The sequence below is a fragment of the Lepisma saccharinum genome, chromosome 8, assembly GCF_977018435.1.
Source record: "Lepisma saccharinum chromosome 8, izLepSacc3.1, whole genome shotgun sequence".
Lineage (NCBI taxonomy): Eukaryota > Metazoa > Arthropoda > Insecta > Zygentoma > Lepismatidae > Lepisma > Lepisma saccharinum.
In genome coordinates, this window is record NC_139236.1 from 77132317 (window position 1) to 77204405 (window position 72089).

Genomic DNA, 72089 nt, shown 5'->3' on the forward strand with positions numbered 1-72089 from the left:
TTTGTACGGCAATACTCATGGATTCCACTGTACACTGTATCATAAATCGCAAAAACCCACACATTTTAGTTCTTCTTGCTACATAATTTGAAACAGGGATCAGTGTGACAAGTCATGAGGAAAAAATTCTATCCGCCAGGCTATTTTCAATTGATGAAAACGTTATATCGCTCTCACAAATCACATTCCGTAAAAGCATCAGCTCTATGATTTAATATACTGTGCCTGTCCTGCATAGGATTAATTTTTTGGTCGCGGCGTGCCTCATGGAATTAAAAAAAACCTCAATATTCTGTGACCTAATTTTCAAAGCAAGCGGCACAGATCAAAGCTTAACAAGCTATTTAAAGGGATACGCGCTGGTATCGCCATCTCTTTTACGAAGAAGACGTGAAACTCTGGAGGCAGAATGGCAAACCAGTGGCCCGTGTCATCATCCAATCAACGGTTTCCATGTCAACCCATATGTCTCCTGGCAACGGTCTTCTACTTTTAGAATATGCATTTCCTGTCAGTTATTTGCACTTGAATTGTGTTGGATTAGGTACTAGGTACGTACATGCGGTTTCGGCTTTCGCGAATTGAATTACAACTCATTACCTGTCAATTGTTTGTTTTTATTGTTCTTCCTTGTATCAACATGTTGGGATTACGAGCAATAAATCAGATTTTACGGGGAAAGATAAAACATTTCTCTTATTATTTCATTTCCTCTTTTATCTTATCAACTTTTAAGTAGCGACGGCGCCAGAGGGGGAGGCAGGGGAGACGAACACCTCCGGTCGACCCGTCCGCTCCCATTATCGCCCGCATAGGTGTAACTTGGCGGTGGCAAGGGGGACACTTGCCCTTCCAAATATATCAGGTTTATTAACATTTGCAAGTTAAAGGTACTTTTTTAACCTGAAGAGAAAAGTAATAAAGAGTAATATTTGAGATTTCGCAATTGTCAGTTTTTAAAGAAAAATACTGACCTCTATTAATATGAGGTGAAAAACTTTTCGGGTCTGCCCCCCACCACCCTAGATTTAATCCCAAAGTTATATTTTGCCCGCTCGAAATTAGGTCCCAATTGTTAACACCGCCCTGCCCAGTAAGAACAAAACCTCGACGAATAAATGCACCTTTAGCCCAAATATGCATTTTGTATGGTATTTAGTGGTAGGATGAAATATGACTGCCCCCAGAAAATATGTCCTTACTAAATTTTCTGGAACTATCACTGATTTTCTTGCACAGGTCACGTTTGGTTACTTATTAAATTAATATCAAAAAGTGTTTTAAGTTGTTACATTCATGTACAGTCGCGAACAAAGGTGTGTTGTAAGTGACCATAAATTTTTTTCTCTAATCTCATATTTCTTAACTTAACCTCTCTTAATTGCCAATTATTTCTCAGATCTTTAGCTTAGACTTAAGAGTGAAAACAGGCCTGGTCAACCCGCCGTATTTGTGCAAGAGCAGAGCGAGCAGCGGTACTGTAGCGTTGTAAGCAGGGATCGAAATGGACTGGAGAGAACCGGAACGTTATTGTATATATATACGTAAAGGTAAGATATAGATCCTTCACTACATTTTTTTCAGTGTGACCTAAATTGTTAATACTCTCTAATATTATATATTATTACATTCACTTAAGCTTCCCCTCTTCGTAGAGATGGTTGTTGCAGCGAGGAAGCTTAGTAGGGTATCATGGCATCTATGTTGCCTTCATCTCTTTGTGGCTAATGCTTTTCGTTTCTTTTTACCTTATTTTATTTGTTAATTATTATTATTTGTCATGTCTTGTCGATTCGATTGTTCTGGCAGATTAACCAAAGAGTAAAATTCCAAGTCAGTCAAGCAAAGCATCCTATCCAATCCAAATACAAAAAGCAGCAATTTATGTACACAACACAAATGCAACTTAAACCTCCTCCTTCCTAGTTGAAAATTCTGGACGTTCTCATTCACCAGTGGCGTGTTCTTCATGTTACCGCGTTTACTGCCGATAATCCATTTTTCTCATACTTTTTATGCATGGGAAATTGCTCATTATACAATACAAACTATTAAAATAAGTTTACAAACTCTAATTTAAGTAAATTATTTAAAGAACAAAGACTCTTTTATTTACTCCACTGATCATTTTCCACTGCACCCTTCTGAAAACTAGGTTTCCTCCCCGATTGTACGCGCGGAAGCGAGAGAGCAGAAGATAACGTGGAAACAACGTTGGCGGGAGAAAACTGCTTGATCCTTCCTGTTTCTGTGTCATGCTTGGCAGAAGGCAGTGTTGCTACATGAAAGGAAATTTCCCTTTGCGATGGGCAATTCATGTACAATTTTATGTGAAAAGGGAAATTTTATGAATAATATCGAGGTTTTCGGACTCCTGTTTTTGTTTTACTTGCATGCCTGCATTGGTGTTTTATTTGTATTATATCTAATTCATCTAGACAGAGATTTGTATAATAAATATATACAATAGACAAGAATTGTTACGGTAAACCAGGTCAAATTTTCAGTATACGTCCCTGGATGAAGCACATACCGAAAGAAAGTACGAAAATTTTCCATTCTAAGCCTCAAAAAGAAGATACTTGTTTGGCACGTTCGTCGCTTCTCTTTCCAGCGTGACGTAGTGAAGCAACAGCAGAGACGTTCTCGGCAGTTCAAGCAAACAGCGAGCAAACGGAAGCCTCGTTCCACCCTTCCTTTCGATTCTAATTTAAAATGCTCTTCGTGTTCACAAAGCCACTCGCTGCGTTGCAAGTGCGACAGGGGGATTCTGGGAGGTCAGAACACATTAGGAGTGCGATCGATGCACATGCATTGCGCATGTGTGTGCTGGTACAGTGTTGCCAGAACACTGAATTTTCCTTCAGAAGTTTCTTGGCTGCATTTCAAGTCTATGGACACTCAATGACTAAGGTTATATAATGCCTCACCTTTTGTCATTCACAGCTGATGAGTTTCTTGTGTACATTTGTGCTGATTACGTTACACTTTGATATATTTTCGAGCTACACAGTTAGTTCATAACTTCTACATGGTTACGAGTGGGTGTCAAGATAAGAACCGTATTTATAAATTATAAATTTTGACAGTAGAGGACATGTGACGAGCGGTGCGAGCAATCGCCCCCCTCCCTCACCCGCCGTGACCCTCATTGATCTAAGTACGTAAATACTACACAATATCCAGCAAAATGAAAATCTCTAGCTTGCATTCATATCTTGCCATGTTTTTCATTTTGGTTTCTTACCAACATTATATGCTCCTAAATGGCAGGCACCTCTCTCTCCTGATCGTTGACAACACTGAACCGCTCGGTTTTATAAGTGGAACCACAAGCAAAGAAACCTGCGCAGACCCGCGACTCCTGTGCACCGTACTCCCGACGAGGGGAGAGGGAAAGTTGACCATGCTTCCTTATGGCCCGAGCTGAACGGAAGAAGGGACAGCTGCGCGGGGACTTTTCTTCCAGGGTTTTTTCCCTTGTGGTCGCACTATGGTTATACTGTTTACCAGCTAGTAAAAATACCCTTGTGGTGTCGGGTGTCTTGCATGACAAAATGTTGGACCAACAGTGTTTCATATGTGTACGAAATATTTGTAAATATTTGTACCTTTAATTTGCAAGCGCATGTGTAATGAAGGTTTTAGTTTAACCTTTACACCGCCGAGCGGGTTTTCGAAAGTAACCCCTCTCTGACCTTGGCCTTTGCGCGATTTTTAAATTTTTACACCTACTTCAGAAAAAAACGTTATATCTCGGACACTATTTGAGCAATCTACTTCGGGTAACTTTTGTTTTGCAGCTAGAACATCAGGTCATGCAACCGTACAGGAATCAAAACGCCAAAGCCAATAAGAGGGGTTAAGTGGGCCGCGGCCCCAACTTTCAATGAAAAAAAATAATAAAAACGGGGAGTTTTTTAACATAGTCGATAATGTAATGCACTCAGACACATGAAATAACTTTCATTCGGTTGAGAAAGGACCTTTCTTTGAAAATAAGGCTAACGTTTACCTCTCCTTCCCTAAATAGCGGGGAAAGAGAGACAAACTCCCCATTTGTATGATTTTTTCATTGAAAGTTGGGGGCCGCGGCCCACCCAACCCTTCTTATTGGCTTTGGCGTTTTGATTCCTGCACGGTTGCATGCCCTGATGTTTTAGCTGCAAAACAAAAGTTACCCGAAGTAGATTGGTCAAATAGTCTACGAGTTTTAACATTTTTTTCGGTTTCGCCGAGGCCTTTTGGCGCGAATTTTAAATTCGTACACTTAGATTGGTCAAATAGTCAAAAAGACCCTAAACTGCTCCTCACCACCAACCTTTCCCCGCAGCGAGCTGGAGGAGAAAAGTCTGTGCGCTGGATGGTTGCAATGTAAGAGGAGGAGAAACTTAGCATTACTCTTATTGGAGCCGTAGAAAAACACATGAACGGAAAGAGGAGAGGTTGAAGGTTTTGTTTGTGGTGGGAAAAGTCGGAACTTCCATTTGATTAGCCGTAACTTGAAGTTGAAATTGATTCCCAATAAGGAATACATGGGATTCTGTAAATACTTATTCATCATATACATTACATTTTGTATCTAGATTTTAATAATCAACTTATAAAACCGCTTTCACTTGCAACACTGGAAGTAATTCATACTCTCTTGTACAATATTTCCTTTTTCACTAGCAGTGCCCATTCCGACGATATTGAAAAAAATGCGCCCCTGGTGCGATACTGTCACTCTTCGCCTTAAATGTGACTTTCCTTTTGTTGGAGTATACATGAGTTCCATCTCGCCATACATGAGTCGTATCACATGTAATTACAGAACAAAAAAGAAGCTAAAATTCGGGAAATTTTACCAACAACTCCAATTGTGGAAAGCAAGAGACATGAAATGTCTCTACGATCACATTCGCGTTGCACATTCTGAAAAATATAGTTTTGCGCATTACACCGTACTTTGCAAGGTACTGTTAAATATAATTCGTCTAAACTATTCATAATTATGTCTGTGAGTTCAGACTCGACAGATACCGAGTGCAGTGTTTTCAACCTCACAAAAGTTTCTCTGGTTCAACATACAGAATCGCAAATATTCTATAATATTATGTCTCATATTTAAGTTTTGCGTTTTGTTCTCTTGTTTGCTCACCAACGCGGTTAACTGCCTGAGTGCCAAGCAAGACATGGATGTCGTTTACTTAGACTTTTCTAAAGCCTTTGACTCTGTCCCTCATACACAACTCATCCATAAACTTTCAAACAGATTCAAGATTCACGGACCTCTTCTTAAATTACTCTCATCTTTCTTGCACAATAGAAAGCAAAAGGTTATCATATCTGTATGTTCTTCGTCATGGCTCCCTGTAGTTTCCGGTGTGCCTCAAGGAAGTTCTCTAGGGGCCGTGTGTTTCACTCTTTTCATGGACGATATTCATGAATATATTTCTCCCGAATGCTCAATATTATTGTATGCTGATGACTGTAAGTTCTTCACATCAGACAGACACTTGAAAAAAAGTGGGAATATAATCAAAATTTCCATCAGCTATTCATTGATTTCAAAAAAACATATGATTCGGTCAAAAGAGATAAATTATATAATATATTAGTAGAGTTTGGAATACCTAAAAAGCTTGTTAGTATGATAAAAATATGCACCAGTGAAACAGAAAGTAAAATTCGTGTGGGTATTAATGTGTCTGACAAATTTACAATTCATGATGGGTTAAAATAAGGAGATGCATTATCTCCATTGCTCTTTAATTTTGCCTTAGAATATGCTGTTAGGAAGGTAAAAGAAACTAAAGAAGGACTAAAATTAAATGGTGTGACTCAGTTGTTAGCATATGCAGATGATGTAGACTTACTGGGGGATGATGTGAATACAATTAAGAATAATGCTAAAATATTTTTCAAAACTTCTAAAGAGATAGGTTTGGAAGTTAACAAAGAGAAAACTAAATATATGCTTACAAGCCGAAACCAAGTGTTAGGTAATAATCAAAATCTAACTATTTATAACAACTCGTTTGAACCAGTTTCCAAATTCAAATACTTAGGAGTAATATTAACAAATGAAAATTATATTCAAGAGGAAATAAAAAGTAGGCTTAATTCAGGAAATGCATGTTACTTCTCTCTTCATAAACTTTTGTCTTCTCGTTTAATATCTAAGAAACTAAAAGTTAAAATATACAAAACAGTAATTTTGCCTGTAGTATTATATGGATGTGAAACTTGGTGGTCCCTTACATTGAAAGAGGAACATAAATTGAGAGTATTTGAAAATAAGATCCTTAGGAAAATCTTTGGACCTAAAAGGGATGAGGAGACAGGTGAGTGGAGAAGGTTACATAATTTAGAACTACATAATTTGTATTCATGTCCAGATATTATTAGAATATTTAAATCAAGAAGACTTAGGTGGGCAGTCCATGTGGCACGAATGGGAGAGGAAAGAGGAGTTTACAGGATTCTTGTTGGGAAACCTGATGGTAAGAGACCTGTAGGAAGGCCAAGACGAAGATGGAGGGACAACGTGGAGATGGACCTAATGGAAATCGGTAGGGATGGAAAAGAGTATATAGAACTTGCTCAAGAGGGGAAAGATGGAAGGCCTGTGTTGCTGCAGCCATGAACCTTCGGGTTTAAGAAGGCTAGGGAGTTAGTTAGTTAGTTAGTGATGACTGTAAGTTATTTAGAATCATCACTTCAGTTCAAGACACATGTTCTATGCAAGACAATCTCAAATACATTGAACGCTGGTGCCAAGACTGGAATCTGAAAATAAATCCCCAGAAATCTGTTTTTATGAGGTTTACCTTCAAATCCAATTTTACAGCACCATCCTATAGATTATGCAACAAAATCATCCCGTTCGTACAACAGCACAAAGATCTTGGAGTCATTTTCGACAGCAAACTCACTTTCATCCACCACATAGATTACATAACTTCGAGAGCCATGAAAACCCTTGGGCTAATTTACAGATTTACAGATATCACACATGTTTCTGCCCTCAAAACCTACCTTACAACGTGCGTTGTACCTATTCTTGAATATGGTTCCTGTATTTGGTCAATGGCCTGTGATAGCAATATAAAGAGAACAAATAAAGTGGTAAATTTCTTTATCAGAATAGTCAAACATAGTTGTCCAGCTCTTGCAAACTTTTCCAAACATGAAATTCTACCCACTCTTCAAATTCACGATCTTTCCCTTCGCCGTCAAGTTTCAGATTTCACATTTCTTTTCAGAATCATGAATGGACATCTTTTCACTAACGAACTCTTGCCACATCTTCACATCCGGATCCCACGTAGCAACAGCAAATGCAACAACTTCTTTTATACAAAAGCCTCAAGGCTATCCCTAGAACAAAGGTCATTTCTCTATAGGCTACAAACAAGGTACAATACACTAGATGATCCTCCAGGCTTTTTTCTATCTAAGCAGGTTTTCAGAAATGCGTGCATCAAGCAGCTGAAGAGAAATTAATATTTGTTATACTCTAGTTATTGTTTCATTCTTGTTACATATATATGTGTGTTTGTGTATGTGTGCGTCCTTCTCATTTGTTAATTTCTATTTTTGTCTCTGTTGCTGATATCCTGATATAAAATAAAATGTGTTCTCTCTGCATTCAGGATTTATCAAATAAATAAATATTGTTGGATGATTGAAGTTTCTGACTCCGTGTGATTAGCGAGAATGTAAATCTTTCACCACTGTGTTACTTGTCTAGTAAAAGGCTGCTCAAGAGCTACGTTGACACATTAACGGTTTCTGGACAAAAAAGTATTTCATGACTGTCAGATAACGTTTGAAGAAGTGTACATACATCTTGATGCCATCCCTAGATGGATGTATGAGAATCTAAAGTATGAATTGTTTGGATGCAGCTTAGGGTTAAATGCACGGCTATGAAATTAGGCGGGTGGCAGAAGTTCGCGCTGTTGCCACGTCGGAGCACAACCCCGTGTGTTCGGAGGTTTAAGAGAATAAAAGATCTCGTTGCAGAGTTGTAGATATGGGACTCCATGGCCTGAAACGAACTTTCAATTCACACGATCACCAGCTCTGTGTCGAATTGGACTCGAAAGTGCCCCGGAGAGAGGTCGGTCTGTCGCTCGAACTAGGCAACGCAGTCCGGTTGATGTTGCCACACAGTGCGCGGGAAGCAGGTAGGTAGGGCCTCTGACTGTCACACGGGAGACCCTGGTTTGATGGTGGTTGATCTAAGGTCAGAATTTTTCAGCCCTTGCCCCCGCATGAAGCGGCTCTGAGGCTCACCCAGCCTCAAAACGAGGCCGGAGAGTGGTGCTGATCACATCACAACCAAAATGGCAGAGATCGATGCGTGGGGTCCTACCCCCCGCATCCTCTAATTGCGCCTTCATGGCACGAGGCTATATGCACGGGGAACTTTACCTTACTTGGAGGTTCGGATTCCACTTTAATTTTAAACTGTAGGTCCAGTCGCAATTAGCCTTACTGCGCATAAAGTGGACTTAAAACCTCAACCAACCAACCAACCTTACCTTACTGCTTTGCCGTACTGACAATCAACGTGTCGCCAAGTGCCTGGGCTTGCCACGTGGGGATAGCTATTGTAATAAATCCTGATCGCAAAAGTTAAAATATGTATAATCAATAGTCTTATTAATGTTTACAGTTCTTAATTAATTGCAGTGGAGTAAGTAGGACATACCAGCAGATTATTATACTAAACTTCTCACCTGCAATGGTAATTTAAACAACTGGAAATGGGGCATGGGTACACTCATTTGCATATTTACACTTTCTGTACAAGGAAGCGATCTCTCTATCGGCATTAATTTGATTGATTGATTGGGTTTTCGATTTTCTGTCACTTTTGGCTAATCGCAAAGATGGGGATGAGTGATGATACGATGAAATTGATGAAGGGACACTCACAAAGATCACCCATGCCGAGGCCGGGAAAATCTGTTGTCTATGATAACAGGTATATTATCTTCTATTGTTAAGAAATTCAAACATTTTCCGTTTTTGCCGTAGACAAATGTATGTATTTCCTTTTTTTAGAAAGCATCAAAAGCGTGCTACATTTCTCATACAGGAAGTAGCAATACTCTTCACCGAGCACGATTCCGAATAACAAAAAAATGGATAAATTAAGCTGAGTAATGAAAAATTCTATTGGTCATTGAGAAAATCCGCCTTTCATTCATGATTGAAAATGTTATAAAAGAGTCATTCCATGCGAAATCAACACAGCCCCCAACCTGACCATCTCCGATTTTCATGAAATTTGGGGAGTTGAAACTATGCATGGAACTTAGTAACTATGAAAATTTTTAGTTTCGTGCGTCTTGTAATTGTTAAATTATTCAAGGTCAAAGTTAACAGAAATTGCACTTTTTGAGCCCGCTTAGCTATACTAAATGTACTGTAACTCCGCCCCTATTTCGCCTAGGAAGCTCAAATAAAGCTTATTGTACAGGGAATTTAACAAGCTTTTCACTGATATATAACAAGTCTACCTTTGGATAAAAATATAATTTTGTCACGTGACCTTGACCTTTGACCTTGAATATCTCAAAACATGTCATCACCAAAAATCGTGAAAAAATATTTGGTCCCTCATGCCATACTATAAAACATATCAAAAAATCATTCTGGGACTGCAATGGGATCAGAAGATACAAAATAATATGTGTAACTATGTGACTGATAAAAGCCCCATTATATGGACTATGACGAGTCAAATGTCCCTTAACACCCCCTACAAAATGTAAGGGAGTTATCCTGATTGGTCATAAAAGAAATAGGTTAGGCACAGGGAGATCTCTAGCTGATGTGTGTGTGTCAAGCGCAGGTCCGCCATATTGTTGACCGCCATATTGAATTCAACGCAAAAAATTCAAAGGAAAGGGTGTGATGTGATATATCAAATCAGGCTAGAATTTCACAAGAAATGAAGCAGCGAAGGTTTTTCCAACTTATTTTTAGGCAGCAAAACGTTATACGCATATCTTTCACTTACGATATATGCACATTATAATGTTGTCAATATTCCTGTGAGCACACTCGTTGACGTCTCTCACACTCACATAGAACATTTGACAATGTAGCAGGTGCAACATCATCGCAAGCAGCAACTATGCCTTCTCTCAGATGGTCAGTATCACGGACTTTTAGTGCATGCACCATTCTCTTCAAATGTTTCTGAAGGTAAAAACGTTCTCCTAAGATGTTAGATCTGGGGAATCTGCAGGCCTTTTAATAGATCCCCGTCTGCCCATCAATCTATCTAGAACTTTACCATGAAGAAATTGCCAAAATGTTCACATAGTGTGCTCACACACTGCCCTGTTTCAAAACTCTGGAAAATTGCCATATCCCGTAAGCAAGGATGAAAAACCTGTTCACTTAACACATACAAGAAGGTCTCACCATTTAAGATTCCGTTGTTGAATATGAACAACCATTCCCGTTCTCCATACACAATCCTACATCATTAGCTTACCAGCAACAACCATTCGGCTGGGATCTGTCTACTGTAGATTATCAAATCACAGGTATTGCATATAATTTTTATTAACTTTACTGTGAACATAAAAATTAGCCTCGTCACTGAAGAATTTTTCATTCGAAAGGAAGTGTCACGTAATTGTTTGAGATACTTTTCCCAATATTCTCCACTATTCAAGTATTTGTTGAATGTTGCTGATTAAAATCATATGCAATGGTGCGTAAACTTCTTTCTCTCCCAAGATGTCAGCGTGATCCCGACGAGTTGCTAACACGTTAGGAGCATTCTTAATACTTTGTTTTTAACACCTCGAAAAGGAGAAAATGGTTACAAGAATGCAGTAATAACTTTTTGCTGGTTAAAGATACTTTGGGAAAACCTTCGTCACTTCATTTCTCACGAAATTCTTGCCTGATTTGATATATCACATCACACCCTTTTCTTTGAAATTTTTGCGTTGAATTCAATATGGCTGTCAACAATATGCCGGAGCTGCGCTTGACACACGCATCAGCTAGAGATCTCCCTGTGCCTAACCTATTTCTTTCCATGACCAACTATATCCAGGATAACTCCTTTACATTTTGTAGGGGGTGTTAAGGGACATTTGACTCGTCATAGTTGAGCTTCCTAGGCGAAATAGGGGCGGAGTTACAGTACATTTAGTATAGCTAAGCGGGCTCAAAAAGTGCAATTTCTGCTAACTTTGACCTTAAATAATTTAACAATTACAAGACGCACGAGACTAAATATTTATAGTTACTAAGTTCCATGCATAGTTTCAACTCCCCAAATTTATTGAAAATCGGAGTTGGTCATGTTGTAAATTGCACATATCTGTGTTGATTTGGCATGGAATGACTCAAGAGTAATATTCTATCTAGATAAAGCAACTGCAAAGTAGTTTATGTTACTACTAAAGTGCTGGTAAGCGTAACTAACTTACTTTCTCAAATGAGTAACTGCAACTACTATCCGTGACAAAAATATTGAGCCCTCTGTTTAAGTGCTTGTAAAATTGTATTCCGTAGGTGGGAGAAAGTCAAATATACCTCATTGGAAAGCTTATTTCTTATTATAAGGAAACATTTACTAAAAAGTGTAGTTTTTTCTTCCATTTCAAGAACCGGGAACTTAACATCATACAGTTCATAATCAGCTATTGATATAAAATTGAGATTTTTTTGTACTTAAAGACTGATTATCTTGGCACCTCTGTGGAAAAAGTCAAATAACGATCTTCACTAGATTCTTCAAAAAATGAAATTTTAGGCAAACGTGCAATCTTGAAATGCATAATTGCAAATTCAATGAAATTGTAAAAAGCTGTCTGTTCATATGACATATTTGATCCAAATCCAGAAGTTTAACACGTGTATCTCAATTATGACCACAGATATAAATTATTATTGACTACTCCTAATATGAAAAATGCGCGGATGACGTATGGTGAGATGCGGCCAATCAGACTCCGCGGGCTGCAGGTGACGTGCACAGCGTTGCCGCCTCGCTACACGGCCTGTGGGAATATTGGAAGTGCGTTCCGTTGGTCCGATCCAAAGCATTGCAGCAGTGTTAAATGATGAATAAACAATTTGTCTTATTATGAATGAAGGACATTTTCTTTGTATACTTTAGTTTTTGTTACATTTTATAGCTTTTTTCCAATCTTTATACGAACGTCATTTTCTCCGTATCTGTATCATTTTATGTCGCTCATTTCAACAGAGTAAGTGCAACGAAGCACGATTTGATGAAGGCGATAAAAGATCTGGCTTCGCAGTCCCCTCTGTATATAAAAAAAATAACATGCCTGCGATGTATAGCAACTTCATAACAGGAAACAAAAAGTGCATGTAAGGGATCTTATGTATGTGTGCGAGTTCAGGCAACACTTCATGGTAGGAACACAAGAGTGATAAAATAAAATTTGCATTCGTCAATTACAGTATCTGAACAATCAGTAGCGTACGCAGGATTTCATCAAGGGGGGTGTTATTTCGAAAACTTTCTACAAATTCACATTACCATTATTAAATACTTTAATAATAAATTAATTAATAATTCTTATAATTTAATTAATTAGTTTAATTACTACTAATGCAGCTGCTATTTATGAAATAAATAGAAGAAAATTACATTTGTTTCTTTGTTACAAAATAATTGTCTAGTCAACGGTTATTTGTATATGATAAGTGAGACATTTTAAGTGTGAAGAAAATCCATAAAAACAAGCAAATATATTAAATTTATTGAAATAATCGAAATATGAAACTCATTCAAGGAGCCGCGCTGGTTTAGTCTGACAACTTCGTGGGATATCCGGGTTCGATTCCCGGAATTGGTTGGAATTTATCCAGCCTTGTCTCCGCACCCAGCCTCATAGCAATGGGTGCCTGAGAGCAACCTGGGGGATGAAGGCTGCTGGAGCATGGTGCTGATCACATCACCTGCAAAGTAGTTCGAGATCGAGAATCTTTGGGGCCCACCACTCCACTACGTGTGCCTTTATGGCACGGTGCTATATGCACGAGGGAATTTACATTACCTTTACCTATGGAACTCGCCCAGGATGATGATGAAGCGCGAGAATACATGTTGCTAAATTCCACTGAGTTGAAAAGTAAGTTTATAGACATTCCAACACATTTATCACTTCTAGGTGATTCACAAAGCACTTCTTCAACATTATTTAATGATGTGGATGTAGACTCAGCATCACTTGAGAGTTCACAAGGGGATGTGAAATCAGTACCGGGAAGAACGTTTGCAATAAGGTCGGCACACTGCGACGAAGCAATGAATTTTCACAATTCTCGCGAGAGTCACTGCGCGACTTTTTGCAAAAAAAATTGCAAAATTGAACTTTGCGGCCGCTTAGATTGTGTTTGGAATGTTGTGTTTTTCTTCATGCTGCATGGGAATAATAATTCAAATTATTATTATTATTATTACTGTCGCAGATATTTGACTGTGATAAATTAGCCATTTTTAATTTTTTTTGTACAGCATTTTTCATATTATTTCAAAAGCTCAAGGGGGGGGGTTAAACCCGGTAACCCCCCCTTGCGTACGCCACTGTGAACAATGCTTCCCTGTGCACAACAATTCGCTTTGTAACCAAAACTTTCGGTTTACTTTCCGTGTCGAAGCTGCTGGCTGAAAGAGTTTAAAGGGCAGCCGGTGGCGTGTGGCAACAAAGCGCACTTCATTCTAGCAACGAGAAGAAAAACGCGCGATCCGGTTGCCTGTCGTTTTCAATTCGCAGAATATGAAAAGATAAGGCATGGAAATTTGATTTTTATTCCATGCTCATCATTTGGATATGCTTTGCATCGCCATTGGGCTAACCGTTACCGAGATTGCAACACTGTTATTAAACATTAATTGTGGCTGTTCTACAAATGATAGCAACATTATATATGGCTGAGATATTTCCACATAAACAAGCTTCAATCACGAGAAATGTCATATTTTTACGACTGGTTTACAAGAAGCTACACACAATTGAATTGGACTTACATAAAAAACACACGAAAAACTACACTTTTATGAACATTTTTGTTTGAATAGAGAACAGACAGAGCTAAAATCATTTTGTCTTGCTTTTGTCTAAAAGCAGACGCTTCTGGTTTTCCAATGAGATATATTTGACTTTATTCCTCTCACGGAGCACAATTTTACAAGCACGTAAACACAGGGCTCAATATTTTTGTCACGGATAGTGCGTTACTTTTGGACACGAGTAACTGTAACTGAGCTCTTTTTAATAAATGACTTGCCATCACTGTCAATCAGTGAAACGCCGAAATAATAAATATGAAATGTGAGTTCAGTGGCGGAACAATGGCTTTCTCTCCGAGCTTCACTTTCACAATTTTCACCGCCCACTTTCATGGACGTCCGCAGGATTTTTCCAGGGAGGGGCAAGGAAGGTATTTTTTTCAGGGGGGCAAACAAGGTATACTTTCCCCAATAATAGTGTTATTCCCTCAAAAAACATTGCTTAAATTTGAATTTATCATGTTCGTGCAATAATTAACACACATTATCATGGCTGAAATGAAATTATATGTGTGAAATAGTGAAATATATAATTTTTGGTTGACTTTCATTTCCCAGGATGCCACGCCCCCTCCCCCCTTTCCGGACACCCATGCCCACTTTTGAGCACCCATTGTGATTGCACTCTTGTCGTCCTAAGTGCTACATTGTCACATGTGTCGTAAAATTCCACAATGTTTGTTGCATTTCATTTCAACTGTTCAAGTTCAGTGTATGAGGAAGATAAAAATTACACTCTCAGCCGTTCATCTCCGACGAGCTTCAGGGTGCTTGAAGCCATTGTATTAATTGAACGTTACTTCTTTCATTTGCCCTTGCACGTTTACCAGCGACAGTGTGGCACTGACCGAGTGTATAACTGCTACCTATCAGGAGAAAGGCTGCGTTATGCATGCGTAATTCCGACAGCCTTCACTTGTTTCGACAACCGATTATTTCCCTGTCACAAAAAAGGGTCGAACTGCACCCATCGTGTTTTACGATTCACTACAGAATCCATGACTCACTCATTCGTCCGGTTTTTCGTCTCATCCTATTTTGGACACAGCGAGCCTCGTAAAGCAGTCATCCGCCATCTGTCGACAGATTTCGGAACTACGTATGCGGTATTTGATGACGTAATATTGCTTGTGTTTCAGTGTTACGAATTACATTGTCTTGTAACCAGGGCCCGGATTAAGACTAAATTGGGCCTGATGCGTAAAATTGATAGCATTAACTTGAAACCTTCGGTGAACAATAAACACAACAACGTTGTAGTTACGTCACAGCGCAAAGAACAATAGTAACTGCATAATAAGTAACGCTGTGTCTAGGCGTCCGAAATTGGGGCCTCAAATTTCATTCTGAGATTTATTTTCAGGTTAATAAAGCAAAAGAAAACTGTTCAGCTTTCGGAAAATTCTCGTCTGTTTTCATCTGGGCCTATTTCAGGAATGGGTCTAATGCTGCAGCATCAATAGCACCCACTTTAATTCGTCACTGCTTGTCACTAAATGTTCGTGGCAAGGAAGGATTACCTCGAGACTTTTGGGGAACATCGTGACCAGTGGCGTCGCCAGGAATTTTTCTTGGAGGTTGGGCTCAAGGGTGGATAAAATATCTTTAGGAGGGCTCTGGTTCGGTGGTCATACTCAGGGCCGGTGCTGGGAATTTTTCAAAGTGGAGCGACTTTTCATGAGGGTGGGTAGTGCATCAGCCCCTCCCCCTCCCAATCAACTATCAACGTTGTGCTGTACTGGAGCATTCTTGTTCATTGTTCAAATTCATACTTATAATGCAATTATTACAAGTAATTTGTATTCAATTTTTATTGGTTAAAAATTCTGCATATAAATTTCCTGTATTTTCTAAAAAAAATATATATTATAAAAATAAAGCGAAATAAGTGTTGAACCTCAGTGCAGATATTTCCGTGAGTTGGGTTTACAAAGAGTAACAACACGTGTTAACTGTTAATTAACACTTTTTTAGTGTCCAACGCCACCGGTGCGACGCAATGAGCGGCGATGTACAGTAAAACATTCTTGGCACACGACAACCTTCTTGGAGAGCATTCTCCACAGACTACTCACTACAGAGCAAATACAAATTGATAAGTCAATTTGACCATGTTGGGAAAGTGTGTCTTTTGTACAATGTTCAACAATAAGCTTCTCTATACATTTACAAGACAAATGAAGCTTGTAAATGTAATAATGACAAAAATATATTCAACTGATAATATTTTTTAAAAAATAATTTACCATTTATCATTTAATCACACTTACCGGAATAGTAAAAATAATTTTGGAATAACCATTTTGAACAAATTTTATCAATAAAATTTTCCTATTTTTGTAGGTTTGCTCATTGTTTTTACATGAGTTTAAAGTTTGGTTTGATCATTTTGACGCAAGTTAATGAAAGGAAACCAACCTAATGTAGAATCTGCGGAGCATTCCCTGACATTCGCTACGAGACTCGGCGGCAAGCGGCCCGGCCTCAGCGCTTGTCTTTCCCGGCGAACGGGGTCCGCGACAGTCGGTAGAGCCGGCTATTAAAATTACAGTTTTCATATTGTGTACTAACCTCGACTACAGAAGGTGTTGAAAATGATGTCCCTCTTCTGCAACACATTCCTGGCATCTCCGAAGGAAATTGGTATTTACACGTGCAAGTTCGTCTACTGTAATTCTCCCGACTTCTCGTACAATCCTCTCTTTTAACTCACGGATGGTGTGCGAATTGTCTTTGTATACTTTATATTTTATATTTTAGATTTCCCCATAAATAAAATCGCAGGCTGACAAATCGGGGAACCTAGAGGGTTTTTGAAACACCCGTTTGTTGTGAGAGGCGGCGGATAGATTTCCGAGGAGACTGTTCTAACCTTTGTCCTATCTCATCGAGTTTTTCCTCAGTAAGTACACGTGGGTTTTTCTTTCCACTTTTATTCAGAACTGACCCTGTTACTCTAAACATTTATGCAAGGTTTAATATAGTGGTCCTATGTGGAACAGGAACACCACGAAATTTCGTTGCAAAACGTCGTCGCACTTTTCCACAATTCCTCTTTCCGAAGTAACACGCCTTTGTTGTAATGTAAACTTTTGTGGTGCCATATTAAGCCACAATCTTCAACACCCGGACACGACACAACACAACTTCCGAGGGAGGATTATACTGGCGTCAGTCGTCAACAGAAAGGGAAAGAGGGCGAAGGCAGGGAGAGCGAAAATAACAGATTGAAGCGTGCGGCTGTCGCGGACCCCGTTCACCGGGAAAGACGAGAACTGACGCCGGGTCGCTTGCCGCCAAGTCTCGTAGCGAATGTCAGGGAATCCTCTAGAAGCGTTCTTCACTTCTGAAGTGAAACTCAGTTATGTTAGTCGATTGTAAAGGTCACTTTGTGTGCTTTATACTATAATTACCTACGTATTTACTAGCTTTTTACCTTGCGTTATTTACATAATATACGTATATCTTGTATTCATTCTTTTTGGGTGGGCTGACTATTTTCAGGTGGGCTAGAGCCCACCCAGAGGCGACGCCCCTGATCGTGAGTAACTTTCGCCAAGAACCTGTTTTGTTTTCTTATTATTTTTTTTTTTTACATACCTATACTGAATTGACAGGGTTTACCATTCTGGAATAAGAATTGTTAATTTCAAGAAAGTGCAGAAAATATGACGAATTAACCTCTTTTAAATAAGATACATTGGAATTTCTCGGCTACTTGGGATAACGAAAAGTCGAGAAATCATTTTCCGAAATTCGGGACCTGACCTTGATAATTCACACCCCCGTCATTTTGAATTATTACTTTTTTTTTCAGTACCCTTCGGCACGTAAAGACATGGAACAGAGGCACTATGAGGGACAGTAGATTAAGTCACTTAATTTAAGTGGTCTTTGTTTGCTACCTGTGTTTTTTTTTAAAAGAACAAAAGACCAAGAACTGTTCATCAACAAAGTGATATATGTTTATGGAAAGGCAGCAAGGTGAATCCAGTTTCTATTTAAGTAGCAGACTGGAGTCTGAACTTGCAAACAACGCCAAAGTAATCTCAATTCAATTTTGAATTTTGTGAAGTATAATATTAATAGTTTCTATGACCGAAGGGGGCAAGATATGAAATCTTACTCTACCCCTCCCCTCCCCCGAGGAAAAATCCTGCGTCCCTGTATGGTAAGGGGCGACGAAAGATACGTGACAACGACTGATAGGGGCAAGCAAACGACAGATAAGGGTGACGATGGAATGGGGGGGGGGGGGTCGATAAGAGAACCAGGCTGACGAGAGATAAGCGCGAAATGAACTTTAGGTGGAAGACTACTGGACTAGTGTAACAAGAGTGGATCAAAGCCTTTGAAAAGGAGTCGCTGATCTTACCATTTTTCCTTCAAACAATGTATTTATGTATTCACAGGGTTTCCACTGACCTGAAAATCCTGGAAAACATGGAGAAGTCAAGGAAAATCAACTTAAGAATGAGAAGGACATGAAAAACGTACGGAATTGTGTTAGAGTGTTCAAAAATCTGGAAAAGTCAGGGAATTTGTTTTTGCAAAATTAGTATGAATCTTGATCTGTCGTTGCACATCCATATTTCGTTTATCTGATTGAATGCGTTTTGATTAAAGATAGTATTCGTAAGTTTGGTGAGAAATATCGTAGCGTTCCAGCTTTCAGCTTTTTATACTCCACTGATTCCTGGTCTATTCATATCACACAGGGTTTCTAACTCACTTTGCCGAATAACCTACTAATACAGTTGCTGCTGCTTGTACAGTACATAATAATATATTTTATATATTTAGAACTTACTACTCTCGAAAATGGATACTGGGGGTCATTTTAAGGGAGTCTTGCATTTGCCACTCTGTTTTTTCCAGAGTTCTTCACTACTTTTATTTGAAAATGTTGATTTCTCAAATTTTCGGAGGGGCTGTAGCCCCATCACCCCCCACCCCTGCGTACGCCAGTGGGTCTACTGGGAAATGTTTAATTACAGTCCAAACTGAGTATCCATAATTTTTAATCCCATAGTACGTGACGTCACTTTCGATAAGACAACACTTCAAGCTGCTGCTGCTTTTCTTTTCTTTTTTTCGGACACAGCCTAAGAAGTTTCAGCATGTTGCTAGAACACCCGATTTCCCGTCGTGAAAATTTCCTATCTTGAAATGGTGGTCGGATAGGTGATAAGTTTATTCCATCCCGAAAGTCGGGATTTTACAAATTTCTCTTCCAGACAAACGCTTTCCATCTCTCGTTTACACACTCTTGTGTTTGACGTTGCAGACTCGGCCTATTTTTCTTTTGAAATAGGAATATCATTTAATATATCCTATTTGAATGTGCAATTAAGCAACGCACGACCGAGTAGGAATGGCACGATTATACCAAATTGTCCCCTTACATGCAGTAGAGAACAGGAAATCATATATTTTCGAGAAATAATAAATCTGTTTTGTTTGAACACCACATAGTATGTAACTGAATACAGTTGACAATATAGAACATAAATGAATACATATTATACAATAGCCATTTATTACATTGCAATTTGTCAGGTGGTGCGGAATGGGACTGTTTGTATAACCCTGAACGACTAAGCATCCAATCAACGAAGAATGCAACACGTGCAATATGTAAGATTTCTACTGTAGTGTAATACGTAATTAACATGAACTTCTTTTTTATTGTAACAGTGAACAAATTAATATAAGTTGGCCTAAGAAGTATAGAGGATTCAAAGTCAAGCAACATTTTTTAACAGTGCATGAAGTAATTGGAAAACTAGTGTAACATAATGCCGAAGTCAAAACGTGATAAGCAAGGTAAGCAACAGTGTTTTTTTAAAGTATATTGTGAAAAATCTAAGTTCGGATGTGTGTTGAGGCTGTGTGATATGTGTCTCCAAACCAGATAGAGTAATTCAATACATGTTCATAAAGATACAAGCCCAATTGTGTAATTCATTACAAAAATTGGTTAGAGTTTGGATTGTGGTAACACTTTACTATACCTGAGACGGATTCCTTCAAATTTACAGGAGAAAGTACTTACGGAATTCATTTTCTGGAGTGTTGTTGATGTTCCGGAATGTAGTTTTGGTCCATTTTAATGCGAATCCATGTGGTTTTATACGAAAATCTATTTCTGACGTGCTATTACTGCTGCCGTCATTTGCTTTCTGCACGAGAGAACAATACGCGATATTGCTGCTGCTACAAGCCAATGTTGTCCGTATATGCTAAATTGAAGGAAAGGAGTGCTAATGGAACCTAACCTAACAGGCCTAACCTAACCTAGTAGGCATACCTCGTCCCCGTAAGTAAGTAAAAAAAGTCAATTTAAAATTCCTAAAGTGCTTTCGATTTTTTTAAAAAATTTAAACTATGCTTGCTTTACCTAACCTAACGTCAATGATTTGTTCCTGAGGTGTTTTTTTAAAATTTTGTAATTTTTTTTTTATTTGTGCATACTTTGAAATTAAGCCCGAAAGTAGGTATTTTTCGGTAAAGGAGCTTGCGAACGATCAACGGTAAGCTATCGCCATGTTGTGTGTGGTAATAAACAAGAACAGTAAGTACTCGTAAATGTAAGAAATATACATTATTTTCGTTACAAATTCAATTATTTCACCTAAATAAGTGTTCCGGAATGCAGAATAGTACGTTAGCAATGTAAAAAAGTGCGAAAGAAATCATTCCCAGGTGTCTCAGGTATAGTAAAGTAGTACCAAGTTGAAAAACTAACATTGCCAAGTTGCGGAAAGCATGAATTCGTGAAGTTGAATGTAAGTCACTGCTATCTGAAGAATTTTTTAACATTGAAATTCTAAGGCAATTAAACCTACCAATCCCATCCCACCAGTAGCGAAGCGTGGACTGACGAAGGAGGCAAGCGATTTTATAGATAGCTATTATATATATATATATAATTTATTCAAATTTTGCCCCTCCCCCATTCATATTAAATTGGCGCCTCTGACACAGAGGACATAAACATTACATTCTTCATCCAAGCACAGAAACGATGTACTCACCACAAAAAATTCCAAACTCTTGGAAGTGTCGCACAAACCATGCATGAGGTAACAAGCAATTCGGATGTTGGTTGCCTCGCTTCCATGATTTTCATTTTCACACTTTTCTCTCTCGAGCTAAACAAAGCATATATCAATTGCTAAATAATACATACAGCTCTAAGGCTTCCCCGATGGCATAGTTGTACCCAGTTGAGGCACATTCTACGCTTGTACGGATCCCACATTAAACATCCTGATTAACCTATCTCTGCAAAAAGTGAACTTAATAACCCAACTCAAACTAACCGTAAAACACTCATGCTTCGCTGTATCAATTATTCCCAAATTCATGTTTGTTTTGATTAATCCAGAGCACAAACACTCACTTCCTCACAATTTTTTTTCCCCAGCTACAAAGCATCCAAACAAGATCACTTCGAAAAGCTCTGAAACAACAGAAAGTGATACCAACCTATTTCCTTAATTTTATCACTCACGGGAAAAAAGATATCAGTTTGGAGATACAAATTTCGCTGTGGAATCAGATTCATTACAACAGAAAGAGTATGTACACAATGTTTAAGTAATAAAGTGCCGTAATAATACAAAATGTTCTTATGTTCTTAATGTGTGCAATGTATACAATTTACTTTTGAGCTATTTACAAATATTAGAAGATAGTTCTTTTTTCTGGTACTTTTTTTTCCCCCACCCAAAAGTTCTATTCAAAAGCCATTAATTTATTGAATTTACTTGTAAAATTTGTTAAACATTTCGCTTGAATTACTGTGTAAATAATTTGACAGTTGCCTACATTGTAGCTGTCAACACTGGTAACGTAATTTGAGCTGGACGCAGGGTGAAGACTGCAGACATTGCTCTTCCTGGAAACACAAGCGCTCGCTCTTTCCATCTTTGCCCCAACCCGAAATGTCAAATTTTTGATGCATTTAAAAACTTGTGAAATACAAAATAATTTGTAATTTAAGTGACCTGCATGGAATTTAAGAGCAATGATAATAGCTTCTTTCAGTTATTTTATGATTAATAATTATCAGTATCCTTGTGATTTTATTTATGTGCTCATGAAGACACACATTGGTTATTGGTCTGCTGGCAATGTTTTCTTCTGCTTTCGGCTGCTTTCGGAGAAGCACTAAGATGCTCAGCTTTTCTCTGAGGGTTGAAGCCTGTTTCTCCAACAAGATTTCACTCGTCGCCATATGATCTTTGGGTGCGTTGATTTCGCATGTTGGCAGCCGCAAGCAGAGAGTCTGCTGTTTGCTTCAAGCTGCTGAAGGAGTTTAAGACCGTAAAATTTTGTGAAATCGATTGTGATGGAAACTAAATAAGGCTAAAAGGTAAAACTTTACTATCCTTCGGACACCTCTAATTTTTTCGTTTCGTCAATTTTTGACATTCGTACTTACGTATCTGCTTCGCGGAACATTCCTGAAGGTGTATCAACGTTGTTTTGATGAACTAACCTAACCACGCACCAATGGATTGTGGGGTTAGCGCCAATAGTTTGCAGTTATTTCCAATTTCTAGATCCTGACACTAACACGACACCAAATTTTAACTATGTTTCCTAACCTAACCACGCGCCAATGGTTAGTGGGGCTAGCGCCAATGGTTCGCAATTATTTCCAATTTCTAGATCCTGATACTAACATGACACAAAATTTTAACTATGTTTCCTAACCTAACAGAACTAACCTATCCACGCGCCAATGGTTCGTGGGGCTAGCGCTAATGGTTTCCTTTCTTCACGACCCCGTGTTCAATTAGAAAATCCACTGGATCCTCCACACCCGGTACAAACTTCACCACGCATCCAGGACACGTCATCCTTCTAACTCTCATTGCAAACGCAGACAGTTCGAAACACTGGATACCCAATGAACATGAACAAAACACAATCACGACGCGTAATGGTGTACGAAGGTGTACGTGCCAAACGCTATTCTCCGTCGGAGAATTAATTTTCAACGAACAACATGAATTTCAGCTATGAAACATTCCCACATCACACAAAACACCTTCCCGATGTTCGACAATGCTACAGGAACTTATCACGGTAAGTAGTTTCTTCTGTAAAAATAAATAAATGTGTCCGAAGGATAGTAAACAAGTACCGGCTAAAACATTAAGTATATTAAATAATAATTTAATAGTGCTTACATTGTTTGCACTATATCTTCGCCACTGCCCCACACAAAAAGTATGAATAACATAATATAATACCAAACCTGATCCTCCTAACCTAAGCATATAGGAACATAAGTACATTATACAATCAGAACTTAAGCCCCCCAACTTATATACATGCAATGAATTATTTTTTTAATGATTTTCATAACTTATGTAGGAGCATTTAGATGCCTTGTAGAACTCTGGAAACAATTGTGGAAATACATTTGAAGTTGGAGAAAGTAATTAGCAAAGTTTAGTTTTACCACATGCTATTTATCAGAGAAAATAAGTAACTTAAATAAGCATCCATGCTTTCCAATGAGCAGCCATTTCTCATCTACTGTTGACTTGAACATGGACTATTGTCATATTTTTCATGTGTGGGTGAAAGGGGCATGTGATCAGTTGTAAGCAATAAAGGATATTATTTTAGGCCCTGACTACTTTCACCAGGTGGTGAGAATAGCATATGGGACTATTTTCACCAGGTGATAAGGATAGCTACGTTTGCCAGCTGGTGAGAATAGCAGAAAGTGCTGTTGACTGGAAATCATATCATCAGGTGTTGAAAGTATTTACGGAAGTAGGGGAGACCGGGGTAATTAGAACATGGGGTTATTGGAACATGTTAATGTAGAATAATTTAAAATGAAAAGACTGGTGTAATAACATTTCATACCTATGTACCTACACTAAACCTACATGCAGAAAATTTGTTATTGGAATAACTACACAAAAGTAAGTTTTATTTGACTTTTATTATACACCTCCAAAAATGATGTGACGCATGCTTGGTGTTTCTCTGCTTCTGCATATACTGGATGTGAATGAAAGAACCCTTTCAAAATTTTCTTCACCCCTATAATAAAACATAAGGGCACACATCATTTCATGTGAGTTTGGTTGTCTATGGGCAATTTGCCTGGTTTTTATAAGCAAAGTTCTTATTACCCCAAAAATTTCTGCAAATGGGTTATTAGAACATTGCGTAATTTGCTTGATTTCGCTTGGGTATACTAGATTGTACATGTAACTATTAGAAGTTTTTTCTTTACTACATTGTAGAATGGCCTGTAACCTTTCAAATAAATCATAGAACACTGATTTTCATTCACACATATTTGCTTCACAGCTGGGAAATTGAACTTTATGAAAAAAAGACATTAACTTGGGATTTTATTTAAACAAGCATTGATAACTCCAGAAGAAGTAGAGCTATTGTGTTCAAATTTGCAGGGTAAATGGGACATTTATATATGATGTTCGTATTACCCCAACAGCAATGTAAAGCTATTCAGTTGAAATTTCTAACTTATGTTCCATTAACCCCAAATGGGGTAATTGGAACAATTTTATGGTGTCATGACAATTTTTTTTTTTGGACGAGTATTTGCAATGCAGGTATGGTCATTATTTTTTCAAAAATATGCAAAAGATGTCCTTTTAAATGGTAGAAATTTTTAAAAAATCCATCAGTAACTTTCTGAGTAATTTACAGTGGAACTTCTACAGGCTGTTTCCTGTTCTAATTACCCCGGTCTCCCCTAATTTTAATGCTGATAGCCGTAAACCTGACCTGCCTAACCTAACATCATTTAGAAATTAAATACCCCTTCATATCCTCCACAAGATCCGGTGTTGGAAGTATGTACGAAAACAATTTTAATGCTATTATCAGCCCTGAACATGACCTACCTACCTAACAATGAACTCATTTAAGAATGCAATATCCCTTCATATACAGCACATGATACATTAGCAGTAGCAGTCCATACCAAAGTACCTTCCGGTATATTTCCAACTCCATAGTGTGCAGAAAAAAATATGTTCTGGTCAACTACATGAAAATAAGAGCATACTAACAACTACCAATGCAGGCATCAATGCAACAAGCCAGACTAGGTCGTAAATCATGCACATGTGCAGTTTAAAACCTGGTGAAGCTATTCACTCTGATTATTTTGATGCTAAGAACCTTCAACCTGACCCACTTTACCTAACAACGAAAGATATATATTATTTTAGATTAGATTAGATATATTGTTTTAAGTCTAAGAGTCTGAAAACTCTTTATACACTATGCATGTGGAGTGGATGGTGGCATCAGTCTGCATCATGGCAAATAAATCTACCCTACCCTTAGGAGTGTGTGGAACCATGTAAAATAATGCATGTGTACCATGATAGTATGTTATGCTCTATTTCTATTTCTCTTCTGGGGATAGTAACCTGCCTTGCTCGATCTGTTACTTGTCTTCGTGGTAAACTTTCCGTATCCGGAAAACTGATTTCTTAAAATTTACAGGAGAAATTACTTACCGAATGCAGTTTCTTTAGACATGTGGAAGTTCGGGGAAGTGTTTTCTCGCATCGTTCATTGAATTTTGCCGGTAAATCACGTATTTTTCGACATAAATGTGTGACCGATGCAGGAAAGCTGTTGCATCCATTTCCTTCCAGCCGGATGTTGCCTCTTGTGTGGTGACATAATCCCGGTCAGTGTTTCCGAACACGTGTTTTTGTAACTGAAGAAGCTACGTTTCCGCAAATGGTTTGTGGGGCTATGTGTCATGGTTTGTGGGGCTATGCGAGAATGGTGTGTGGGGCTACGCATTTTTTTTTTCTAAACCAATTTTTAACTATTCTAACCTAACCTTACCGGAAATGGTTCGTTCGTGGGGCTACATAGGTATTTTTGGGTGGAGTGGGGTGGAAACTGCATGCCGAGTACGGTAGTGAAACTGTGACTGCCATTTAGCATGTTACCGAATGGGAAAAGAAACGAACGTTTCTCAATGCAGAATACGTAAGTAGGTATATGGAAAATGACAAATACCAAGTTTCAGGCATTTTCCAGATATGGAAAGTTTACTGTCTTCGTTACTTCCCCAGGCAAATAATTAGCATAACACTTAAAAAAAAAAACTAACAATGTGGTTCAATCGAATTAAATACATAGAATAACTACCATATTTTTTACCATGGATATTAGGGAAAAACTCAGTTCTTTTATCTCAATGATACCCAGACGTTCAGTTTAAAAATATATGAAAAACATTTATTTCATGGATTAAATATATACGAAGAAGTACATAAGAAATAACCCCCACATAAGAAATGACATGACCATCTTTAATTGAAACACTGTAATAAATATATGAGATGTTCGTACACTGGCCTAGATCAGCAGTACTAGTTCAAAAATGTATATAGCTTGTCACTAGCATACATGACATGTTTCTCTAATTCCCTCCCCTTCTTTAGTTCAGCAGTAAGCAGTTGGAACTTGGGTCAGTTCTTCCTGGCCCAAGTTAAATTTGGCTCCTTTGATTTAAATTTATAGTTATTAAATTAATTTTCTTTTGCTATGTTGGTATTATCACGATGACTACAGTTGCAACACTGTGTCGACTATTACTGCTGGCTAGGTGGCCGAGCAGAGCTAGTGATTTGTTGTGGGTCCTCAAAAATTTCGTTGAGTTTTTGAATCTACAGATTTAGTTTTTTGAATATCACATATAATTTGTTTTACTCTGTGGAAGCAACAAATGACATATATTTTATCCCAAAATGTGACCCATGTAAGGTAAATCTTTCATATTCTTGAGTACGGTTGCCCTTTTTTTCCTGAGAAAATTCGTACACATGCACAAAGTATGGGGAGAAAATGTGCAAATGCCAAGGGCACCAAAAGTAGCACTCCTAACAAACAAATGTCAAGTGCTACCCTTGGCACTCTGTAGTCCCTCGAGAATGTGAATTATTTTGCATGATTTATGAAGATCGTGTTGTTTATGAATATTTTCAGTTGTTTTTAGCTTGTGGAAATGTGTTATTTTGAAGTAAAGTACATTTGTTATTTGTGGTGAATCGTTAGCATTTGTTCTGTTACCGTGAAGCAGAACAGAGTGAAGGCTTCATGCAAGTGAATATAGCTCCCAACTAGACATTCCACAATAGCAGCTGTAATTTTACGTTGTTAGGTTTGGAGCTGATAGCTATTTCCGACATGTTCTTTCAACGTGTTTAGCGTGCGTATAAATGGTTTTGACAAATAGCAGCGAAAGTACTCGAAGATTGCAAGTTTTTACTTTCCTGGGCCATATTTGGGATCCAGTATCTCTTTATTTGTGTTGTCCGCATGCTGGTAGCTCATATTACGTAAAACATTGAAATCTGTCTATTAAAAAATATCAACATAATTCTCGAGGGGTACAGTTGGTTAACGGCTTCATGTCAAGTTATTAACACAGTGAACTCTTACCATTCGTAATCAAAGAGAACTGATCACATCTAAAAGAAATGCTTTGTCAAGATATATACATACGAACATACATTGAATATATGCATATTCCACAGTGCATCTGCAATGACAAAGTGTTCCAAGTGCCACACAAATCAAGCCCGGGTCTACAGGGTAATTTTCAGCAGTATTCATGTACATGTCAGTGTCCATGTGACCACATTTGGTTCATTATATCCTGGTGCACCTTCACTAATAACACTGGTCTACATATGAAATATTTTTTTCTGCTGACTTAGATATTTTAACTGATTCTATATAATTTGAGGTCGCTGATTCCAAATATGTAGTCAGAAAAAGTATCACGTCACAATTTTTCACAAATCACATTTGAAAATTTTCACAATATTATAATACTGGGCTAAACGCCAACAATTTTCCATATACATATCTGCACATAATGAAATAATAGGACTAAAAATAGGTGGCGTAGCTGATAACAGATATTAAGTTGCATTGTTTCACAAGTCACATTTCCAAATTTTCAGAAAATTATATCCGGCTACATTCCAACAGCACTTGCAAAGAGATTGCGTCGTAGTCAGATGTCCATGCAGAGTATCACGTCACGTTGTTTACAAACATACGTTTCTATTTTCCCAATAGGGAGTTCTTAATGGACAAAAAGTTTTAGGCAATTCCGGCAAATTGATCAATTTGTTTCACGAGCACATTCGGTCAACACCTGATGCCTGTACTTATGCTAAACTTAACATACACCACAGAATAGCACAACATGCATACCTACTTAGGCAAAAATTTTCGTTTCTTTGATTTTCTGGAGTAGGTGGCCTCAGGAACGTCACGCTGCAAGCACCAGCAATAGTCGGCCATCATGTTTTCATTCCATCTCCCCTGATATCGGTGCTCCATGGTTTTTATGTCTTGGTGGAAGCGTTCGCCCTGTTCTTCAAGATTGGACGGAAATACATCTAAGTGGCTGTGCAGGAAGTGAAGCTTGGCACTCATATTTACTCCTAACTTTTGAAACGTCACCAACAAATTTTCAACTAGAACCTCGTAGTTCTGTGCTCTGAAGTTTCCAAGAAAGTTTGTAATGACATCAGAAAAGGCACAAATGCATTTTTCTCTGTGCGGTTCATTGTTTGTAAGAATTCTTCATCTTTCATTAGCATCCTTATCTGAGGACCATCAAAAATACGTGCTTTGACTTTCTCATGCGTCAATGCAGGAAATTTTGAGCAAATGTATTTAAAGCAAGCCCCATTCTTATCCAGAGCTTTTACATACTGCTTCATTAATCCCAACTTAATGTGCAGTGGAGGAAGTAACACTTTCTTAGGATCAACAAGCGGCTTGTTCTGGATGTTTTTCGCCCCGACTTCAAAGCTTTTCCTAGCAGGCCACAGTCTTCGTACCCAATGTTCGTTCCTTGCTCGACTGTCCCATAAACACAAAAAGCATGGATATTTCGTGAAACCTGCTCGTTGACCAAGTAACATTGAAATGCCCTTGAGATCTCCGCACACAAGCCAACTGTCATTTGCATACTTTATCTTTCGAAGCAGTTCTTTCATTGTTTCGTAGATTTCCTTCAAATGTATGGAGTGGCCAACAGAATGGATGCTAACTTATTGCCATTATGCAGCAACACACACTTCAAACTCCTCTTCGAGCTATCAATAAAAAGCCTCCATTTTTCTGCATTATACGTACATCCCATAGCTTCAATTAGTCCCTTCACATTTGTACAATAGACAAGTTCTTCGTCCCTTTGAAAATATCTTAATAGATGCCTCTCTCTGTCCCGATACATGTTCCAGACGCTAACATATTTCTTTCCTTTAGTCTACACAGGTCCTGCATACTTTATGAGGTGCCCAGGATTTATCTTGGTCACCCAATTTAATTCTGAAATATGCACTATATGCTTTCCTTACAATGTCAGTAATATTTGTCCTTTGTTTTGGGGATAACAATGCTCGAATAACTGATTGAAATAATATTCATTATAATATTCCATGTGCTGCCATCTTGTGACCTCTTTACGGACTACGTTGTTTCATTGCTCTAAATATACATCCCTAATCTTAGATAATTTTCTATTTTCCTCCGAAACCTGACGTGATAGAAAAAAACGGATTTCGGTTTTGGATTTACCACCCCCGAATTACTAAAGAACAACCATCAGCCTCCAGTCAGCAAAATGGACGTAGACCAGTGTAATGTATGTGCACACACACACACAATGCCAAAAGACATGTGGATATTCTAACAGTATTAATTCTAACACTCCTAACCTAACAGAAACATAAAGTTTAGGGCTCAGCCGATGTATCAGTATCGCCCGATACCAGCCGATATTTTCCGGCGTATTAGTCATTCACTTAATCAGCAAAAATGCTGTGAGACATTTTCGCAGAGTCTAATTATCCCGGAAATTATGAAAAAATCAAACTTCTTTTTATTTTGCACGAAAAACCATATTTTTTGATTACATAACATCTATTTTAATATTCTGATGCAATTCTTGAATATTATAAAGGAAATTTCTTGGTAAATTGATGCATATAGTTGGAGAAGAATATTTACGTACCAATATTGATCATTATTTTGAAATTTTTTAATTATTGTAATTTTCAAATATATCGGTGGGAATCTGTAAGAATTTGAATTTGAATTTAAAATTTGGGGAGCGTCAGCACTTATACCGCGTTTGGTAGAACCTGTCCCGCTTCCCGCGCTAGGGAGCGCTCAACAGTTTCCGTGCTGGGGAAAGTCAAAGCCAGGCAGCCAATTAAAATACGCAACGTCGCAACAGCGTCTACGTAAACGCCTCTCTTCTGGCTTTCATTCGCTCCTCGCTGCCCAGCAGACGATTTTTTCCTCGTTTCTCATTGACACCGAAACTGTTGAGCGCTCCCTAGCGCGGGAAGCGGGACAGGTTCTACCAAACGCGGTATAGGCTATTTTGCTCCCGTCACATTATTCGGGGGCCAGCCCCTTACCATTACAAATAACAACTCTCACGTTGCATAACTAAAAAAATTCAAATCTTCTGACTTCTGTTAAAAGCTGAGGCTGTAAACGGGCACTCAGCACACTCAAGGACATAAAACAGGACAACACACACAAAATTATACTGGCCATAGCGCCAGTCGCCAGAGCCTCGTTAGTCTCTTGTCCAGGGTGCACGACGTGGAAGTGAGGTTGACTTTTGGGCGCCTACGTGGAAGGTACCCCTTACACCCCAGAATCTGTAAGAGTATCGGTTCAAAGTGGTATCAGCTCAGACCTAATAAAATTACTATCAACACCACCAGTAGAATTTGTTCTATAGCAATGTCACTTATGTGTCAATGTGAACAAATTTTATTTGTTTTGTTCAGTACAGACTAGACTATAAGCCTATGACTTGGGGGAAAAAAGGAATATTCGTTGATCAAGTAGAAGACAATAGTAAAGTTTTATAAAAAACTTAATTTTTAATGAAATTTGAACTTCGTTGGGCCCCCACTTAGGCAACTTCGGGATGTGAAGGTTCAAAATGGTGCCTGCATATTGCCTGTTGTGTGTCCATTCTCATGACAAGAATTGCACACTTTCTGCTGCTACTTTCGGATAAAAATAATATAATGTAAAAACCTTGCTTGTTTTTGGCAGTAAATTGAAAACCCGTTTCCTCCACAAATATAGCCAGAATCAAATTACTAATTACATTTTTCAAGGCTCATATAGCACTCAAAACATGTATCTCTGAACATTACCTGAGTCAGAGTATGTTTCAAAAGTTGAAAATGACCCATGATGAGGGTTAAAAAAATTTCATGTTGGTTATAAGGATATTTGATTAGTGTTTCCATACCCATATTTGTTGTACTTATGAACCACCCTGTATTTCATGTTGTACAATCTTGTTAACGAGACAGTATTCTAAATAGGTGCTTTTTCTGCAATATTTCAGTTTTCTTGACCCAAACCACCAAGAAAGGGGTTGAGTTTAAGCAACATTTAGTGGAAGAGATCAGGAAATGTGCAGAAAACTATGCCAGGTTGTTTGTTTTCTCAGTTCAGGATATGCGGAATGGGAAACTGAAAGATGTTAGGACAGAGTGGAAGCACAGCAGGTGAGTAAAGCATCCCAACCATTCAACAAGGGTGGATGTAGAACGTGTAGTAGGGATCTGTTTCAGATGAAATTGATTTATGGGTGAAATTTCTGATAATTTTAATGGTGTATCTGTAGTCTGTAATTTAGTTCAAACTTCTGTCATTTGCTACTATTTATGTGCATACAGCATTCGTCATACTGATTTTCATAATTTGAAACATATATTACAGGGTGTTGGGAATTGTGCGTGAATTCTGCTTGAATTTTTCTTTGTAGACGTGAAAAATTTCAAATTTTTAAAAATCCAATTTCATTGAATTTATGCATACATACTGAGGCAAATTTTTCACAGTGTAGCTTTTATTTTTATCTAGGAAGGAAAAGCAAAATAAAATAAAGAGAATTCTCTCAATGCGTTTGCTTTGTTATTGTCCTTTGCAGAACAAGCTACAATTGTATCTGACAGACCGAACATTATTACAAGATAAAATATGTTTAAGTTGATTAGGTAAATTTGAATTTTTTTACAAAGTAACGATTTTTCGTATATTACTATATCCCGTAACATTTGTGACTTTTTTCTTAGATGTATTTCTAGTCTGAGTATGTGAAATGACAAATGCAAACTCTGCACCTTAAATTAAATACATATACCACAGTGGCGAAGCATGACATTTTTACGTAGTCATCGCAAGACTTGCCAAACGTCAGGGTCAATCTTTCAACCCGGGTAGGGGGAGGGGGCATTCCTTCATTGATAATGATGATAACAGTGTTCGTAATGATAACAGTGTTCGTACATGACGTGTGAAGTAGAGATGGCTAAATCTATTTTTAAAAAAAATGGAAAAATTGTTAAACTTCTCTCTCCAAAATTCGGATTGCTTCTGAAATCCGGATAGTAGAATTTTTTAATATATATTTTTAGATTTTCCGGAATCCTGATATTTTTGGCCATCCCTGGTGTGAAAGTAAGATATGTTAGGGAAAAGGTTCTGTTTGAGTAAGTATGTCTATCACCTCGAAAACAAAAATCTTGATCAATCTTGTAATTTGTAAACATAGTAAACACAAAACAGCAGGAAATACTTCATGTTTTGTAAACGAAGAACATTTTTTTCCCCAAAAAATCTATATTTGAACTGCAGGATCCAAAAAAATTAAAGGAGAAATACTATGTGCGTTACCCCCACACCCCCTATACGCCTTCATGGCGTGGTGCTATGCACAGGGGAACACTTTACCTTTTACTATGAAGAAAATAGAATGGATCCAGAACTGTTTTTTTTTTCAGTTCTTTCTATGCACCATTACTTTCATCATGTATTCTGTGTTGCGTTGCGATGCTCTTCAATTTGTTTTTTCCTCTTAAAAAACAAGAGCTTTGCATGCTTTACAGCATTCTGAGAAGGTTCATCTTGATGTCACAGAAACCCTGCCATGTTTGTAAACAAGGAGGCTGAAAAAAAAGGTCTCGTGACCAGACCTTCAAAAGCGGTCGAAGGACCTTGGATACGCAGACCTGCTGCGATGAGCTGGCCCACCTGACACCATTGCACTCAACGGAAATGCAGCGGGATGGTTGGGCAGGGGGGGAGGGGCTATAGAACTGGGCTCTCCTTTCGATGCGCTAAACTTAGCGAATCTCTTGCGTATTTCTAGCTGTTTAATGGTGTTACTTGTCTAATTTCGCTCAAATATACGAATATTCTGATTTATTTCTTCTTCTTCCCTAAAATATTTAAAAAGCAATATTTTTATTATTTTGCTTTGTCATCGCCGCATCCAATGACCGGCCTCTGATTATCCACTCAATTGAATCGAATTAGAATTTTTGGATACACTGGAATCTCACAGACCATTTGTATTGTTAATATATTTGTGTGTATGTGTTTGTATGTGTGTGGCGAGAGACTGTAATACCTAAGTTTGAAATAGAGAAGACACCTGCTTGTACCCTTGAATTTTTGGAAAGTTTGCTTGAGATTTACCATGGCCCTAGAGTGGACACCCTGTATTATTTACATTTAAAGGAGTCGAGGTGACCAGAATTGGTCTACGTTCGACTGCGTAGCATACACTGTTCGTCACCAGGAGAGGCATTAGATAGAAATAACTTCCATTAAAAACAGGAGAGGTTGAAAATTCGTCACACCTCCAGCCTGTAACAAAACGTGATACACGTTCACATATCATACATAGTCTGTGCCAAGGATAGTAAAGCTGATTTTTGCATGCTGACTACTGCACTTGTATACATGAATAACAAACTTATAGATCCACCACCACATCAGAAACTCTGGCATGAGAGCAATGGCGCTAGTGTTGCTATGTTAATTTACTGTGAATCCTTTAGTATGCATATTTTCCAAGGTTTCAGAAAGCTTGGTGCTACTATATGAGCCAGACGTGGAAAAAGCTCTCCCACCTTCTAAGGCGCACAGCTTCCATAATGCCCCTGGTGATGAACTGTGCATACTGCACAGCCAAGAGGCAGACCAACGAAAACTTTCGGAGCTTCTCTTTCCATCTGCACCAATTTTTGTTGTTCCTGGATTCCATTAACCTTTAGTGGATGATCGCTTCTCAAAGTAGATAGTGCTGATCTCTGTAATGTAGTGGTTAGCATGGTGCACTACAATGCCAGGTGTCCCGAGTTCAAATCCCAGCCTGGGCACACACACACAAAATAATTTAGAACTAATTGTTACAGAGATTTTTTTTCTCTGGAATGAATGGACTCTTGGCAGAGGTGAAATTTATACATTTTGCCTCCCAATGAGGAAAGTTTTACAAAGATTATATCAAAAATTTTATACACAAATTCATATTTGCGACTCCCGTGTGACCACTACAAAGTACCAAAGCGAAGCAAAAATGTAGTATGTGACAGTGTTATGTTCCTAGAATCATGTGAAGTCGCTTTGAAAAGAGTTCAATACTTTTTGGAGGATATTAAAAATTAATAATTCCCCCGGGGGAAGAAAGCATTGTATAAAATTTTCTGGGAAAATTCAGTTTGTGCATTGGCTCTTTATATGCTACTTGCTTGATATTTGCAATAAATCAGCACAAATGGCCCACCTTTGACTTTATGTGTCCCTTGGCCCAATATTTTGTAAAAAAGAAGCCTCCAATTTTTTTTAATTTTTTTTTAAATTTTGGCCTATCCCACCAGGTTCCTGACAGTCGCACATGGAAAAAAAAGGTTTGTTCTCATGGTATGAACATGTGCCTGCAATCCACCAAAGATCGCCTGTTACCCTTGCATAATAAGATGGCGGTAGTAATAAAATATTACTTGGACTCGGTCCGAGAAACATTGCTCTTAAAAATGGTTTTCTTGGGATTTTTAAAATTATATTGAGTTGGGGCACACACAATGTTGACATGGTGATTCCTGCATATTTAAAATGATTGGTGTCCATAGAATCACTTTACATCCTCCTTTTTTTTTTAAGAGTTTTGGGTAATGGAATTTTCCCCCGTATACTTAGAAGGGTGCAAAATGACCATATGTGCTGAAGCACCCAACATTTTAAAATCAGTCAATGCAACAACCAATTTTCCATCAATATTTTTTCATATTTTATTCACTGAAAAAATCAACTTTTTACAAAAATGCCTCTAAAGAACGCTAGCACTAAGTGAACTTTGTCATAACCTCAGATGTACAGTGCGATCTGTTTGGGTGTGGATAAAATAAAATGGATGTGAATTTTTTTTGGTCAAATGTAATTACCTGAAATATTGTATACAAACGACTGAAAGGTGGGAGTTTTTTATTTTTATACACTACTAACAGTTTGGTACAGTTTTCAGTTTTCTACATGGCCTCCATTGCGAACTCTGCACAATTCATAACGGTGATTCAATTCATTCTACGTCTGTTGAAACATCTCTGGGGTGATTCTGTCGAAAGCCTGTGTGATTTTAAGTTTCAAATCATCAATGTCTGTGGGTTTCTGTGAATAGAAATTACTGATGACGAAATTACCGTTGGACTTATGTAACTCTCTCACACTCAGCATAGCAAAGGACACATTTAACCTGTTGCTGGTTCGTAAATGCCATTTTAAGAATAACGAATCAGTTCAAACTTAATTGTTGCCAACACACTACAGCAAAACTCCCATGTTTCACACACGAAAACACCAATACGAAAATTTTCCTACTATCACATTTACCTTTCTATTAATGTTTTATTTTATCCATACCCAAATGGATCACCCTGTATATTAGGGGGAAAATAAAGGAACTGAAAAATCATGTTCCTGTGACAACTTTTATCCCAGCTGGCCACTAGCCATTAAATGTGAGTAATATATGTTTCAAACTGTGAACATTTTTTTGACTTACACTTTTGATGATGTGGTTTTGTATAGTTAATGTCTAAATGTGAAGTTTCTTCTGTAAGAGATAAGAACTTTTGTATTCACCTAGGACATTACAAATTTTATATCGTACAATTATTCTAATGAAGCAGCAACTTTCATCCTTACAGTAACCTATGTTTTCATTGAACTTTTGTTGTTATTTTATCATTTTAAAACATTTAGCTTTTTCTGTCCTTCCCTGCCATCCTCCATGGTAAAGTGGCCAGTGAAATGCACTATGAAGACAGAGGTTCCAGGTTTGAAACCTGCTTAATGCATCAGTATTTCACTATTTGTCCACTCATCGATTTCACCACGTCATCGTAATTAACCCAAGAGGTAGAAAATAACGTAGAATAACTGAAATAGTAAGAAAGGAAGAATTCTTTCCCCACAATTATGTTGTAATACTAAATCAGCAAAAGTGTAATGGCGCAGTGGTAGCGTCGCTGCCTTGTAATCTAGGGGTCCCGGTTTCGATACCCGGTGGAGGCACAAGTGGTTCGGATCCCACTTTAAACTGTAGGTCCAGTCCCTATCAGCCTTACTGTGCATAAAGTAGACTTAAAGCACCAAATCAATCAATCAATATTTTTAATGTGAAAAGTATTTTCATATTTCTCATGTGAAACATTTACGTATAAATTCACGATAACTTGTGTGGATATTTGTACCCATTTATTCCGTTCTCGAATAAAAAGCAATTTGTCTTGTCTTTTCTTCTTTCTCTCGACCTTGCACTCCCGATTTTAGTATGTTAACAATAAAGCCCCTCCAACTGCCACAAAGCAAAAGCGAGGCATTTAAATGCTTGTGTTGTTTGCAACTCGAGAAGGCAATGTATAATGTAAGCAGTTCTTCCTTCCTTCCTACAGCTTCATACAGTATTTCAGCTCCCGGAAAACAAAGAAAGACGTTTTTAGGGCGAGTGAAGATATTAAATATCATTTTCTTCTTTAATTTAGTATTATTTAAATGTGATACTTTGCTGACGTAACCCTGAAGTTTTTGTATGGATTCACATTGAGATTTCAAATTTAAAAACTGATGGGGGGGCCTTGCATTCCAATCTCACCCAGGGCCTCGCGATATGTTGCTATACCACTGGTGGTAGTATCAAAGATGTCATTATCCTCATAAATTATGCAAAGAGGGGGTAGAAGTCTGTGCTATAGCATTTGTTTGGTCAAACGATTTGAAATATTTTTTCAACACCGTCAATTTCACATTAGCTAACAATGGAAAACAAGCACACAAACTGTATTTTTGAATGGCAGAAAATGAACGATAAATGCATTCTGAAGATAATTTTTTTTTGTACATATAACATGTATATAACTTTCATGTACAACATATGTTTTACACATATGCAACATGGAGCGACATAAAATAAGAAAATTCATATGCAACATGCTAACACTAAATTGTGTACGTATTCAATATATATTCAATACATATATACAATACACATTATTTAAATACATTGCATTATAGAAGACAATTATATTGCGAGCGAAGCAAGCAAGAACATTTTTAGATCCAATTTTTGCGATTGAAAACAATATTGATTTAATAGTGCACAAATAATTTCGCTGGTCGGCATGGCATTCTCTTTTTTACAACTTTATTCATTTAGATCGTTTGGCATCCATGGCCGACTCCTGCCGTCCCCATACCTATGGCTCTGAACTTAACGAAACAGCAAAGTAGGCTATACGAGCGAAGCTAGTAAGAAAATTTTACAAAATTTATTTTAATTTGCATAAAATTTGAAATCGAAGAGGGTAATTGCTCCTCTGTGCCGCCCTGCAAGTCCTTTTGGTCGTCAATGTTTGCCCCCCCTAAAATTGACTTCCAAGGTTGGGGGGCGGGACATTGGCAATGCCCCCCCCTGTGGTTGCGCCACTGCCCCACATATCCCCAAAGGAGAAAGCCACAAGGAATGAGGTCAGGTGACTTTGGTGGCCAATTTTGAAATGTCAGATCATCTTCAGCCACATAGGCAATCCAGCAATGAGGCAGATGTTCAAATAGGTAACATTGCACCTTTCATTCATAATGTACCTATTATCTTTTACATGCAGATGTAGAATACATCTTGTGTAAAGTGACAAGTTAATTGACTGTTGTGTATTTTGTACTTGCAGGTTCTTCTTTGGAAAGAACCGAGTAATGGCACTTGCCCTGGGTAAAACTCCCGCAGAGGAGTGCCAAACCAATCTTCATAAGGTTGCAGCCCAGCTGAAGGGACAGCGTGGACTCCTGTTCACCAATGAATCGAAGAAGAAAGTCATCAAGTAAGTTTTTTTTAATGTTTTAAACCTTTCAGAACAGTCACACAGGGGCTGGCAAGAAGGTCTGACTGTTTTATGTTCGCTAGTACTAAGGCTGGAGGGTAGATGACATTGTGAGAGTGGTGGTGCATAAGTTATTATGCGGCAGTGGAACGCTCTGCATCCGACTTGTGCCATGGAGACATTTTTCGAGAATAACGAATATGCAGTGAATACTCTCATAATGTTGCTTGATTGAGTGATGATATGGTGTGTGTGAATTTGGGGTCATTGCCCTCCCTTCCTGTTTGAAGATGGCGAGTGGTACTGTTCCCTTCAATTCAGATCGCTACATTTCAATGTTGTGCAATTTCCTGGGGCGAGAACTCCCGAGACATCACATTCCCATGTGCCGAATGTGGTTCCAAGAGGATGGGGCAACATTCCAAGCAGGAATGTCAAACTTGTTTACAACATTTGCGAACATCTGTGCACACACGTGAAATCCTGGCAACACCTGAGAACAAGAAGGCTCTTCTGGTTCCATTCCTACTTTCCCATACAGCAAGGACTTCATTGGCATCATTTGTCTAATAAATAAATAATCACTGCGGCATGAGCATTCAAAAAGGTACCTACACATTGCTTGACATGTGTTCCATTTTTGTGGCAAAAACTGGAGACTTGCTGCTGATATCAGGGTTGCTACGTGACTGAAAAACCGGGAATAGTCAGAGAATTTTGCATTTTTTCTGGAATTTACGTGCATTTTGGAGTTGCAGGAGAACCAATTACAAAATGAACGAACGGTTTCCCCCGTGAACCCGTTCTGTGAATTTGAGTCCTTCGTTTGCGACCCGTTCAGAAACAACCTGATCAACTAGTTCATTTGCTCGTTGTCGTAGTTTTTACATTGCAGAGATGTGTTACACCCGAAAAATTAGTGATGTTTTGCACTATCAGTGACGTCATTATTAGAATATGCACGTGTTTTGTGCATGTAGAACGAATTTATTTTTTAAAAACTGGTGTGAAATAGAGGGATTAAACATACGCTGTTAGGTAGGAATGTTGGTTTCATGCCGATAGTAATTTTACCTATTTTTTTGCGTGTTGAATGAAATTATGCTGAAAAGTGGTGAAAATGGGCCCCAAGTTTCTTTTGTTTTATTACAATTTCATTATGCTACAAATGCAACTTTTACATGGTTTGATTTCGATTTAGTATGTCTGTTAACACATACTACAGAGTTTTAGCGATTACTTAAGATTTTGTCAATATATGCTTTTCTGGGTAGGTTAGGAAGGTCAGGTTTGGTTATCTTAGTATTAAAATAAAGACCCTGAATGCACTCTACTAAGGTTCCTATTTATTTCTACATTCATTCCCACTAGTTTACGATACTTACTGTCACTTGTCAACCGGGGAATATGTTGTCCGTGGGAAGCGTGTATAATTACGTAAGGTCATTTTGAAGTTTTCTTTTCAACATAAATAACTTTTTCGAATCCAAATAGTGCTCATTATTTTAAGGAAGGTTCAAATTTTGTGTCAAAATGATTGCCAAAATTCTGTGATAATTAGTCTTCCTGCTAGGAAAATTTGAAAAGTCATAAAACATTTGGAACTGTTACCTTTTAATAGACAGATTTCGATGTTTTCCGTAATATAAAATTGGTTCCAGCATGTGGAAAACTCAAATAATGGAGATATTTGATTCCAAAGTATGACCCGCGTATATATATTTTTTTAGGTGTATTGTTGGTCCCCGGCCCCATACACGTTCTGAATTTCCGAAATATGTACTACGTATTTTCAATAAATTAAAAAATATAATCATTAAACTTATTGCATATTTTCTAAAGTTACATGACCTAATTTTCTGTTGTTTCTCATTTGTATTGATATAATTGAGGTTGTATGCAGGTTACATTGTAAAGCTTTGATATATGCACAATTTTTTATTGATTTTTTACACCACCTTAATTGTAGTGACTTAGTGAAAATGGGGAAGTACAATAGTTTTTCATTTTTTCATTGAATAGCATTGTATTAATCACTTGGTAAATTTTCAGCTTATAACTGTGTATATTCATAATAATTAACGTGCCTGCATATTTTATTGAAAAACATGAGGTTCGAAAGCAAAAATCATGACGACAAACATGTCTGGAAAAGTCAGGGAATTTCATAATCAAAAAATCGTAGCTACCCTGTGATATTTTTTGGGAATAAAATATTTTCTAATATAAAAGCCGTGTGTGTTTTCAGCAGGTGTATTGAAACACATGGCATAATGTGCACCATGCACTGCAAATGTACAGGGAAAAGGGAGGGGGAGTGCCAGGGATTCCCCCCCAAAAAATTATTCCCCTGTAAAGGAAAATTATTTCTATCCCCCCTCAAAGAAAATGGAATTAAGCATATAGCATACCATTTCTTAACTATGTAAAAGAAAAAAAAAACATTTGTGTCCATTAAAGGTGAAAGTTATCCAAGATATTTCCCTGCCCAAAAGTATGCAGCCTTGTCCTGGTTGTCCCGTGCATACAGTCACTATTTGTCCCGTTTTATAAAAGTCTAGGAGTTATCTTCAAAATCAACCCTAAATTTTGAGAGACATTTCATGCGAAAAAAGATGTATTGTTTTGTATGTGTTCAATTATTTGTAGTAGAACAGTGAATAAGAATGCAGTTTCTTTAACAAATTGCAACAGGAATTTAAATTTGCTGCGTCTTGACAGAAACTCAATAGAAAATCTAGAGTTGTGTGTCTGATATGTGGGGTAGAGTTCTCTGGAAGATATATATTAAACATTTGATGAAGAATGAAGCTGCTGCTCAAGAAGAGTAGTTCTTCTGTTAAATACTTCTGGAATTACTCAACTTCAGCACAGGACTAACATAAAAGGTTGATCAGAAGGGACACTAGGTAAGTCATAGGGAGATTATATTTATTAATAACTATTGACAGAGGGAGATCATATTTCATTTATTGTTTATGATGTGTCATTTTGTGATCCATTCTTTAATAAATAAAAATAATATGCTATTAATAAAAAAATATTTTATAATTAGACCTAACCGATTCTTCAGGATGTCTCGTTTTTGGGTCAATTGACCAACCTCACTGAGCTGGGTTCATTGCATTCCAGTAGGCTTGGTTTTTCACCTAGGTTTTCTGGACGTTCAGTTTCAACTTGGCAATAGAAATTTAGTCAAGTTTTCGATGGTTATGGTTGAATGCTTGATATAAACACATACCCGATGGTTTAAGTGTCCGAACATCGGTATGGAGACAGTCTTTTTTCGTGGCACAGCCGAACTCTGTGCCATATTGTGGTACACTTTGCGATGCAAGTGTGAATAAAACCTTTTTCCGGGCAGTGACGTTCTCCTCAATACATTCTGAAGGGCCTCCAAGAAGTCCCAGAGGTGGTTAATCAATGACAGGTATGTGTCGAAAATAAGGGGGGGGTTATGCCCACTTTGTGACCATCCTGTAGTTCAATACGTCTTTTTATGTATGAGTTTGGGCTTTTTTAGACTGTAAGTTTCTAAATTTTTAAATGTTATCATTAGATTTAATGACCTAGGTTAAAACCAATGTTCTTAGAAGTTACTTAAGAAGGTAATAGTTTAGAATAAGTGGTTCCCAAATTGTGCATTGCGGTGCCCGGGAACCACGAAATGTTTCAATATTTTCACTGAAATTATATAATTGTCCCAAATATGTCCTTATTTAGTACTTTATACATGTAAAATGTTTCTGAATTTGAAATGTGTGTTTAGTTTGAAACTTAAGACAAGCAAACTAACCACTAACTTAGCATTGCAAGTGTTAAATAAGCCTACATTATGACTTTGGAAACTGATGCTGCAGAAAATTTTGGAAACACTAAGGGTGCCATTAAACTCAAACGTTTGGGAACCCCTGGTTTAGTTTACTGACTGATAACATACAAATTTGCATACATATAAAATCGTAGCTCCCAAAATGAAATCACAAATGTGCCATTGAGTGGACCTCCTTCCCTTCCTAAAGCAAGAAGCTTAATTCACACATTGGCACCATTTGTCATACACGTTGCATTCATTATTTAAAGTGACAATTTAAGACTATGTTCAATACTGGTGGAAATTCCTCTTAGGCAACACTGAAAGCTTAAGTAAGTCATAACATATTATATTTACAAGTTTTTACACATTTCAGATACCGAAACACTTGATCTGTGCATATAATCTATTGTAGTTATTTTTTTTTTAAAGACACATTCAAATATATTATACAGAGGGTTCATTGCTTTCAGAAATATACAATTTTTATTACTTGTATTATTAATTTGGGTACACAGGCAGTCTTCACATTAAAGACCAATAAATACTTCCAAATTGTTGAAGTTTCAAACTGCACCCGATGCCTTGGTAAAGTTATGAAAACCCTTTTTTAATTGCAGGTGGTTCAAATCGTACACAGAGAGTGACTATGCACGAGCCGGAAACACAGCAACTGAGACCGTTGTCCTGCAACCAGGCCCCTTGGAACAGTTTCCCTCATCAATGGAGCCTGCCCTTCGGCAGTTGGGTTTGACAACATCTTTAAAGAAAGGTAAGCAGTTCACTCATGTTTCCAGTCAGTCTTTCAGAGAATTATGCGAAATCTGCATGGATTTTTTCCACAGTTGGAAAAGAATGATCATTGTAACTGGTAATGTGGGTCTGGCAATCGTGCATGAAACATTTGCTTTTCTTCCTGGTCTTGAACCGGTGTGATTTCTGGCCGTGGGGATTCCTGAAAGATCCTGTCTGGAGAACAAGCATCTGGAAAAAAAACCTAGAGGTGATACAATTATTGCCAAAGTTGGCACGAAGCACATCAAGCAAATACAGCAGAACCCCGATTTTACATTTTCCTGCATTAAACATTCAATCTTGCTCACCAGAACATAACAAAACGTTATGAAAAAATTCCTTAATTTAACATTTTCTCGCATTTTAAGTTTTTCAGATTGGTCTAAGAATGTAAAAAAAGGTACCACTGTATGCTAAAGGTCTTTTCCACTCTTACGGCGGCCTGTCCTAGTTCTGGCAAGCGAAGTGGAGAGCGGGGATTATGCCACAGACCAACCAGACAACAGCAGTGGCGCCGAGAGACACGACGTGGCAAAAAAAAAAGAACTATGTGAACCTTGTTCTACTGGCTGCTGCATTTCTTATCGTGCTGGATTGGTCGCTTCCCTTCCTAGCTTATAGGGTGCCCGCCATAAGACTGGAAAAGATCTTTAGAAGATGCGCAGGTGTTATTGCCATGTCATACCTCTTCTTTTGTTTGCCTGATCACTAACTTCATTCATTATTTCAAGCCATTCCGCTCTTGCATCAGCGATTCTTAAGTATACAAAACAGACCCCTAAAGAAGCATTTGCAGGAAAAGCTGCCTCGAGACAACTTTGGAATGAAAATGTTTTGTCCTGCAGAACTTGCAGCAGAGTAAAAAATTGGCTCAGAGTGCAGACTTAGCTGTAAGACCACTCCATATTTATAGTGGCCTTATGTTTGTTTGTAGTTGTTGGTTGCAAACTCTACTTGTGGATAGAGGAAGTAATTGCATACATGACATCAGGTATGCTTCTCTCTGATTGGTGCAACCAAAATGAACTAGTGTTCATGAGCAACCTAGAGCTCTCATCCAATAGAGTTCTTGGTAGCATGCCAAACACATCACAGCACACTTCAGGTATTTGGGTGCACACAGATTACACATTTAGTGCACTCACACACACTGCATAAAGTTTATAGTGTTGGGTGATACATAGGGCCCGGGACTTTTATGTAAAAGTAAAGTAAAGTTCTCCCCTGTGCATGGCACCATGCCATGGAGGCGTATAGGGGGTGTGGGGGTAACGCCCCACACTTTCTTGATCCGGTCGTGAGTGGGGGTGATGTGATCAGCATCACGCCCCTGACCGCCTTTACCCCCCAGGGTTTCCCCCAGGTACCCATGTTATTCGATGCTGGGTGGGCGCCGGGGCCGCTTCCATCGTTAGAAAAGTTCCCGGATTTGAACCGGCCGGGGATCGAACCCGGGACCTTTAGCATGGTAGTCAGACGCGTTACCGACTGAGCCACCGCGGCCACTTATGTCATAACATAATTTTCATTTGGTATCGGATCGAATATTGGGGTGAGATCTTTACGTATCTGATGAAAATCAGCTGAAATATATTTTGACATTTTATCACTTTTGCGTTTTTACAACATATTTATTAAATGTTCTCGTAATAAGACATATTTCTGTATAACTTCGTAATTGTCTGCATATAATTGAATATTTTATAATTTATTCTTCGTACCTTTAGCGCAACAAATAGTTTATATTATCAATGGCAGGATAAGGAAATTACAGATGAAGAAATTAAAAGCAGATACCGTTTTTTCTTACCAAGTAGTATAGAACAATAATACCCCCCCCCTCCAATAGAGATCTTCAGTATTGCAGAATTTAGACATGGCGAAACATCAAAATCTGCCTAGAAAGTTGTGTTTGTGTATTGATTGCCTAGATTTAGCAGAGCTGTAGCGAGCTGCCAATTATGATTTAGGTTCCACAAAAGTATGAAACTTAGGATAATTGCAGCGAACCTCACACTATTTTCAGTATTTTCCTACTACATTCTTCGGACTTCATTTTATATCCCATCCCCACTTTAGTCCATCTTCCCTGGAAGATACTGACTTCCCGTATGATGAGAAATTCGAAAGTAGCTACTGTTGTGCATATTTTTTGGCTTTACTGGGAATATTTCTGCATTTTTCTGACATATTTTTAATTTTTCATGACATAATTACATGCTGTTTTACAGTTTTGTAGGACATATAGTCCCGGGCCCTACTAATAAGTGTTCAACTTGTGAAACTTAATTAATTTCAAGAGATATTTGTCTGTAAATTAAGGTGAAAGGTATGGTATGCGTTTCAATTGAATCTGTTAAAATGTGTTAAATCTTGATAAGTTTGTTATTTAGTGCAATGAACAAAAAAGTCAAAATAATTATCTTTTAATTGAAAAGCTATGCTAGTGATTCATATTCATTTATTAATTTTGTAATTTATCATGAATGTCCTTGGGGTGCATGGACACGATCTCTGGGTCGTTTCCACTGAAGGTTCACATCAGCCTTGATTCAGTGCGGGAGTCTTGTCCTTTAAGGAATCGAGGGTGGTGATAACTGCAAAAGGAAAAAAAATATATTTACATCAAGATGTTTTAAATTCACCATCCATGCACATCAGTAAAGAACAATTATATGATAGTAAAGAGATGTAAGACATTTTGAAGAAAACTATATTTTTTACAAGAAAAGAATCGTGAAAATTTGTTTTTCTTAAAGGTCCGCATAACCACTTTTGTGGATGCAAAATAATATAATACAGGGTGTTTCAAAATGATTTGAATGATAAAAAGACGTTCCATGAGCAATACAAAATAATCTACTTACTTACTTACTTAGTCGCGTCCTCTTCTACCTGCCGGTGTCGAGGGGTTACAGAGAGTTCTCCAGACGTTTCTGTCCATCGCCTTTTCCTGTGCCTCTTTCCATCTTATGCTTCGTTTCTCCAAAATCTCTTTGACACTCATATTCCATGTCTTTCTTGGTCTTCCTTTTGGTCTTGTTCCTTGTGGACGTGCTTCCCATATCTGCTTTGGCAGTCTCGTCTCACTCATTCTGCTCAAATGGCCGAACCATCTAAGTTGATTACGTTCAACTGTTTCTTGTAGTGGCTGAGCATTTAAAGATTGCCGAATGGTTTGATTCCTTATCCGATCTTTCCTGGTTTTCCCACTTATTCTTCGAAGGTACCTCATTTCCATTGTTTGTACACTTTGCATGTGTTTTCCAGTCAATGTCCAATTTTCACTGCTATATGTAAGTGTTGGTATATAAATTGTTTTGTATACAGTGAATTTTGTTTGGGTAGATATTTCTTTTTTGCCTATAAATCCTCGGTTTATCATTTGATATAGTTTTCCTGTCTTCATGATTCTATCTCTTATTTCTTCCTCTTCTTTTCCTTGACTGTTTATAATTACTCCAAGATACTTGAAATTTGTCACTTGTTCTAAAGGTTCGTTATTCAGTTTTATCTTATGGTTTGTCTTTTCTCTGCTGATTATCATTGTTTTAGTTTTCTCCGTATTTATTTCCATATTCTTTTTCTTTAATTCTTCATTAAGAATATTTAGGTTATATTGTAAACTAGCCTGTGTATTAGCTATTAGTATAATATCATCAGCGTATATGAGCTCTGTTAGTTTAATTGATTTCATATTCCAGTATCCTACCTGAAATTGTTTCATTTTTATAACAACAGGAGTTAAACAGGGAGATATACTATCACCATATCTATTTATAATACTATTAGATGAAGTAATAAAGGAATGCCATATAAAAATGAAAAATACAAAATAATCACCGATCAAATATGCCGTGAAATGCATTTGAACACATCCTTAAGTTTTTTGGGAATGGTGCAATGGTAGTTCTAAATTCTGCCACCAGGTGTCAGGCTGGCCAGTTGTGAAATGGCTGCCGTAACTGGTGAAACATTCTTGACCCTATTAATTACATCAGAGTTGTTAAAGGTCAAGGAATTTTAAATAAATTTAATTCCGATCCAGAAACCCTTTATTCCAGGATCAATTTAAATACGGTCCAGGAACATTTTTTCCAAGTTCAGTTTTCAAATGAAACAATACGCAACTTGGATCGAATACGGACCTGACGATAAACAATTATCCACTTGTGAGCATGAAAGACTAATCCAGCTGCTGGCTGTCTTGAGAATCTAAGGTACAAGGTAGAAATGGTCGAAACTCAAACGCTGCAGTCACGTTGCCCCTCTCCATGTAGCCACATTCTCTCGTGCACGTTCCTTCACTTGGTTGTAGCAAGGAATATAGGCACTGCCCTGCCTGTCCCTGTTGTGATATCTGCTGGGAACACGGCAGCCTCACGTTACCTCATTGATGACTACTATTGGCTGCGGTGCCTGGATCGGATGCCAGAGCAACACATGATGGGTTTGTTTGAAATCAATGTGAGGCCACACTAATATAGTCCATTACATTATGTACAGTAACTCTTCGACAAGGGAGTTTTTGAACCTGACCCTTGAGAGAACAACAGCATTTTGATTTATTCCCTGTGCTAAGTTTTCTATAACCTCAGAGTGACATTCCAATGTGAAACATATTTGTGGACATTTTTAGAAGGCAACTTTCCTTGTCTACGAATTGTAAATAAATTCAATCCCTGACTGGGAGAGAAACTGTAGACGGTGTATAGCCTTTTCATATTGAAAGCATTTCAATTCGGTCCAGGAACTTTTTCCGGGTCAATTTATATACAGTCCAGGAACCTTTTTTTTTAAGGAACAATTTTTTAATAAAATGATACCCAACTTGGACCGAATTTAAATTGTGCGAGAAAAAAGGTTCCGATCCTGTAACGGAACCCAATAGAACCCATTAGAATGGAATAGGCATAATATGGACTGAAATGTATGAGATGCTACAAAGAATTCATGTAAAGTGTGATAAGGTAACCTCCTCAGCACTTGCTACAAAGTTGGAGGTCCCAGATTTGAACCCTGGACAGGCTTGAATTTATGTATTATTGTGTTTGTCCAATCATTGATCCTTCTCATGAGTTATGAAAGCAACATAAAAAATATGAAATGGAAATAGTACCTTATATGTAAAGTTAGTGTGAACTCTTTTTTAGCTGAATTTGCAAATTGAAATTATTAACATTTAAAGATGAATACTGTAGTATTTTATTTTTGTTTTATAAAAGTATCCTGATTGTTACACTGAAAACTTACAAGCATGTGTCATTTTTCAGGTGTTATTATGCTGTTGTCAGAATTCCAAGTGTGCTATGCTGGAGGGATCCTTACACCTGAACAGTCAAGGTTATTGGTGAGTACATGCATTATTGTCCATATTACTGCAATATATTCTGTAACTCTCCCTGTGACTAGTTATTCAGGTTCCCTCTAACTGAATGTTCACTACACCTGGATAGTGTTTACGAGTGTGAATCAAATATGAACGAGCCTTGTGCAGAAAAACAAAATTTATTGAAGGAAACGGAGACATTGCCACATCCTATTTTTCTACATAGTCTCCACCCTTAGTGATACATTTTTCCCAACGTTGTGGTAGGTTCTTGATGCCGTTCTCGTAGAATGAAGCTGGGCGGGTAGCCAACCAGTTGTGCACAAAGGTTTCCACCTGATCGTTGGTCGCAAATCGCTCGCCCCCAAGTGCTTCTTTGAGGGGTCCGAAGAGGTGAAAATCACATGGTGAAAGGTCTGGGCTGTACGGTGGATGCGGAAGCGGTTTCCAGTTCATTTCCACCAGTTTCTGCCGTGTAACACCTGCTGTATGGGTTCTGGCATTGTCGTGGAGGAACACGACCTGGCGGATAGGACAGCCTCGTCGTTTGCGTCGATACTGCACCTTAACTTGATCCAGGAGGCCGCAGTAGTAGGGTGAGTTGATGGTCCGACGTTCGTGTAAGAAATCCACCAGTAGGATCCCCCTCCAGTCCCAAAACACCGTGGCCAACACCTTCCCCGCAGACAACCGAACTTTGGCCTTCACGGGGTTTCCTTCGCCTTTCCTCCTCCACTCCATGCTGGCACGCTTGGATGCTGGGGTGTAATGATGCACCCATGTCTCGTCACAGGTAACGATGCGATGCAAAAATGCTTCCCCTTCCACGTCAAAACGAGTGTGAAGCTGGCGAGCAATGCGAACTCTGTCATCTTTTTGAGCAACATTCAGCAGCTTGGGTACCCACCGAGCTGTGATTTTGCGGAAGCCCAAGTGCTTTGTGATGATTGATTGGACACTTCCATAGCTCACACCAAGTTCTGCCACAATTTGCTTCACAGTGACTCGGCGATCCTGTTCGACAAGCTCATGAACACGAGCTATGTTGTCATTCGTCACACTGGTGCGAGGACGACGGGGGTGCACTTCATTTGCAACACGTTCACGGCCTTACTGGAATTCCTTACACCACACCATCACTCTTGTCCACGAGAGGGTACCATTCCCAAACTGGGCCTCCAGTCTCCGGTAAATTGCGGCCGGTTTGATGTTTTCCTGGGTGAGGAACTTGATGATTATGCGTTGCGCAACAGACACTGGCACACTCTGCTCACCCATCATGAGAGCTACTAAATGAAGCATGCGACACGCCGGCTGTTCTGGTTCCTGACTCACGACAGCCCCACCTACTGACCGCACATGCCCAATCACACCCTGCTACCCATTCCGACGCTTAGCCAATCAAGGCTCGTTCATATTTGATTCACCCTCGTATTTAATTACTTTTTTCCATGTCTTATGTATGCCTAACCCTGCCATAGGCACGTCATTTTCTCTAACATACATAGGCATGTGAGGTACCCCTGTCCCCAACACTAACTATCATTTAGTTATTAAATACGAATTATACTGTACATGCATGCTGAATGGTCTTTCTTCTAATATCAGCTGCAGTTTTCTAAGTAATGTAATATCAAGGCAATGTCAGTCGCATGCTTGGGAAACAATTGTCCCTCACATGCCTAAATATGTAACAACCGAAGCAGTGTCATGCTCAGTTTTGGTCACATCGTCACTTTCATGCTCATCACTAACACATACCTACTTGTACTCCCCTTGCTCACTAACCCTCCTCCGTACATCTTCTGAATCTGATGCGTGTCTTTCTGTGTTTTGATATTTTTATTGTTACGTATTTAGTCTGCCAAGTATGCAAATGACATTAACTCCATAATATTACGTCGCTTAGTGTAACAGAACAAAACCATCGATGTGGAGTATAGTTCACAGTGTTACAATCTCGCAATGAAGACAGATGGGGACACTGGTACCCCTCTGATGTGCTACAGTATTGCATATGGATATAACATTGTTGCAAGGGACAGGTGGGTCTAGTTGATTGAATGGTGGGTGAGTGTGTATAGATATTACATTAGTAAAGACTAATGCCAGACACACATTTTAAAAAAATATTCAAAATTTGTTGGATTGAATTAGAAATATGGTTAAAAACAAAACATGACTTTCTTGTATCTAGTTTTAATGTTATTAACAATTTATTATCTAAAGATCTCAGGTAAATTTGGATCTTTTAACCTTTTGGCGACCAAGCGTCTCGATCGAGATGCCCAAATGTAACCCTCACGGTCCCAAGCATTTGGATGGAGACGCTGTGTCAAGGTCGTAGTTTTTACGTTATAACTTCTATTTTTGGCTAGAATTTCGATATTTTTTTTATATTGTTCCTAACACATGTATTTAACAGAAATGTTTCTTGCACCTTTTTTTTTCTTCATGAAGATGGAGGTGAAAAGGCGGGAAAAGGGACTTCTCTTTTAAGTCTCTTTTCAAGGGAAAATTTTTGCCGACAAAGGAAAGCAATGCTTTTCACTCCCGCCTGTTAACTACTTTCGAAGGAAACTTGTTTATCAGTATCCGATGTCAAAATGAAAGTTTTCCGTGAGGGTGCAAGCAGGGGGTGGGGGAGGGGGAAGACTGGTTGTTGAATTTGCATTGTGAGAATGGAATTTCGAAGCATGCTGAAGGAAACCTTTGTTTTTGTTTAGCACAAGTATCCACAAGTTGCGACAGGGGTTACCCTGCATTGTCTAAAAATAGAATTTCAAGCAGCTGCAAGAATCAGCGCTCATTTTTCACTGCGTTCTAGCTTTTCGTCCATGAATGTTGTGCGTAGGTGTCATTTTGTGCCCAAGTGCGAGGACATTTTTTGGGTGAAGTGACAATTTTTGAAAATAATTTTTGGGGGTTTTCTCCCTTCCCCCTCCATATATATGCCAAATTTGCACAAATTTTGCATTTTGACATTTTTTCGGGGGAGGGGGGAAACACCGTTTTCTTAAGAAAAGTATTTTTGAGGGGATTTCCCCCCTTTCCCCCTCCATATGTATGCCGAATGTGCATAAATTATATATCGTCTGAATCTGTGATTCATTCTGCGTACAATGGTATATCTTTCATATCTCTAGGGCATTTAGTTTCTGAGCTATAGTCATTTCAATGTAACTCTGCACTTTGCTCAATTCCGAAGCTTGAGACAGTGGCGTACAAGACTTTCGTTTCAGGGGTACAACTCACGTAATATTGGTCATATGACAAAAATGAAAATATTTTTCTGTTTCTTACATGCCAGCGATAATTTCTATGTGCATTTTGAACTTTTCATATCCTTTTTTTCTTGTGGGCGGGGGAGAAACCCCTTATTTTCTTTAAAAATATATATTTTTCAGGGGATTTCCCCTCTTTCCCATTCCACATGTACGCCGAATGTGCATAAATTATATATCGTCCATATCTCCAGGGCAAATAGTCTCTGAGCTAAAGCCATTTCAAGGTACCACTGCATTTTGAAGCTTTTTGGGGTATAACTCACGTTACTTTGGTCATATGTTAATAATGCAAATATTTGTGTGTTCTTTACATGTCAGCGATCATTTCCATGTGCATGTCGACACTGTCATGTATTTTTTTCTTGGGGTGGGGGGAGGGGGAACTCCATTTCCCCCCCCCCCCGAAATTTTGGAAATTTGAGAGTTAGCCCCCTCCCCACCACCACATATATGCCGAATTTGCTTAAATTTTATATAGTCTGAATGTCTGGTTCATTCCGCATACAACGGTATATCACTCATCTCTCTAGGGCAATTAGCCTCCGATCGACACTTATTTAATTGAAACTCTGCATTTGGCTCAAAATCGGCTCTGGCATCAAAGGGGTTACATGTGAAAATGGCCTTGGGCACCTAAAGGTTAAGGCACGTGTCTGGACATTAGTCTTTCACTGTATTTATGGTGCTATAATTAGGGAGTGGACTTTTAAGTGCTAAAAAACTAGAAGATATTATTTTTTTCTGTTCTCAAAGCAGTGAAAGTATGTGGCTGAAAGTAAAAAAATATCTTCATTTAATATTCTGAAATTCTGTCAACTAAATAGTGACAGCAGGGCGTTAGTGGCTAGTTCCATTGAAAATGTATGCTGATTCTCTGAACAATGACTCGCATTGTGAAAACTGCCTTTCCATATTACGTGCAGTGAGATGTGCATATCATTAACACTTACACCATCAATTTCACCTACACATTCACTCTGCAACTTTACAAGAGTTTTTGGTATCCTGTGCTTTTTGAACAAACTTCGGGATTTGCCTTTAAGCACTTGCATATCATGTTGCTGATAGTTCAATTCCCTTTCAACTGCATTAACATCCTTAACTATTTCACAAAGCATTTGTGTGGAAGTTTCCAATTTTTGTATCATGCCACACAAAAAAACTTAGATTTGCAAATAGAAACCCCAAATTGTTTTATAAACATCGATCTTTCAATAAATCTTGTACCATCGCAAAGTATTTAAGCTATTTTATGCATTTACACAAATAATTTGAAAACTTTGTTTAGTCTGAAATGTCTAATAAATGTACATACGCGTATGTCATCTTAAGCATTTTTATGTGAAATAACACTTGGCAGATTACATTGCAGCCATACAGCAGGCACTTCTGAAGCAAGAGAAAAAAAAATAGTTCTTACCTGCTCCCTACTAATGACATGCAGCATATGTTCAAAATTTTAAAATAAAATTCCCTTGAATTTTCTAGAAACTTCTTGGACATGAAATGGCAGAATTTAAAATAATACTGAAGAGTTGCTGGTCAAATGATGGTACCTTTGAAATATTGGACAAAGAAGAGGAAGCAGATGAAGATGATCTGCTAATAAGGAAGACAGACAAGAAGAAGAAGAAGAAGACGAAGAAATCTTCAGATGATGACAAAACTAGTGATATGTCTGCAGATGATGATGAGCAAGACTGAAGTACTAAAGTAAGACCTTGATGGAAGTGTGTTTGTGTGAGTGTGTGTACTTTTCGTTGAATAAATTAGTTTTTAATTTATTTTGCATAAGAAGCATTTGTATAGTTGGTGTTCCTGTCAGTGTGTAATTATTAAGAAGTAACAGTATATAAGATTATATACAGTGTTACCTACTGCAAGTTTCGTACAGCGTTTCAATGTCAGAGGAAGTTTTTATTGTGCACTGCTTTAGGTGAATAATCGCTATGTTATTGCCAGACAATCATTTGAAAACCTTGATCTTAAAATGCTACAAGAAATTATTCATTATATTTGCTTATATATATGTAAAACATTACTTTTCTTTTTGAATATAACATGTTCATGATGGATGTAGTAAACATGGTTTAAGAATTAGCTATGTGATGTTTTGTGTTTCCACATTGAAATTAATTGGAAAGAAACTATGCAATTGTGCAAAGGCTCACTGCCTTCATTTACTAAGAGTGTGGCATTTTCTCCTGTTTTGGTGGCTGGTGTGTGTTTCCTGGCTTGCACCGGCCATCATGGGGTGTTGCCAGCTGGTGGTTGTGTCGTCTGCTGTGTTGTTTCCCTGTGTGATGAAGTTCCTGTTCTTTGCAGGGTTGGAGCTGGGGAACTGCACCTTTTCTTTGTCTGGGATTTTTTTGAAGGAGAGAGGTGCCAAGTCGGGTGTGCCTGTTCATTGTCTAGGTTCAGCACTGGTCTCTATTGGATGGGTTTCTTTCATAGTGTTTTCTATGATAGAGCCATTTGGAGGAGATGGTGATTTGTGTTGTGAAATGCCTGATTCTGGTGTGCCTCTCTTGTCATCTTTTATGTGTTCTTCTATCCGTTCTTGAACAGTGTCGATGGTTCTGCTGATGTGGCCTTGTAGACACCGGGGGTGCAAGTTTGAGTAGGTCTCTTCCAATTTGGGATTTTGGTTCAGGTTAGCTGCCTTGTGGGTGTCTCAGCTGGGTTTCTGCTCTTGTGCACCACATGGATAACTAACTGGTGCTCAGTGTAACTGTTGCTTAGTCCAATTTCAGTGATGCATGCTATTTCATCATGGAGGTAGTCTTCTGTGGAACTGTGTGTGAAGGCTCCTCTGTAGGAGTTCATCCAAACTCTAGCTTTCAGTTTCTTTTCAGGGGGAGGGGGGTTGGATTTTGTGTGGATGTACTGGGTGCCTGAGCCTGGTGTCCTGCATGCAGAGATGAATAATTTGTCTTGGTGGCATCAGATGTTGAGGTGGAGAAAACTGAGGTAACTATTTTCATGATGAAATAGCATGCATCACTGAAATTGGACTAAGCAACAGTTACACTGAGCACCAGTTAGTTATCCATGTGGTGCACAAGAGCAGAAACCCAGCTGACACACCCACAAGGCAGCTAACCTGAACCAAAATCCCAAATTGGAAAAGACCTACTCAAACTTGCACCCCTGGTGTCTACAAGGCCACATCAGCAGAACCATCGACACTGTTCAAGAACGGATAGAAAAACACATAAAAGATGACAAGAGAGGCACACCAGGATCAAGCATTTCACAACACAGATCACCATCTCCTCCAAATGGCTCTATCATAGAAAACACTATGAAAGAAACCCATCCAATAGAAACCAGTACTGAACCTAGACAATGGACAGGCACACCCGACTTGGCACCTCCCTCCTTAAAAAAATCCCAGACAAAGAAAAGGTGCAGTCCCCCAGCTCCACCCTTGCAAAGAAAAGAAACTACAACCCAGCAGATGACCCAACCACCACCTGGCAACACCCCACGATGGCAGGTGCAAGCTAGGAAACACACACCACCCACCAAAAGAGGAAATCATGCCACACTACCATCTCCGCTCCAGATGCCGTACCCTTAGTAAATTAAGGCAGTGAGCCTTTGAAAATAATTGGAGAAGAAAAACTATGAAATTGTGCAATGTGGAAAAAACTAATGTTCACATAGGTAATTACTTTTCTTTTTTGCAAAGAACATGTGCAGTGTTACGTTACTTGGGCAAAAGGCAGTGTATAACCTTCCTCAAGTAAATCCCATCCTAGTCCTTCCAGTGGCATAGTGCTAACGCTGTCGCCTTGTAATCAATGAGCCCAAGGTTTGATACCCGTTGGAGGTGCATAGTGGTTCGGATCCAAATTTAAAACTGTAGGTCCACTTCCAATTAGCCTATCTGTGCATAAGAGTGGACTTAAAATGAAAATCAAATCAAGAAGAAAGAATACTTTACTGGCATATCAAATACCCCTGCATTAAAGTTACTGGAAGGTGAACAATTTATCTATACCAAAACACTGGTTTAAAATATGTTGTTTTCGAAAAAAAAATATCCATATTGTACAGTCCGAGACACTTCTGGGTTGTAACACCACCATTGATTTTCAATTTAATCATTATAACCCAGAAGTGTCCGTGACTGTACATATATGCCTGTTTTCCCCAAATAAAAACATGAAAGTCTTGCGTATGACTACCTGAAAGATGTCCTCAATTGTATGTGAAAGATATAATGCTGCTGTTTTTAGAGATGCTTGTACAAGGTGTTCCAATAGGAACTGATGGATATTAAGGTAAAAAAACAAAACAAGTAAACCAAAAAAAAACTCATACTGTAAGCGAAATGTTTCCTTATCAGTATATAGTCATGAATGACAACCACAGCTCCTGTTGCATGATATGTAGATTTCTGGTATTTTCACATAACTGAAGCTCAGTCTTGCCAGTGTTCATTGCTGGTGGTTTGGATTGTTGTTGGGCCTCTCCTGGTCGGTGCACATAGAGGTTTCGATCCCGATTGTTGACATACACCTTAGCTTTCATATAGCCCGAAAGCAAATAATGTAGGAGCATCACTAGAGACAGCAAAAATTCAAAATTCTCGCAGCCGCAAGCTGCATCTTCAGGTGTAGAAACAACACTTGTGAACTTAGCAACAAGGATGGAGCGATAGTGTGGCCAGCAGTGTTGCCAGGTTCAGAAAGAAGTTGTAGACAGTGCCAAAAGAACATGGTTCTCTCACTAAGCTTGTCAAAAACTGCGAGTTTGGGGGGGTGTGCAAATGATGGAGGACATTACTGGGTGAAGGGGCGCAACCACGAATTTTTGTCTGTTTGGGGGCAAGTACCAGGATAAATGTACCAATAATAATAATTAAAAATATGTTAAAAAGTGATGTTAATAATAATGCTGTTATTACATTATTATTATTATTGATTTTCTTTACTTCACTTCTTGTGCCACTTTTGCCTAATTTGTGAAGATGGGGATGAGTGATGGCATGATGAATGGATACTCGCAAACATCCATGTCCAAGCTGGGATTCGAACCCAGGGCCAACATTATTATTACTATTAGTAATGTTTGATAAATGCATTCCAAATATATTTCTTTTTTACACTAACATAATTTTCATGCATGATATATGTTTGCCATATATGCAACTTGGAGTGACGTGGACACTAAATTGTGTACGTATTTTAAGTTTCTTTAATAAATATTATTTAAATACATTACACAAGCAATTCATCCATCTCACAATAAACCAGCAGCACAAATGACATAAATTGTCTGAAATGTGCAGGCTCCCTTTCCTCAAAACAATTGTTCATGCATTTGAAACAAAATGAATTAAGACAAGTGTTATTTCTCTATCTGGTGGATTTACAATGCATTACAGTGAAGAAAAATAAATTGCAAGCAAGAAAATTTTTGGATCCAATTTTCTTGCAGGCTGAAATCAATATTGATTTAATAGGGTGCAAATAATTTCACGGAACGCCAATGCATTCTCTCTTTTACAACTTTTTGTGCCTCCCTGATGGTGTAATGGTAACATCGTCACCTTGTGATCAAGGGGTCCCAGGTTCAATACCTGGTGGAGGCACATAGTGGTTTGGAACCCACTTTAAGCTATAGGCCGAGTCTCAATTAGCCTTTCTGTGCATAAAGTAGACTACAAAAAAAAAAAACAGTCAATCAATTTTACAACTTTTTTCATTTAGATCGTTTGGTGCCCAGGGCAGTCTCCCGCCATCCCCTAGCTACGGTTCTGAACTTGAGAAAAACAGTTATCGCGAGCAAGAAAATTTTACTAAAAGTATTTTTATTTGCAGCTCTGAGCGGTAATTGCCCCTTGCAGGTACACTTTGCCGTCAATGTTTGCCCCCACTAGAACCCATTTCCGACCAAGGTTGCCCCCACCCCCCTGTGCCACTGACTGGGTGGCCTTGTTCAGGCCAGGGGATGTGGTTTCACTCATGGCTGATATGTAGTAGGTAGGCCCTCTTCCATCTTTTACGTACTGAGGTGTTGGTGGATTGGGGCAAGGGGTGGATGATTGCTACCCGGGGGATGTTATGGTAGTTGGTATGCACAGCAAAAGTGAAGTCCAGGTTTTGGGTGGAGGAGTGGTGGTTGTTGATACAGAGGTTGAGGGCTGTAGATGTTTCCCCCAGGTAGAAGCCACCACAGATATTGCAGGTGAGGATATGAATGAGGTTAGAGGTGTGGCAGGTTCCTGTGGGGTAGAGGGTTAATTTGCCAGTGGCAGTGTGAATATGGTGGGTGTGAGAAGTAACAAAAAATGGGGCAGGGCTGGATTAATGTGGGTGCTATTGATGCTGCATTTTCTGAAAGCTGAACAGTTTTCTTTTGCTATATTAACCTGAAAATAAATCTTAGAATGAAATTTGGAGCCCCTATTTTTTTGGACACCTAGACATAGTGTTACTTATTATACAGTTACTATTATTCTTTGTGCTGTAACGTAACTATAATGTCGTTGTGTTTATTGTTCACTGAAGATTTCAAGCATCAGGCCCAATTTCGTCTTAATCTGGACCTGGGTGGGTGTTATGATGGACCAGGATGTTTTGGAGGTTGGTGGGAGCATTTGAAAACAACTCTGGGCTTGTCGGGGAAGATGCTTCTGGTGTTGGTATCACTGTGAAGGATGGGAAGGAGGGAACTTAGGGTGGGGGTGAAATGGGGTGACAAGTACAGGTGGATTGGTGGCAGGTTTCTTGGTGAAGGTGTATGAAGCAGCTTGGGATATTTATTTGGTGACCAGGGTTGAAGGATATCCACAGTTGACCAAGGCTTGATGTAGGCAGAGGTTGTAGTTCTGTCGGGAGGTAGGTGAGCTGTTGAGGCATTGACCCCTGAGGGCCAGGGAGAATGGGATGGCTTTCTTGGTCTGGAATGGATGGGAGCTGGAGAAGTGTAGGTATTGCATATGGTTGGTATGTTTGATGTGGATGGAAGCATGAAGATGTCATCGACACATGGATAAGCAAGCATCCCTGTCCACCTTCCTGGATCAACTTAACCACTTCTGCTCTATCACTCCACCAACCAAATCACCTTTATGGATGTGAACATTAAGGAAGGTCATGTGGAAACTTCTATCCACATCAAACATACCAACCATATGCAATACCTACACTTCTCCAGCTCCCATCCATTCCAGACCAAGAAAACCATCCCATTCTCCCTGGCCTTCAGGGGTCAATGCCTCAACAGCTCACCTAACTCCACATAATATGCTGCGAAAGCAAGACGACCTTATACCTCTGGGTACAAAATTGCGGCAAAAAACCTCATGTTGGATTCAGAAATATACAGTATATAAAATACACTAAATTGATTGTACAGTTTATTTAATTAAACAGTCAACCCTTCAGATTCAGATAAATTGGTTCCTATGTCTAAAATTCGTGAAAACCAAAATGCCTTCCCTTGCTTCAAGTTACAATTTACATTTCAACATCTTAATGTTCACTTTTCATAACTTTTAACTTAACTGAAGAGCACAGTGCAGACATCGTCAGGGTAGGGTGATCCACCCCTCAAACACATGTTTAATCATCAGGAGTCACAACTCCATATCCTTGCACAATTTTTCAGCACCCTGCGTCTTCAAGTTAAGATAAGAAGCCTTAATTTGAAGTACTTTACTTATTGAAAATGTCCATGAAAAATTGTCATAAGTTCACTATAAACAGAATTTGAAATTTTTTTTTGGTGAAGACCAGTTGATTTATACTCACTGAAGCTGACTGTTTGGTGTCTTGCGTGCTACAATGCCAGGGCTCCAAGGTTCAAATCCCAGCCTGGGTGTTCTTTGTGAGCAGAGGTGCTACCACGAATTTTTGTCTGGAGGGGTCAAGTACAGGAAGGAAAAACGTGCCAATAATAATAATGAATAATATTTGTATTGTTGACATTTTTCTGTCATTTTTTCAATACGTTCAATTTCACAGTAGCTAATAATGGAAAACATGCACACAAACTGTATTTTTGAAAGACAAAAATAACAAATATAATTCTTTTTTGTACATATGACATGTGTAACTTTCATGTAGAACATACGTTTTACATGTATGCAACATGGAGCCACATAAAATAAGAAAATACACATGCAACATGTTAACACAAAATTGTGCACTTATTCAATGTTTCTTTAAATATTATTTAAATACATTACATAATCAATTCATTCACCTCATAACAAACCAACAGCAAAAATGATATAAATTGTCTCTCACATGTGTCTGCTCCTTCTCCTCAAAATCACTGTTCATACATTTAAAACAAAACACTTTAGCAACAACAGTCTGAAGGAACACATTTGGTCTTATTTCTCTCTCTAGTAATTTACTATGCATTATAGAAAAGAATGATACTGCGAGCAAGAAAATTTTCAGATCCAATTTTTGCGAATTTAAAACAATATTGATTTAATAGGGCACAAATAATTTTATGGGGCACCATGGCATTCTCTCTTTTACAACTTTTTTCATTTAGATTGTTCGGTGCCCAGATCTGACTCCTGCCGCCCACTAGCTACGGCTCTGAACTTGATGAGACTAAGAAAAGCAGATAATGCGAGCTAAGTTAGCAAGAAAACTTATTTTTGCACAACGTATTTTTATTTACATAAAATTTGAAATCTAGAGGGGCAATTGCTCCTCGTGCCCCCTTGCAGGTGTTTCTGGCAGCCTGGTAGAAAAATTCAACAAATATATGAAAACTAATTCCATCTTGAGTATCATTTTGTCGTGCTACTCTTGGATTCCGCTAGCTTTGTTTTTCTTAATTTCAATATTTACCCCCCCCCCCTAGAATTCTCTTCCGTGTAAGGTTGGGGGGGGGCCTGTGGTTGTGCCACTGGCTGCAAATAATTTCACGGGGCCACCATGGCATTCTCTCTCACAACTTTTGCATTTACAGCGTTCAGCACCCCCTAACTATGGCTTGTAACTTGATAAGAGTAAGAAAAGGAGGTATTGTGAGCGAAGCGAGCAAGAAAATTTTACAAAATGTATTTTTATTTTGAAGAAAATTTGAAATGAAGGGGACAATATTCCCTCTGTGCCCGCCTGAAGGTGCCCTTGGCCGTCAATGTTTGCCTGTTTCTTTAATACATATTATATAAAATATATTATTTAAATACGTTACACATCCAATTCATCCGTCTCACAATAAACCAACAGCAAAAATTATGCAAATTCTCTCTCAAATATGCACGTTGCTTTTCCTCCAAACAATTGTTCATGTATTTAAAACTAAACCAATGAAGAGAAGTCTTATTTCTCTGTCTAGAAATTCACAATGCATTACAGAGAACAATGCTAAATTGCGAGCAAGAAATTTTTTGGATCCATTTTTTTTTTTGCAGACTGTAATCTATATTCATTTAATAGGGCACAAATAATTTCATGGGATGCCAATGCATTCTCTCTCTTACAATTTTTGTGCCTCCCGATGGCATAGTGGTAACATCGTTGCCTTGTTATCAAGGGGTCCCGGGTTCAATACCTGGTGGAGGCACATGGCACAGTGGTTCAGATCTCACTTTAAACTGTAGGTCCAGTCTTGATTAGCCTTTCTGTGCGTAAACTGAACTTAAAACCAAACATCAATCTTACAACTTATTTTCATTTAGATCGTATTGGCACCCAGGGCCGACTCCCGCCGCTTCCTAGCTACGGTTCTGAACTTGATAAGACTAAGAAAAGCAGGTATTGCAAGCAAAGCGAGCAAGAAAATTTTACAATTTTTTTTTACATAACTATTCTTTTTTACTATTCATAAAACTAGCTTTTAAAGCAGTAATGTGCATTTTTCTTTCATATAGTTAGTTAGTTCATATATATATATTTGTTACTAAATTACTGGTGCTATTTATTTTATTACTACCTTTTTCATTTACAATATTTTAAGTATATAACATTAGTATATGCCCTTTAATGTATGAAGGGTAAAAAATTGCTCCCTATGGTGACATATAAGTTGAAGTTCAATAACAAGTTTACATGCAATCTTACTGCAAACAAGAACAGCAGCAATTGCAACAGCTGGCCATAGGTATTACTTAGGAACAGCACGGGGACACTTGCCCTAATCTATTTTGATGTTTATTAAAATTTGTAAGTGAAGGCTATTTTTGTTAACCTCCTTGCACCTGAGTTTCATCCCCACCCCCTAGAAAAAAGTTACGCTGATACTGCTGGGTATGGCACGACACGAAGCAGAAACAGAGAAGCAGACATTAACCCTTAAGCTGAACCTTGATGTTTTTTTTGTGCATAATCCGAACCACCCGGTCTGTCAACCCGACACGTATAATTTTCTTTTTTTTTACATTAAATTTATTAATTTTTTGTTAATGATAATGCAAAATATTTGTTCTGTGATCCTTAATTATCAACTTCCAATTTTTTTTTATCTATGTAGGGTTCAATAAATAAGAAGGAATATTTATCTTTTATTTAGAACACTGTAAAAATTGGCCTACCTGCAGCCTTCTTTGAGAACATGGAAAGCATATTTTCATGAGGGGATTTAAAAATTGAGGAGTACAAAAAAAATTTCAGAAGAGCCCTTAGCTCAGTAAGATTGGATGTTATTTTGAAGAGTGCGACGATGTTTTGGCGTTCAACACTTCTCCATGTGTATGGGTTGAGGCTTGCCCAAACTAAAACTGCAGAGCTGACCAAAGGGAGTCTGATACATCAGGTGAATTTGGCTCTGGCGGAGAACAGGTGACGACATGAGCAGAAACTTCACTGTCGTCCAAAATCTATTTTCGTCACTACTAAATCTCCACTATCCTGTGACTCAGGAGAATAAATGAAGGGCCAGGGGGAAAAACGATGAATGTCGATTTTTCGCCCATTTTGAGATCGCAACGCCATCTGATAGTTCAGAAGCTGTACTATAAGAATGAGAACGGCCTTGGTTGGGAAACGATGAGAAGTGCCTGAAAAACGCATTATTATTTTGGCATATATTAACGTTCTTATGGAAAGAAATACTTTGTTTTTCATTTCCTGGCAAATTGTCTCGAATGAACATTCATCGTTTTTCCCCCTGGCCCTTCAAATGGGATCAGAGTTGTTGACTGCCTCAGAGTCAGCACTTTCAACACTGTCATCCCAGAGTTCAGACTCTTGTATTCTAATAGTTCCCTCCCTAGCAGGTTTGTCAAAATAATCGTCTGTGACTCGGAAAATGGCTTGTTTATTTTCTTGGACCATGGGAACACTGTTCTCAAAAAATGCTACGAAATGAACCAAAACAAACACTCCACAAATGTACACAACTCGAACCACATGGTATTACGGACAGGGGCGATTCCGACGTTACCCAAACTACCCAGTCTGACAGACCCCGTATCCTCACCAAAAAATCTACCGTGCCAATTGGTACTCAATAAGCATTGATAAGGTTTGGCTCGTTCAGAAGTAAACATTGTGGGGAAAAGGTACTGGGAGTTTAAGGGTGGAGAAGGCAACAGTGTTGCCACACGAGCCTAATTAAATTTCCAGGGGGTCTGTCAGACCGATGGTTCGGGTTAAGGGTTAAAAATAATATATGTACTAAAGTGCAGTAGCGGACTACATGTATTCAGAGGTAGCACATGCTGGTGGGCGGTCAGCAGGTATTTCATATTTTTGTCAGCGTAGTGTGGACAAGAAACAAAGTGTTACACATACTGGTATAATACATACATATGTGGCATATGAAGGGGTGGGTGGATGTTTTGTTGCTCCCGCAACCCCTCTTTTGAAAGAACTGTTTGCCAACTGAGGCTGGAGCAGTAAAGAAGCAGTGAGAAGAAATATTATTCGCTCCCGAATATACCGCATAGTAGTTTGCAGTGACTTGAATAACAGTTTTCTGTATTGTTAATATTTTATGCATTAGGTCAGAACTTAATTTATCATGAATAAAAATGACACTATTAGCATGTCAAACGATATCCACATGTTAGTCACATCCTCTGGAAAAGTATGCATTTTTGCAAGTACTGAATAAGAAAAACCCTTTGTCCAAATCAGCAGTTGCCAACCATTGTGACAGAGTAGTTATTACAACATGCTAGAACACCATGGGTCCTAACAACCCCAGCCAGAGCATGGGTGTTCTTTGTGAGTGTCCCTACATCGGTTTCATCATATCACAGATCCTCATCTTCGTGATTAGCCAAAAGTGGCATAAAAGCAATGCTAAATATTATATATACGTATATATATATATATATATATATAAATCAGCAGCTGCAGCCCACTCGTTAATAGTTCAGATCAGTAATTAAAGCCCCCCCCCTAAATTTTTTAACAAAGGCTCAATTTATATTCATTTTGGCTCTAAATGTGCTCTTATACCCTCCTAAACGCTAACATACCCCCTCCCCCAAAAAATGTGGAAATGCGACAAGTGCACGCTTTAAACACAAATAAATGTATGTTCTTTAACTTGCTGTAGCACTATTCTCGGTACCAATATTGCAACTTTTCCTTTGTAGAGGCGTCGTTTACTGAATAGACAACCTGAAACACTGTGGACATTTGATCGATAACATTGTACCCAGAAGAAACCACCATTTTCAATTTAAGTAGTAAATAGGTGGATAACATGTTTGATTGATGTTTAACTTCTACTTTCAAATTTGGGCACCTACGCCACAGAGCGCGGTGGATGATGATCGAACTGACACGTAGTGGGAAAAGTGGCAACAGTACTACTCTGGAACATGATCGGCTAGGGACAGCATTAGCAACTTGGAAATACAAGGTAACCAAAAAAGTTCTTGCCGTTTTTGACGTCCCATTAATCATGCGCTCACAGAGAGGAAACGAAATGACGCACATGCCAGCCAAGCGATCGGGAGTTAGTCTGACCATCGACTGTCAGTAATACAGACATGTTGTGCACACACAGCAGTCATAGCTCGTCCAGTGTCGAAGAGAAATGGAGGTATCAAAGCAGCTTGTTCGTGTGTGTTTGTTGTATGACTTTAAAGTGGGCCTGTCAGCTGCCGCATCAAGTCGCCGCATTTGCCAGGCATTTGGGGAGAATGCCATGAACGAACGCACAGCCAGGCATTGGTTCCAGAAATTCTGTTCGGGAGATGTGAGCCTTTCGGATGAACCTTGCAGTGGACGACTACATGCGTTGGATGACGAGGCCCTGAAAGCAGCCATCGAGGAGGACAGTGGTCTAACGTGTGATGAATTTGCAGAAAGGTTCCATGTTTCTGCTGAAACAGTCAGACTGCACCTGCATGGGATAGGGAAGTCATACAAGTTAAGCAAGTGGGTACCCCACACATCGTAGGCAGCCAACAAGGAACAACAAGTGACAGCCTGTTTGTCCTTACTCACTCAGCACCTGAACACACCCATATTTGATCGCTTGCTCACTGGTGACGAAAAGTGGGTTCTCTATGACACTCCCAAGCGTACCAGACATTGGTTGTCGCTACGGGACCCTGTTCCTCACACCTCAAGACCACCTCTGCACCCACGAAAGGTTATGCTCTCTGTATGGTGGAATTGTCGACAAGTGGTGCATTACGAGCTCCTTCCACCTGGTCAGACCATCACTGCTGACCTCTACTCTCAGCAGTTGCCAAGGGTGCACCGTGCATTGTGGCAGAAGGAGCCGGCATTGGTGAATCGCAAGGGTGTGCTGTTCCTGCACGACAGTGCCAAGCCACATGTTGCAAAGAGGACCCGGGAGACCCTTCTGCAACTTGGCTGGGAGACACTGTGCCATCCACCATATTCACCGGACATTGCACCAACAGATTACCACCTGTTTCATTCCCTCGACAACCACCTCCGTGGGAGATCCTTCGCAAATGAGGGAGACCTGCAGAACGCACTCACGGACTTCTTTGCATCCAAGCCCACCAAGTTTTATCACCAGGGTATTGTGCAGTTGCACGAACGTTGGCAAAAGGTGTTGGATGCTGATGGAGATTACTTCGAAACCTAAAGGTACGTACCGTCCACTGTCTTGCTCTTTGTTTATCACTGCTCTAGAACGGCAAGAACTTTTTTGGTTAACTTGTACATTCTAACAGAACCAAACCTAACCTACCTAGCCTATCCACGCAGGCATATACATAACAGCTGAAATAAGCATGTAAATATGTTAGGCAGTTTAAATTTTGTCTATTTAAGCTATTATCATAGACTATGAACCTTTGAATTCGGTTCGGCAGAACAGGAAAGAAGCATCAGTGTGGAAGCCTCATAAGAGGCCCTATTACTCAGTGGCGAAGATATAGTACAAGCAATGCTTGCACTATTAAATTATTATTAAATGTACTTAATGTTGAGTGGCTTACTTAGTTTCTATCGCACTCGATTTCGCGAAATTTTAAGGCCGCAATGACCAGAATGCTACATTTTAAAAGTAGCTTCTCTACAACTACAGCTACAATTAGCACAAAGTAGCTCGCTACGCTACTCTTGTCCGCTACTCGCTACTTCACTACTTTTGCACTACTTCTGCATAAAAAATAAAAACAATCATATGGGTATTAAAAAATCCCCTACTACTGGTAAATAGATTCTGTTATTTATTATCATGATTCCATTCATTCGATAATTGTGATAACAGTGTTACTTTAGTTACTTATTTTTACTATAGTTTTTGAGAATACCATACCTATGCAAGTGGCATATCAATTCAAATTTGATATATGAATATTGCAATTAGGGTGTTACCCAAATTAATGATTACAACTATACACAAATAAAATTTTGTAGGATTACGTATTTATGTTCACATCAACATATTTTTCTTGAGAATAAATATTTCATTTTTTATAGACTGATATGAAGACAGCATTTTGAATGAAAACTACCTGGAGCCCTTTGACTACAAAAGGGCCCCAGGTTCGATAGCCAGCGGAGGCACATAGTGGTTCAGGTCCAGTCTCGATCAGCTTATCTATGCATAAAATAGACTCAAAACTAGGAAAGACTCCAAGTTGGGAGGATGGGGTCCTCCTGCTCCTCCATTCCCCATACTGCTCATCATTCATCATTCTTCCTCGTTCTCACAATTAACCGAAAGTGACACAAAGCGACTATAGATAAGAGAATAATTAAATAAACTATTCATCCTCATTGTCATGATTGAGAGAAGTGGAAGAATAGAGGAGGAGGTAAACAGAAGAGGACAAATGTGTGGTGGACTATATCAAAGCGTTCGAAGATTAATATGGAACAGGGATGTACTTATGAAATACAAGAAGGTAATATATAATACATTCTATGTATGGAGCAGAGACTTGGACAACGACAGAGAAAGACAAAAGAAAGATACAGGCAGTGGAGATTACATTTTTAAAAGAGTTTTTTGAGGAAGACTAGATGGGATAGCATAAGGAATGAGGAGATCCGACAGACAGTGGGTGTAGTGAAGCTTCAGGACAGAATCGGGTACAGATGAGATGGTTCGGACACATGAAGATGATGCATGCAGAAAGACTACCAGTAAGAGCTTACAATGCACAAGGAGTGGGAATAAGGCCAAGGGGGAGACCAAGATGTCGGTGGAAAGAGCAGATAGTGAAGAGTGTTAGGAGAAGAAGACAAGATTGGAACACCATGGAAAGAGATGAGTGGTGAAAGACCAGGAAAAAATGGAGAAGCTTGACTTCTATGCCGAACCAGCCAGAGGCAGGAAATGGCGAAGGATGATGATGATGTCATGATTAGCAAAAGTAGGAGAACTACATAAATTTGAAAACTATGTATATTAACTAAAGAAAATTGTCGTTTCTGCAGGAAAGTCAATAACTTGTACATACTTTTTGCAATATGATAAAATTATTGAGGAAACTGTCGTGTAAACCTGAGTGTTCTAAACGTATTGTAATTTTAAAATTTGTGAACAAATACTGTCGCGAAAATAATTGTAATTCTAGAAACTCTATCATTCTTGTAACAATAATTTCTTGCTGGTGAGATCCTATATACCGATGATGATCAATGCTGTTAACGTACTGAGCCATTTATTGCCGGCATTATTCTCTTGTCAGTGCAGTGGAAAATCCATCGCTCGTTTTTGCACTGCAAGTTGTGTCTTACACAGCAATTAATACATTTTGGTGTCTCTTACACCATGAATATCCACAGGATTTGTTCCGGGGATGGCGCAAACGAGGCACTTTTTTCCAGTGGTGCAGCAAACGAGGCATGTTTCTCCCCAAAATAGCGATGCTGCTAAAAAAAAAACAAAAAAAACGTAGGTGTTAGCAGGAATATATTCATATACTAATAAAATAACATGCAGATATCTATAATCTACAATCTAGATAATCGGTATCTCCATGTAATAAGACTGTCTTTATGAACCTCCTGCAAAATGAAGGGTTATTGTCGATTTTTTCTGACGCTGTTGCCACATTCAAAATTCACCTCAAAATGCTGAGAAAAATGTAGCTGTAGCGAAATTTTCGCTACAACTACAGGAATTTTGTGGCTTCGCTACCGCTACAACTACAATTTAAAAAATGTAGCGTAGCTACAGCTACAAATTTTGTAGCTAGCTACAGTAGCGACGCTACAAGTAGCTCGCTACTTCTGACCACTGGGCCCAGCCTACCCTAATATATGTGTATATTACTCAGTGGCGAAGATGTAGTACAAGCAATGCTTGCACTATTAAAATATTATTTAATGTTGAGTGGCTTACTTAAGTTTCTATCGCACTCGATTTCGCGAAATATTAAGGCCGCAAACTCTCAGCAGCACGTTAGCAAGCAGCAACCTTTTTGCTTGCAGCCACTGCGCGGGAAACTAACGCTCCTAAGTATCATATGACGAAGGGTGGATGCTGGTGAAGGTAAGGTCCCCAAACCACTTATAAAAGCTCTGCTTTTCGGAGCTTTCCGGGTTCTCGAAAACAGCCGAGCCAAGCAGAAAGCAGACACTAATAGGAGAAAGCATATGAGTGTTAACACGGCCTCGAAGATGAATATTTGCTTTATTATAAACACAGAATTATTTAAATAAATCATTATAACTGTTCCAAATTCCATGCCGACAGACTTTAAAGCATTACTTTTAACTTTTCCAATTTGTAAAACGCGTCAATGATGTCGACGTTCAGGGGTTAAGACAAACATGAAGAGCGCTGTTATCTGCAGAACAGCTGGCTGTTGTCCGCCTCACATGGTCACACCTCTCTCATCTCAAATTGCAACGCCACGCCAGTGTTGACAACTACCAAATAATTTACACGATATTTATCCTGAGTTTCCATGCAAACAAATTCAATAAACTGATGTTTTTTCGATAAAACTTATTGGATTGATTTGTTGTTTTAAGTCCACTTTATGCACAGTAAGGGTAATCGGGACTGGACCTACAGTCTAAAGTGTGATCCGAACCACTATGTGCCTCCACCGGGAATCGAACCCGGGACCCCTTGATTACAAGGCTCGATAAAACTTACGTAATGGAAACAATTACACTCTCTTCTGAGACCTGCAAATAGCAAAAACGTTAAGTCCTAAATGCTATTAAACTCGAAATTTTTAATAATATGATATATTATTAAAAAAAAGAACCGCCGCATTTTCTTCCTGTTGTAGTGACCTATTATTGCAATGCTTCATTAATTTTAAGCTTCAGGTTAATTTTTTTTTACTCTTCCGTGAACAATAATTTTTACAACTTGGTTGGTATCACTTTTCTGTTAGTTTCGGAGATTTTTGGAACATGGAAGAACAAGTGGTTGAAGTGAGTTTTCTCTTTTGTTTAGTGTGTTGTGAATTTACCAACACAAACATGGCTGTTTCAAATTGTGTACAGGAAGCTGTAAGTAATAGCAAGTATTTTATTGATGAAAAAGATTCTCTCGGGCTATCGACCAGGTGAGTGACGTTAGTTCTCGAAACCTTGGAATCTTTTCCACAACTCTCCTGGTCGATAGCCCGAGAATATCTATTCGTCATTCGCAGCCAGGTAAAGCTTCAAGTATTTTATTATATCAATAATGTGAGTGACCAACAATTTTGAACTAAGAAGCATGGTCGTTGAGAGAGGAGTTGGGAGATATATTATTATTATTAAAAATGCCCTTTCTTTACTAGGGTAATGGGCTGTGTAATTTATTTACTCCCCCCACCCTTTTCGGAGTACTGCTCGGCTGGGCCTTTAGCATGCAAATGGGCGAATTTTTTCAAATGTTTCTCTCCATTCGAAAAACTTCTTGGATATTTCAAAATATGAAACATTACATCAGCTTAGAATTCCTTCTAGAGCATTGACGTGAATTTTCATGTAGTTTTCTTTCATTGTTGTCTAGATATTATCAATAGTTTTTTGATTACATAAGTCTAGGTCTTAACGATAATTACTGCAAATTTCCTGGTACTCTATCTTCGCATACAGTGAGGCACCCAGGGCCGGATTAAGGTATGTGTTATTGATGCTGCAGCATTAGGCCCAGATGAAAACAGACGAGAATTTTCCGAAAGCTGAACAGTTTTCTTTTCCTATATTAACCTGAAAACAAATCTTAGAATGACATTTGGAGCCCCAATTTCGGACGCCTATACTGCAAAAGGTTTAACCTGTCACGGCTCCCGCCAAAACCTTCTCCGTCGTCTTCAGGACGTTGTTGCCACCGATTTCGGCGCAAGCTAGCAAACATGGCGACAGGCCGGACTGAGAGCTGTCATTTGCGGGTGCAAGCACAGATGGCTCCGCCACCAGAACATTCACGACCTTGACAACGTGGCAACAAAAGACACGCGAAGGCAGCGGCGACCTCTGGTAGACAGAGGACAGAGCACGTGCTGTCTCCAAGGCTTATGCCAATGGTTGAAAACACTCACGTGACGCCCGGGAAAGTCGGCTAGCAGAAGGAAATCTACGGTTTGGCGCGAACTGTGCCAGGTTAAACCTTCTACGGTATAGACACAGCGCTACTTATTATACAGTTACTATTATTCTTTGCGCTGTGACGTAATTATAACGTCGTTGTTTTTACTGTTCACCGAATATTTCAAGCATCAGGCCCAATTTCGTCTTAATCCGGCCCTGGGCCACCTCTGAGAGAGCCTCAGCTGGTCCCATAACATCCTGTGTGATTCATGAGGGAAAGTATAATTTCAGAGCCACGCACGCCTGTAATGGGAAAGATGAGGCCGGTCTCACTGTATGGCGCAGTGGTAGCGTCGTTGCCTTGTCCCAGGTCTCAAGGGGTCCCGGGTTCGATACCCGGTGGAGGCACAAGTGGTTCGGATCCCACTTTAAACTGTAGATCCAGTCCCGATTAGCCATACTGTGCATAAAGTGGATTTAAAACACCAACCCAACAACAACAACAACGGTCCCACTATCAGTGGCGTAGCGTTATAGTACGCCCGGCGTTCCCAGATTTAAAATTTCAAAAAAGCTTAAATGCTGTGATTATAAAGTAAAACGTGACTAATTTCATAAATGTTTGACCTTTATAGCATTATAATACCTATTTTTCGCGATCCGCTTGCAACGCTCCACTCTCAACACTCGTTCTAGCATCTCTTTTCAATGCCTTTTCCGGCCGGACGCCGAGCAGGTTCGGTGTACAGGATTCTATATTCCTTGTTGCCTTTCTGGAGGGAAAGCTTCGATTTCTACAGCACGCGCGTAAATGCTCTCTCGTACGCCAGCGTACGGTACGGAGCAGAGAGGTCTACCGTGATTGGTTCATGTGACCCTTCCTGCCTTCTGAAGCAGACGACAGCGGTAGAATTCCTACCCGGTTCTTTGCTCTTCGCGCTCATGCAACTCGTGCTATGTGATGCTACAATACGCAATATTGACTGACTAACTTTACCAATCTCAAATATACTGTTTCTTAATGGCCACTGCACTGTATAATTTATCGCACGAACAGCGATGTGCATTAGAAACTAAAAGATCAACACACTTTTTGTCAAATAAGTTGGTGAAGTCCTCGTGGTAGAAATTCAGCCTGTGGCTGCTCTACCACTTAACCCGCAAAACTATTAATTTTTTTATTGTATTTTTTCGTTATTATCTAACTACTTAATATTGTGTCAATGGAAATGTTTAGCATTCATTTGAAAACTCTTAACATCGAATGGTCTCTGGACAAAATTATTTTAAAATATTTATCAGCATTCTCAAGATCTAATAAACAGTGGTCTGAATTACTAATCGGCACTGTTACGTCAGTAGAGTGTACGATATTTGGATCATCCACTCTGCTTTGCACAGTGCGCCAAGACGACAGTGATCCCTGGTTCGAATCCCGGCGTGAGCACGGGTGTTCTTTGTCAGTGTCCCTTCATCAATACCATCACTCATATTCATATTCGCAATTAACCAAAAGTGGTAGAAAAGCGAAATAAAATAAACCAAATCAATCAGTAGTTGAATCACCGACAACAATGACGTCTACTATTATTCAGAGGCGCTTGTGATTCAGGTAGGTTTTTAATGACTTGCGTCATGCAGAAAGGTCTTAAAGAAGGTATAAAACACCA

At 38.7% G+C, this 72089-nt stretch overlaps 1 protein-coding gene across 1 annotated transcript; it reads left to right on the forward strand.

Moving 5' to 3' along the window:
* Nucleotides 1-19687: 19687 nt before the first annotated feature.
* On the forward strand, nucleotides 19688-53346 carry RpLP0-like (ribosomal protein LP0-like). The gene is made up of 6 exons (XM_083127010.1): nucleotides 19688-19900; nucleotides 31518-31680; nucleotides 38188-38337; nucleotides 42772-42923; nucleotides 48220-48296; nucleotides 53051-53346. The coding sequence occupies exons 1-6, from the start codon at nucleotides 19873-19875 to the stop codon at nucleotides 53264-53266; spliced, it is 786 nt and encodes a 261-aa protein (XP_082983136.1). The 5' UTR covers nucleotides 19688-19872; the 3' UTR covers nucleotides 53267-53346.
* The last annotated feature ends 18743 nt before the right edge of the window (nucleotides 53347-72089 follow it).

Bases quoted from the DNA above. Each gene is read 5' to 3' on its own strand.
- RpLP0-like (XM_083127010.1), top strand. From the start codon at position 19,873: ATGCCGAAGTCAAAACGTGATAAGCAAG. The intron at 38,338-42,771 runs GTAAGTTTTTTT...TTTTAATTGCAG, and splicing joins TCGAAGAAGAAAGTCATCAA to GTGGTTCAAATCGTACACAG. The intron at 42,924-48,219 runs GTAAGCAGTTCA...GTCATTTTTCAG, and splicing joins GACAACATCTTTAAAGAAAG to GTGTTATTATGCTGTTGTCA.